The sequence below is a fragment of the Micropterus salmoides genome, unplaced genomic scaffold, assembly GCF_014851395.1.
Source record: "Micropterus salmoides isolate LMB-PRFRI ecotype aquatic unplaced genomic scaffold, ASM1485139v1 Ms_hic_scaffold_1976, whole genome shotgun sequence".
In the NCBI taxonomy this organism is placed as follows: domain Eukaryota; kingdom Metazoa; phylum Chordata; class Actinopteri; order Centrarchiformes; family Centrarchidae; genus Micropterus; species Micropterus salmoides.
The window spans coordinates 1-63,481 of NW_024041124.1; the positions used below are offsets into that span (position 1 = coordinate 1).

Sequence of the window (63,481 nt, forward strand, 5' to 3'; positions counted from 1 at the left end):
GTACATGCGCACCTGGCTTTAAAAGGGAATGGGAAATGATAACGATGCCATTTGACCAACTATAGTGTATAATGATTATTGACAAATATATATTGAATTTAGGCTACCCTCCTCCACTCTGTAGGGCAATCGCCTGCAGGACTTAAAAACAAGGCAAAAACTAAAAGGTGCGCAATGTGTTTCAGCGTCGTCAAGGTAACGTGATAAAGTGCTGTCCCGTTCACAGCATTTTGAGCCAGTGACGTCAGTAAAGTCTGAGGGTTCAGGGCTTGGGCCTTGGACTCTAGCTCAAAGACTTGTGAGCATGTCTGACACAAAGATTTTCCCCCTCATCATTTTTAACTGCCCCTCAGTCACTTCATCCTGGCGCCAGGCCTGAAACCAGGAAATATTTTCCATCAAATATGATCAGTTTCAGCAAAATCAGTGAATAAAGTTGTGTTTATGAAGTAAGCAGTGGTATTTTTTGTCATTGATGGACCAGATGGTTGTGCACCACAGACAATCTACATAAAAACTAAAAATCACATTTACACTGCAAGCTCAAGAGGCAGCGATACAGCTGAAAAGTAAATTTCTGCTCTATGTAAAAAATTATGACCATTAGCTACTAAGGGTCAAATGCATGCCAGAACTGAAGACGCCGTCTTACGGTTTACAAATGTCTCATCTTTGTTGTTTTAATACAGACACATTTAGATATGAACATAGTAATGGGTTTTGTCCAGCTTTCTGCCCTCATTTTTAAGCTGCATCTGTTTCTTCATAATTCTCAGAATGTCATTTTGTGCAGTCTCTTCAACAAAGTCCAACCACTAATAAAAACTTGATCAGTACTCGTATTTTCCCTTGTCATGTTACCTTATATAGCACACCATTCACAACCCAATATATCATCCAAGTACTTTTCAACTGGGAGGATGTAGTTTTGGTGTTGAAGTATGCATTATTCTGAGGTGTTTCCGTTGATCCTCTAGGGATATTTGCATTCTCATTTTCCCTCTTATACAATATACAGGGATAGATTCCTCTGCTCAAAAGGCTGAAGATCACTACCAACAGTATCCTTGTAAGAACAGTGTCACCGTTTCACCCCACACAAGTCATTTACAGACTTACAAGTCTACATCAACAAAACCACAAGACCTGGTATACGTGTTATAAAATGCGATTTATTCCCCCAAGTCTTCTGCAGCATCCTTATGGTGCCTGGAAGAAAAGAAATTGATTAGACTTTTAAATACACTGAGCTGATAGCACATTGGCATAGTTTACAGACTCACCTTTCCATCAAAGCACCGTTGTTCACATGGCCTATCTGCTGGTAAACACACTTCTGTAGAGCACATGAAATAGATCTACAGGGGAAAAACAAAACACCATTCACCATGGCAGAAACAGTTTATACATCCCATATGCATTTTCCACAGAATGACAGCACTGTTGCCTCTAAAGTACAAAATCTCAAGTGGAGGCAATTCAGTTTGGAGCAGACACTTAACACTTGAAAGCTAGACAAATATTACATTGACATATTTGGTAAATTTCATTTCCACTTTGCAATCATAATAGCGGGATAGAATACATTTAGTCAACAGGTTACGGTTCTATTTGTAAAAAACGACAACTTAATGAACAAGTCACCACATTACTGTGTCAGGGCAGTTGTACACAGCATAGCTTTGACCATTTAGACCCATAACGGCTTCCTGATTACTCACTTCTTCATCAAGGTATTTGTTTGTCTTTTGAACCATAAACTGGAAGGCTTCAACCACAAACCGCCTCTGATGACGATTTTTGCAGTCAATGATTTTAAGGAGGGACACATTTGGAGCATAAAGGTTGGGACACCTGGAGACAAATATGACTCATGGTTAGGCAGAAAGAGGGCGAGGAGGGTGTGTTTTAGTACACATGGAGTTCGGTCATGCTTACCCTTCATAAATAAGCACCAGTGCATTCCTTGCAGAGCGAGGGTAAGCTACACAGTAGTTGACAAGGATTACCGCATCTGGTTTTGGTGATATCAGGCGCAGTTCAAGATAGACTGGACTGCCAAGGAGCAGTCGCAAGGGCTGATTATTTGTGGGCAAGTAGCTTGAATACGTCTGATCTGTTGGGGTTAGACAGACAAAGAGCAAACAGTCAATGAATTGACAAGTCCATATTTCAGAGCTACTCGTATGCAATCCTACTCCAGCAGAATCAAGATTGTACTTGTTGCAATTGGTATAGAAAATAAGGCATAAATACCCAACCTTTAGCAATTCTCAAGTCAACAGCATATAAGCCATTAGAGAGGACCGCTGACGGCAAGGTGGAACTCGGGGTCTTCACCATGTAGCCAACGCTGGTTAGTGACTGCGGAGCAACGCCTGCTTTGCTATAGCGACACTCAACCATGAACCTATGCAGATACGTGGGTTAACATTTAAGCTTAGCACTACACAAAAACACAACAGAGTGGTAGAATTGTGCCCACAGAGTCAAAGTGTATTGTGTAACACTAACCTGAGTGGATCACGTGTTGCAATTACGCCATACTGGAGGGTCAGAGATTGGATGACAGTCTGCACTTCAGCCAGGTAGATCATCGTCTCACCAACTTCCTGTCAAGAAAAGTCAACTTGTCAGCTGTTTGCTTCAGGTTTCCCAGCAGATTACACAGCATGCATAATGTAAGGCCTGAAGCACACCCTCCAAGACTCCCAGTATGTTTAGAGTGAGTGCATTTATAAAATCCCTTTACTTGTGATTTAGCAATCTGCTCTTTTAATGACCACCACATTGAGAAACACATAATATTCTGTGCACCTTACAGCACAGTTAAAAATCTGAAATCTAGATGCAACACTATCAACCTGTGACATAACCGTGCGCTACAATGGCAGGTCAGGGCGAGGAAGTCGAGGCAAACGGAGGGCTGCAGCATTAAACGTGCTGCCTGTATTTGGGACAAGAGTCTCAGGGACAGGCCTTTTTCTGCCTGTCAGAGAACATGAAGTCTCTAGCAACTTAACTGAAAGTTAAATGTAATCCCTTCTGTTCACAGTATAGGTAGTAACCCCATTGCAGAAAATAAAATCATCTCCCCTTCAAGGATCTTGCTAATTGTTCAGTCAATCTCAATTGAGCATGAAGGCCTGCAGTGTGAATATAGCTTAACTAGGACTAAGCTTTTAAATTAAGTTTTACGGAGGTCAAGTTGTGAAGCATCTTCCAACTTGCTAAAAAAGTAACAAAGTGGAAAGTGCACTGGGAAAAATGTAAACACAAAGGGCATGACTTACATAAGCATGAACTCCACATTCTGAATTTTTGAACTTAAAGATGGCAACTTTGTCGTTGACAATGACTGGTTTACAGTTTGTACTCCCAGAAACAACAAGCTTGGTGGGGTCCACAGGGATTGATGCAGAGTTGGCACGAATGGCGAACACAAAGTGTTGATCAACAGTGCACTCTAAAGAGAGGGGGGGGCAAAAGTCACTTGAAAGACAGACATTTCCTATTTGAACATTTTTTTAAACCACTTCTCCCTAATCAGAAGCCTCACCATCCATTGGGTAGTAGCAGGTAGATGTAGAAGAATCCACACAGCATCCCATCATCTCACAGTCTGAGGATGATATTCCTGACTGGCCACAAGTCACCTGCTCTCCTGTGGGGATGCCACAACCTAATAGGACAAAGACCAAAAAAATAAACAAATTCTGACATCAAAAAACCAAAATCCAGTAAAGTGTTACTGTACAACATTTCTATTCAGCACATTTGCTGAACATACTTTGTACTGACCATGTGTCATTGGCAATGTTTGTAGTTGCGGCCCTTGCGGGGATGAAGGCTGTTGCGGGGATGGGGGCCCTTGGGGTGAGCCGGGCCCTAGGAGCGCTCCAGGCCGTCGCGGACATGCAGGCCGTTGCGGCCGCGCTCGGGTTGGATGAATTTGCGGGGATGAAGGTTCTTGGGGCAATCCAGGCAGTTGTGGGGATGAAGGCCCTTGGGGCGACCCAGGCCATAGGGGCAAAGAAGGTTCTTGTGGGGATGAAGGCCCTTGGGGCGACCCAGGCCATAGGGGCAAAGAAGGTTCTTGTGGGGATGAAGGCCCTTGGGGCGACCCAGGCCATAGGGGCAAAGAAGGTTCTTGTGGGGATGAAGGCCCTTGGGGCGACCCAGGCCCTAGGGGTGAGCCAGGCTGTTGCGGGGAAGAAGGTTCTTGTGGGGATGAAGGCCCTTGGGGCGACCCAGGCCCTAGGGGTGAGCCAGGCTGTTGCGGGGAAGAAGGTTCTTGGGGCGAGCCAGGCAGTTGTGGGGATGAAGGCCCTTGGGGCGACCCAGGCCATAGGGGCAAAGAAGGTTCTTGTGGGGATGAAGGCCCTTGGGGCGACCCAGGCCATAGGGGCAAAGAAGGTTCTTGTGGGGATGAAGGCCCTTGGGGCGACCCAGGCCATAGGGGTGAGCCAGGCTGTTGCGGGGAAGAAGGCCCTTGGGGCGACCCAGGCCCTAGGGGCAAAGAAGGTTCTTCTGGGGATGAAGGCCCTTGGGGCGACCCAGGCCCTAGGGGTGAGCCAGGCTGTTGCGGGGAAGAAGGTTCTTGGGGCGAGCCAGGCTGTTGTGGGGATGAAGGCCCTTGGGGCGACCCAGGCCCTAGGGGCAAAGAAGGTTCTTGTGGGGATGAAGGCCCTAGGGGTGAGCCAGGCTGTTGGGGCCCTTGGGGCGATCCAGGCCCTAGGGGCGAGCCAGGCTGTTGCGGGGATGAAGGCCCTTGGGGCGACCCAGGCCCTAGGGGCAAAGAAGGTTCTTCTGGGGATGAAGGCCCTTGGGGCGACCCAGGCCCTAGGGGCAAAGAAGGTTCTTCTGGGGATGAAGGCCCTTGGGACGACCCAGGCCCTAGGGGCAAAGAAGGTTCTTGTGGGGATGAAGGCCCTTGGGACGACCCAGGCCCTAGGGGCAAAGAAGGTTCTTGTGGGGATGAAGGCCCTTGGGACGACCCAGGCCCTAGGGGCAAAGAAGGTTCTTGTGGGGATGAAGGCCCTTGGGACGACCCAGGCCCTAGGGGCAAAGAAGGTTCTTGTGGGGATGAAGGCCCTAGGGGTGAGCCAGGCTGTTGGGGCCCTTGGGGCGATCCAGGCCCTAGGGGCGAGCCAGGCTGTTGCGGGGATGAAGGCCCTTGGGGCGACCCAGGCCCTAGGGGCGAGCCAGGCTGTTGCGGGGATGAAGGCCCTTGGGGCGACCCAGGCCCTAGGGGCAAAGAAGGTTCTTCTGGGGATGAAGGCCCTTGGGACGACCCAGGCCCTAGGGGCAATCCAGGCTGTTGCGGGGAAGACGGCCCTTGGGGTGACCCAGGCCCTAGGGGCAAAGAAGGTTCTTCTGGGGATGAAGGCCCTTGGGACGACCCAGGCCCTAGGGGCAAAGAAGGTTCTTCTGGGGATGAAGGCCCTTGGGACGACCCAGGCCCTAGGGGCCAGCCAGGCTGTTGTGGGGATGACGGCCCTTGCGGTGACCCAGGCCCTAGGGGCCAGCCAGGCTGTTGTGGGGATGACGGCCCTTGCGGTGACCCAGGCCCTAGGGGCCAGCCAGGCTGTTGTGGGGATGACGGCCCTTGCGGTGACCCAGGCCCTAGGGGCCAGCCAGGCTGTTGTGGGGATGAAGGCCCTTGGGGCGAGCCGGGCCCTAGGGGCAATGAAGGTTCTTGGGGCGAGCCAGGCTGTTGCGGGTATGAAGGCCCTTGTGGCAAGCCGGGCCCTAGGGGTGAGCCAGGCTGTTGGGGGGATGAAGGCCCTTGTGGTGAGCCGGGCCCTTGCGGTGACCCAGGCTGTTGGGGGGATGAAGGTTCTTGGGACGACCCAGGCCCTAGGGGCAATCCAGGCTGTTGCGGGGATGAAGGTTCTTGGGACGACCCAGGCCCTAGGGGCAATCCAGGCTGTTGCGGGGAAGACGGCCCTTGCGGTGAGCCGGGCCCTAGGGGCGAGCCAGGCTGTTGCGGGGATGAAGGTTCTTGGGACGACCCAGGCCCTAGGGGCGAGCCAGGCTGTTGCGGGGATGAAGGCCCTTGCGGTGACCCAGGCCCTAGTGGCAATGAAGGTTCTTGGGCCGAGCCAGGCTGTTGCGGGGATGAAGGCCCTTGTGGTGAGCCGGGCCCTAGGGGTGAGCCAGGCTGTTGGGGCCCTTGTTGTGACCCAGGCCCTAGGGGCAATGAAGGTTCTTGGGGCGAGCCAGGCTGTTGCGGGTATGAAGGCCCTTGTGGCAAGCCGGGCCCTAGGGGCCAGCCAGGCTGTTGGGGCCCTTGGGGTGAGCCGGGCCCTAGGGGTGAGCCAGGCTGTTGGGGGGATGAAGGCCCTTGCGGCGAGCTGGGCCCTTGCGGTGACCCAGGCTGTTGGGGGGATGAAGGTTCTTGGGACGACCCGGGCCCTTGCGGTGACCCAGGCTGTTGGGGGGATGAAGGTTCTTGGGACGACCCAGGCCCTAGGGGCAATCCAGGCTGTTGCGGGGATGAAGGTTCTTGGGACGACCCAGGCCCTAGGGGCAATCCAGGCTGTTGCGGGGAAGACGGCCCTTGTGGTGAGCCGGGCCCTAGGGGCGAGCCAGGCTGTTGTGGCAATGAAGGTTCTTGGGGTGAGCCAGGCCCTTGCGACGACCCAGGCTGTTGCGGAGATGAAGGTCCTTGCGGTGAGCCAGGCCCTTGCGACGACCCAGGCTGTTGCGGGGATGAAGGTCCTTGGGACGAGCCGGGCCCTAGGGGCGAGCCAGGCTGTTGCGGGGATGAAGGCCCTTGCGGCGAGCCAGGCCCTAGGGGCGAGCCAGGCTGTTGCGGGGATGAAGGTTCTTGGGGCGAGCCAGGCCCTTGCGGCAAGCCGGGCCCTAGGGGCGAGCCAGGCTGTTGCGGGGATGAAGGCCCTTGCGGCAAGCCGGGCCCTAGGGGCGAGCCAGGCTGTTGCGGGGATGAAGGTTCTTGGGGCGAGCCAGGCCCTTGCGGCAAGCCGGGCCCTAGGGGCGAGCCAGGCTGTTGCGGGGATGAAGGCCCTTGCGGCGATCCGGGCCCTTGAGGTGACCCAGGCCCTAGGGGCAATGAAGGTTCTTGGGGCGACCCAGGCCCTTGGGGTGACCCAGGTTGTTGGGGCCCTTGGGGCAATGAAGGCCCTTGCGGCAAGCCGGGCCCTAGGGGCAAGCCAGGCTTTTGTGGACATGCAGGCCGTTGTGGCTGCGCTCGGATTGGCTCAATGCGCTTAAATGTGGGATAGGATTGGCCACTGGAGCCAGGAAATACGCCTGGGTCAACCTTCAGGCTTCTCTCACAAGATGCGGTAGCAACTTGTGTCTGATCAAACGCATTGACGTACAACAACTGCAGGCTGTAGCGGTTACTCTGTAATACAAAGAGCTTTTTGAAGTAAGAACTCAATTCAAGACATGCAAAACTACACCAATATAATAGACTACAGAGCCAAGACAATTACTTCAAAGTACATTTAACAAAGCCTACCCGTTTCACATGGCACCCGGTAAAGGGTACAGCCAAGGTGTTAGTCAAAGGGTTCACTTCATAACCACAAGACTCTGGAGCATCCATAACAGACAGCAGGTCCTTTGAGCCTGATGAACGAAGTGAAAGCCTAGTCAGTTTACAACATGCATTCAGCAAAATAAAGACATTTAAATAGGCAGCAAAGTCAAGTACATACCCACAACTTTAACTTCACTTAATGAACCTTTCAGCACAGTAATTTGAAAGCCAACGTCACTGCAAACCACATCTAGCCCAGTCCGACGCCGACTGGTACCGCTGGTCTGGCTCCTTGAAGGGGTATTGTCAAATTCCATCTGGAAACTACTATCAGTACCTCTGCGCCATGTTCTTGGACTAGAATCTACTGTGTCAATCTGGTCTCCATGGTTAGCAAAATTGTAGAAGTTTCCACTGGCGGTGGCACCTTCAACTTGAAGCAATGAATCCTCAAGAACTGCATCTTCACCGCTGTCGTCCTCCCTGCGGTCATCTGGAGTGGAGAGGGGCAATTGTTACCAATGTCACAGATTGCAGTCAAAGAGAATTCAGCCATTTCCTGTCAAATCGATGTAGACAGCCCAGCCAAATGGTTTCTTCCAGTCTTTATGACTAAGCAGTTGCTAGAGTGGACTGAAACACAGACATCTCAGGTCATCCATGCTTGATATGATGGAAATACATAGGCTAAAACTAGGTACACGACAATCTCCACTATCGCGGCTGCCATCTTTGTTCCGATAGACGTTAACTCTGGTTTTTCCCTCAGGCGTCTTGCGGTGTTGAGAAAGTTACTCTTTTTGCAGAACTTCCAGGTTCTGATTCATTACACCGCCAGAATAATAGATACCTCCTCGTTTCCCATTGAAATACTGGCATTGTGAGTGCGCCAAAGTCACAAAATAATCTCATTTTTTGCTGAAGTATAAACATTTGTAAACAACTGTAATAGATATTTAGTTTAATTGCTAAACTACAAGTGAACAAAATTTCAATGAATTTGAACAACAACCTTGGGAGTTTTATTGCCCGCAAAATCTGCTTCAATTGACTAAGAACATAAGAAGCAGCCAGCAGAGTGTGCTATAGCCATGCCGTAGGGTCACACCTTTTGCTTTAACTTCAGGGGAAAACAAGACAAGTGTAAGGGACTACTTTTGGCTTTTAAATGACCAGTGTTGTGCAATTATTGAAGCAATAAACCTGGTCTTGTTATCATTTTCAAGTATATTTCAAGCCCTTTCCAGCTGTACAATTTGTTTTAGCATTTGACCACACTGCAAATTTTGTTCACATACCTACTACAATCATAAAGTCCATGACTTTGTAAATGACAGCTACAAAGCGATGTCTGCGTGTTACCATCCCTCATAAATGACAGTGGTCCAGTTGTAGACGTATGCAAAAGACGACATTTGCAAGAACCTGCTTTCAGTGACCACACGCTTATTATCGGTGCTGTGTCATTGGTGGTTGTTTACCTGGCGAGGGACGTTGAATTTTCTTGATCCGCGCCCATCCCTCTACTGAAACCAGCAGAGTCGCAGTCAGGACCAGCAGCAGCTCTACCCTGACGCCAGCCATGAATCAATGTGAAGGCCCTCCTGCAGTTGCTGAGCACCCAGACAAAGATATAGCCTCTTGAAACGGAGCGGGTGGCGGTTTGAAGTCAATTGAGTGCACCTGGTGACTACTGATTGGCACTCAACTAAAGTCACAGGTTTGGGAATGAAAACTGCCTGTTTACTAAAGGAAATGCCTATTTCATGTTTCTAAGATGTTACAGTTCTTTTAAAATAAATCAACTGACCAACATTTAATGATGTAAATGTATGACATTATGTTACAAGTTACAGGCACACAGTCTGTGCAAATACTTTTTGAAATCTTTTCTTAAGTATAACTGGAATTTATCTTTCAGACAAACATTTTGAATACTGCAAGCATGTTCAGTTATTTTATTTTTCTAAATAACACCTTGGATATTGCTTGTTACACATTTAATCAACACAGGGTTTTCCTTTGGGTGCTGCATTACATTTGGAGGTGTCTCTAATATTGTCATTGTCTTCCTCATGTACAGTGTGTACATGTCATTGTTTAAAAAAATCATTGAAATAGATTAAATACTATATGAAACCATCTACTCTCCATCTCAAAAGTAGAATCAACAGCTAAAACCATCTTACAAGCATCACACAAATACATTCTATCACAAAGATGTTGAATAGATTACACTTTACAGTTATACCTAATAAAGGTTGTCATTAACATTTAAATGCTTCATTTCACTGACGGATGGATGGATTTCACTGACTGAAATAATTAAACTCAGCTGGCTTTCATTTCAGTCTCCAAAAGAAAAGCTTCATGTAAACGGCTATGTTCAAATGTATTTCACAGAGCATTGCCGGACTTTTATCTTTTAAAGTTCTTCCATGATGATGGATCAGAAATCACACCTTTCAGCGTCTTTAACTAGAAGAAAAATATAAAATAAGACACCGAAATTTCTCGGGGGTGGCAAAAGAGTTTATTGCAAATATTTCAGTACAAGAACACAAACACCCATATAGTCTACTACTGCACCACAAGTCAAATAAGCAGACTATTCAAAAGTCTTTATCATTTAAAACATTAATGTCCTTTCTTGTAATCTTATTCTCTAGAGCCAAAAGAAAAACCTGGGTGTTTTTTTAGTAGTGAAGTAGAAATTCCCTTGTAGGCGTTGGCCTTATATTTGACTTTGTATGTAAACGCACCGCCCCAAACGATTGCTTCACTTTTGGTCTGAAAGCACCATAATAGCAATGCGCCAAAGTACATGCGCACCTGGCTTTAAAAGGGAATGGGAAATGATAACGATGCCATTTGACCAACTATAGTGTATTAATGATTATTGACAAATATATATTGACATTTAGGCTACCTCTCCTCCACTCTGTAGGGCAATCGCCTGCAGGACTTAAAAACAAGGCAAAAACATAAAAGGTGCGCAATGTGTTTCAGCGTCGTCAAGGTAACGTGATAAAGTGCTGTCCCGTTCACAGCATTTTGAGCCAGTGACGTCAGTAAAGTCTGAGGGTTCAGGGCTTGGGCCTTGGACTCTAGCTCAAAGACTTGTGAGCATGTCTGACACAAAGATTTTCCCCCTCATCATTTTTAACTGCCCCCTCAGTCACTTCATCCTGGCGCCAGGCCTGAAACCAGGAAATATTTTCCATCAAATATGATCCAGTTTCAGCAAAATCAGTGAATAAAGTTGTGCTTTTATGAAGTAAGCAGTGGTATTTTTTGTCATTGATGGACCAGATGGTTGTGCACCACAGACAATCTACATAAAAACTAAAAATCACATTTACACTGCAAGCTCAAGAGGCAGCGATACAGCTGAAAAGTAAATTTCTGCTCTATGTAAAAAATTATGACCATTAGCTACTAAGGGGTCATAAATGCATGCCAGAACTGAAGACGCCGTCTTACGGTTTACAAATGTCATCATCTTTGTTGTTTTAATACAGACACATTTAGATATGAACATAGTAATGGGTTTTTTGTCCAGCTTTCTGCCCTCATTTTTAAGCTGCATCTCTGTTTCTTCATAATTCTCAGAATGTCATTTTGTGCAGTCTCTTCAACAAAGTCCAACCACTAATAAAACTTGATCAGTACTCGTATTTTCCCTTGTCATGTTACCTTTATATAGCACACCATTCACAACCCAATATATCATCCAAGTACTTTTCAACTGGGGAGGATGTAGTTTTGGTGTTGAAGTACTGCATTATTCTGAGGTGTTTCCGTTGATCCTCTAGGGATATTTGCATTCTCATTTTCCCTCTTTATCTACAATATACAGTGGATAGATTCCTCTGCTCAAAAGGCTGAAGATCACTACCAACAGTATCCTTGTAAGAACAGTGTCACCGTTTCACCCCACACAAGTCATTTACAGACTTACAAGTCTACATCAACAAAAACCACAAGACCTGGTATACTGTGTTATAAAATGCGATTTATTCCCCCCCAAGTCTTCTGCAGCATCCTTATGGTGCCTGGAAGAAAAGAAATTGATTAGACTTTTAAATACACTGAGCTGATAGCACATTGGCATAGTTTACAGACTCACCTTTCCATCAAAGCACCGTTGTTCACATGGCCTATCTGCTGGTAAACACACTTCTGTAGAGCACATGAAATAGATCTACAGGGGGAAAAACAAAACACCATTCACCATGGCAGAAACAGTTTATACATCCCATATGCATTTTCCACAGAATGACAGCACTGTTGCCTCTAAAGTACAAAATCTCAAGTGGAGGCAATTCAGTTTGGAGCAGACACTTAACACTTGAAAGCTAGACAAATATTACATTGACATATTTGGTAAATTTCATTTCCACTTTGCAATCATAATAGCGGGATAGAATACATTTAGTCAACAGGTTACGGTTCTATTTGTAAAAAACGACAACTTAATGAACAAGTCACCACATTACTGTGTCAGGGCAGTTGTACACAGCATAGCTTTGACCATTTAGACCCATAACGGCTTCCTGATTACTCACTTCTTCATCAAGGTATTTGTTTGTCTTTTGAACCATAAACTGGAAGGCTTCAACCACAAACCGCCTCTGATGACGATTTTTGCAGTCAATGATTTTAAGGAGGGACACATTTGGAGCATAAAGGTTGGGACACCTGGAGACAAATATGACTCATGGTTAGGCAGAAAGAGGGCGAGGAGGGTGTGTTTTAGTACACATGGAGTTCGGTCATGCTTACCCTTCATAAATAAGCACCAGTGCATTCCTTGCAGAGCGAGGGTAAGCTACACAGTAGTTGACAAGGATTACCGCATCTGGTTTTGGTGATATCAGGCGCAGTTCAAGATAGACTGGACTGCCAAGGAGCAGTCGCAAGGGCTGATTATTTGTGGGCAAGTAGCTTGAATACGTCTGATCTGTTGGGGTTAGACAGACAAAGAGCAAACAGTCAATGAATTTGACAAGTCCATATTTCAGAGCTACTCGTATGCAATCCTACTCCAGCAGAATCAAGATTGTACTTGTTGCAATTGGTATAGAAAATAAGGCATAAATACCCAACCTTTAGCAATTCTCAAGTCAACAGCATATAAGCCATTAGAGAGGACCGCTGACGGCAAGGTGGAACTCGGGGTCTTCACCATGTAGCCAACGCTGGTTAGTGACTGCGGAGCAACGCCTGCTTTGCTATAGCGACACTCAACCATGAACCTATGCAGATACGTGGGTTAACATTTAAGCTTAGCACTACACAAAAACACAACAGAGTGGTAGAATTGTGCCCACAGAGTCAAAGTGTATTGTGTAACACTAACCTGAGTGGATCACGTGTTGCAATTACGCCATACTGGAGGGTCAGAGATTGGATGACAGTCTGCACTTCAGCCAGGTAGATCATCGTCTCACCAACTTCCTGTCAAGAAAAGTCAACTTGTCAGCTGTTTGCTTCAGGTTTCCCAGCAGATTACACAGCATGCATAATGTAAGGCCTGAAGCACACCCTCCAAGACTCCCAGTATGTTTAGAGTGAGTGCATTTATAAAATCCCTTTACTTGTGATTTAGCAATCTGCTCTTTTAATGACCACCACATTGAGAAACACATAATATTCTGTGCACCTTACAGCACAGTTAAAAATCTGAAATCTAGATGCAACACTATCAACCTGTGACATAACCGTGCGCTACAATGGCAGGTCAGGGCGAGGAAGTCGAGGCAAACGGAGGGCTGCAGCATTAAACGTGCTGCCTGTATTTGGGACAAGAGTCTCAGGGACAGGCCTTTTTCTGCCTGTCAGAGAACATGAAGTCTCTAGCAACTTAACTGAAAGTTAAATGTAATCCCTTCTGTTCACAGTATAGGTAGTAACCCCATTGCAGAAAATAAAATCATCTCCCCTTCAAGGATCTTGCTAATTGTTCAGTCAATCTCAATTGAGCATGAAGGCCTGCAGTGTGAATATAGCTTAACTAGGACTAAGCTTTTAAATTAAGTTTTACGGAGGTCAAGTTGTGAAGCATCTTCCAACTTGCTAAAAAAGTAACAAAGTGGAAAGTGCACTGGGAAAAATGTAAACACAAAGGGCATGACTTACATAAGCATGAACTCCACATTCTGAATTTTTGAACTTAAAGATGGCAACTTTGTCGTTGACAATGACTGGTTTACAGTTTGTACTCCCAGAAACAACAAGCTTGGTGGGGTCCACAGGGATTGATGCAGAGTTGGCACGAATGGCGAACACAAAGTGTTGATCAACAGTGCACTCTAAAGAGAGGGGGGGGCAAAAGTCACTTGAAAGACAGACATTTCCTATTTGAACATTTTTTTAAACCACTTCTCCCTAATCAGAAGCCTCACCATCCATTGGGTAGTAGCAGGTAGATGTAGAAGAATCCACACAGCATCCCATCATCTCACAGTCTGAGGATGATATTCCTGACTGGCCACAAGTCACCTGCTCTCCTGTGGGGATGCCACAACCTAATAGGACAAAGACCAAAAAAATAAACAAATTCTGACATCAAAAAACCAAAATCCAGTAAAGTGTTACTGTACAACATTTCTATTCAGCACATTTGCTGAACATACTTTGTACTGACCATGTGTCATTGGCAATGTTTGTAGTTGCGGCCCTTGCGGGGATGAAGGCTGTTGCGGGGATGGGGGCCCTTGGGGTGAGCCGGGCCCTAGGAGCGCTCCAGGCCGTCGCGGACATGCAGGCCGTTGCGGCCGCGCTCGGGTTGGATGAATTTGCGGGGATGAAGGTTCTTGGGGCAATCCAGGCAGTTGTGGGGATGAAGGCCCTTGGGGCGACCCAGGCCATAGGGGCAAAGAAGGTTCTTGTGGGGATGAAGGCCCTTGGGGCGACCCAGGCCATAGGGGCAAAGAAGGTTCTTGTGGGGATGAAGGCCCTTGGGGCGACCCAGGCCATAGGGGCAAGCCAGGCTGTTGGGGGGAAGAAGGCCCTTGGGGCGAGCCAGGCTGTTGGGGATGAAGGCCCTTGGGGGACCCAGGCCCTAGGGGCAAAGAAGGTTCTTGTGGGGATGAAGGCCCTAGGGGTGAGCCAGGCTGTTGGGCCCTTGGGGCGATCCAGGCCCTAGGGGCGAGCCAGGCTGTTGCGGGGATGAAGGCCCTTGGGGCGACCCAGGCCCTAGGGGCGAGCCAGGCTGTTGCGGGGATGAAGGCCCTTGGGGCGACCCAGGCCCTAGGGGCAAAGAAGGTTCTTGTGGGGATGAAGGCCCTTGGGGCGACCCAGGCCCTAGGGGCAAAGAAGGTTCTTCTGGGGATGAAGGCCCTTGGGACGACCCAGGCCCTAGGAGCAATCCAGGCTGTTGCGGGGAAGACGGCCCTTGGGGTGACCCAGGCCCTAGGGGCGAGCCAGGCTGTTGCGGGGATGAAGGCCCTTGCGGTGACCCAGGCCCTAGGGGCAAAGAAGGTTCTTCTGGGGATGAAGGCCCTTGGGACGACCCAGGCCCTAGGGGCCAGCCAGGCTGTTGTGGGGATGACGGCCCTTGCGGTGACCCAGGCCCTAGGGGCCAGCCAGGCTGTTGTGGGGATGACGGCCCTTGCGGTGACCCAGGCCCTAGGGGCCAGCCAGGCTGTTGTGGGGATGAAGGCCCTTGCGGTGACCCAGGCCCTAGGGGCCAGCCAGGCTGTTGTGGGGATGAAGGCCCTTGGGGCGAGCCGGGCCCTAGGGGCAATGAAGGTTCTTGGGGCGAGCCAGGCTGTTGCGGGTATGAAGGCCCTTGTGGCAAGCCGGGCCCTAGGGGCCAGCCAGGCTGTTGGGGCCCTTGGGGTGAGCCAGGCTGTTGGGGGGATGAAGGCCCTTGTGGTGAGCCGGGCCCTTGCGGTGACCCAGGCTGTTGGGGGGATGAAGGTTCTTGGGACGACCCAGGCCCTAGGGGCAATCCAGGCTGTTGCGGGGATGAAGGTTCTTGGGACGACCCAGGCCCTAGGGGCAATCCAGGCTGTTGCGGGGAAGACGGCCCTTGCGGTGAGCCGGGCCCTAGGGGCGAGCCAGGCTGTTGTGGGGATGAAGGTTCTTGGGACGACCCAGGCCCTAGGGGCGAGCCAGGCTGTTGCGGGGATGAAGGCCCTTGCGGTGACCCAGGCCCTAGTGGCAATGAAGGTTCTTGGGCCGAGCCAGGCTGTTGCGGGGATGAAGGCCCTTGTGGTGAGCCGGGCCCTAGGGGTGAGCCAGGCTGTTGGGGCCCTTGTTGTGACCCAGGCCCTAGGGGCAATGAAGGTTCTTGGGGCGAGCCAGGCTGTTGCGGGTATGAAGGCCCTTGTGGCAAGCCGGGCCCTAGGGGCCAGCCAGGCTGTTGGGGCCCTTGGGGTGAGCCGGGCCCTAGGGGTGAGCCAGGCTGTTGGGGGGATGAAGGCCCTTGCGGCGAGCTGGGCCCTTGCGGTGACCCAGGCTGTTGGGGGGATGAAGGTTCTTGGGACGACCCAGGCCCTAGGGGCAATCCAGGCTGTTGCGGGGATGAAGGTTCTTGGGACGACCCAGGCCCTAGGGGCAATCCAGGCTGTTGCGGGGAAGACGGCCCTTGTGGTGAGCCGGGCCCTAGGGGCGAGCCAGGCTGTTGTGGCAATGAAGGTTCTTGGGGTGAGCCAGGCCCTTGCGACGACCCAGGCTGTTGCGGAGATGAAGGTCCTTGCGGTGAGCCAGGCCCTTGCGACGACCCAGGCTGTTGCGGGGATGAAGGTCCTTGGGACGAGCCGGGCCCTAGGGGCGAGCCAGGCTGTTGCGGGGATGAAGGTCCTTGGGACGAGCCGGGCCCTAGGGGCGAGCCAGGCTGTTGCGGGGATGAAGGCCCTTGCGGCGAGCCAGGCCCTAGGGGCGAGCCAGGCTGTTGCGGGGATGAAGGTTCTTGGGGCGAGCCAGGCCCTTGCGGCAAGCCGGGCCCTAGGGGCGAGCCAGGCTGTTGCGGGGATGAAGGCCCTTGCGGCAAGCCGGGCCCTAGGGGCGAGCCAGGCTGTTGCGGGGATGAAGGTTCTTGGGGCGAGCCAGGCCCTTGCGGCAAGCCGGGCCCTAGGGGCGAGCCAGGCTGTTGCGGGGATGAAGGCCCTTGCGGCGATCCGGGCCCTTGAGGTGACCCAGGCCCTAGGGGCAATGAAGGTTCTTGGGGCGACCCAGGCCCTTGGGGTGACCCAGGTTGTTGGGGCCCTTGGGGCAATGAAGGCCCTTGCGGCAAGCCGGGCCCTAGGGGCAAGCCAGGCTTTTGTGGACATGCAGGCCGTTGTGGCTGCGCTCGGATTGGCTCAATGCGCTTAAATGTGGGATAGGATTGGCCACTGGAGCCAGGAAATACGCCTGGGTCAACCTTCAGGCTTCTCTCACAAGATGCGGTAGCAACTTGTGTCTGATCAAACGCATTGACGTACAACAACTGCAGGCTGTAGCGGTTACTCTGTAATACAAAGAGCTTTTTGAAGTAAGAACTCAATTCAAGACATGCAAAACTACACCAATAATAGACTACAGAGCCAAGACAATTACTTCAAAGTACATTTAACAAAGCCTACCCGTTTCACATGGCACCCGGTAAAGGGTACAGCCAAGGTGTTAGTCAAAGGGTTCACTTCATAACCACAAGACTCTGGAGCATCCATAACAGACAGCAGGTCCTTTGAGCCTGATGAACGAAGTGAAAGCCTAGTCAGTTTACAACATGCATTCAGCAAAATAAAGACATTTAAATAGGCAGCAAAGTCAAGTACATACCCACAACTTTAACTTCACTTAATGAACCTTTCAGCACAGTAATTTGAAAGCCAACGTCACTGCAAACCACATCTAGCCCAGTCCGACGCCGACTGGTACCGCTGGTCTGGCTCCTTGAAGGGGTATTGTCAAATTCCATCTGGAAACTACTATCAGTACCTCTGCGCCATGTTCTTGGACTAGAATCTACTGTGTCAATCTGGTCTCCATGGTTAGCAAAATTGTAGAAGTTTCCACTGGCGGTGGCACCTTCAACTTGAAGCAATGAATCCTCAAGAACTGCATCTTCACCGCTGTCGTCCTCCCTGCGGTCATCTGGAGTGGAGAGGGGCAATTGTTACCAATGTCACAGATTGCAGTCAAAGAGAATTCAGCCATTTCCTGTCAAATCGATGTAGACAGCCCAGCCAAATGGTTTCTTCCAGTCTTTATGACTAAGCAGTTGCTAGAGTGGACTGAAACACAGACATCTCAGGTCATCCATGCTTGATATGATGGAAATACATAGGCTAAAACTAGGTACACGACAATCTCCACTATCGCGGCTGCCATCTTTGTTCCGATAGACGTTAACTCTGGTTTTTCCCTCAGGCGTCTTGCGGTGTTGAGAAAGTTACTCTTTTTGCAGAACTTCCAGGTTCTGATTCATTACACCGCCAGAATAATAGATACCTCCTCGTTTCCCATTGAAATACTGGCATTGTGAGTGCGCCAAAGTCACAAAATAATCTCATTTTTTGCTGAAGTATAAACATTTGTAAACAACTGTAATAGATATTTAGTTTAATTGCTAAACTACAAGTGAACAAAATTTCAATGAATTTGAACAACAACCTTGGGAGTTTTATTGCCCGCAAAATCTGCTTCAATTGACTAAGAACATAAGAAGCAGCCAGCAGAGTGTGCTATAGCCATGCCGTAGGGTCACACCTTTTGCTTTAACTTCAGGGGAAAACAAGACAAGTGTAAGGGACTACTTTTGGCTTTTAAATGACCAGTGTTGTGCAATTATTGAAGCAATAAACCTGGTCTTGTTATCATTTTCAAGTATATTTCAAGCCCTTTCCAGCTGTACAATTTGTTTTAGCATTTGACCACACTGCAAATTTTGTTCACATACCTACTACAATCATAAAGTCCATGACTTTGTAAATGACAGCTACAAAGCGATGTCTGCGTGTTACCATCCCTCATAAATGACAGTGGTCCAGTTGTAGACGTATGCAAAAGACGACATTTGCAAGAACCTGCTTTCAGTGACCACACGCTTATTATCGGTGCTGTGTCATTGGTGGTTGTTTACCTGGCGAGGGACGTTGAATTTTCTTGATCCGCGCCCATCCCTCTACTGAAACCAGCAGAGTCGCAGTCAGGACCAGCAGCAGCTCTACCCTGACGCCAGCCATGAATCAATGTGAAGGCCCTCCTGCAGTTGCTGAGCACCCAGACAAAGATATAGCCTCTTGAAACGGAGCGGGTGGCGGTTTGAAGTCAATTGAGTGCACCTGGTGACTACTGATTGGCACTCAACTAAAGTCACAGGTTTGGGAATGAAAACTGCCTGTTTACTAAAGGAAATGCCTATTTCATGTTTCTAAGATGTTACAGTTCTTTTAAAATAAATCAACTGACCAACATTTAATGATGTAAATGTATGACATTATGTTACAAGTTACAGGCACACAGTCTGTGCAAATACTTTTTGAAATCTTTTCTTAAGTATAACTGGAATTTATCTTTCAGACAAACATTTTGAATACTGCAAGCATGTTCAGTTATTTTATTTTTCTAAATAACACCTTGGATATTGCTTGTTACACATTTAATCAACACAGGGTTTTCCTTTGGGTGCTGCATTACATTTGGAGGTGTCTCTAATATTGTCATTGTCTTCCTCATGTACAGTGTGTACATGTCATTGTTTAAAAAAATCATTGAAATAGATTAAATACTATATGAAACCATCTACTCTCCATCTCAAAAGTAGAATCAACAGCTAAAACCATCTTACAAGCATCACACAAATACATTCTATCACAAAGATGTTGAATAGATTACACTTTACAGTTATACCTAATAAAGGTTGTCATTAACATTTAAATGCTTCATTTCACTGACGGATGGATGGATTTCACTGACTGAAATAATTAAACTCAGCTGGCTTTCATTTCAGTCTCCAAAAGAAAAGCTTCATGTAAACGGCTATGTTCAAATGTATTTCACAGAGCATTGCCGGACTTTTATCTTTTAAAGTTCTTCCATGATGATGGATCAGAAATCACACCTTTCAGCGTCTTTAACTAGAAGAAAAATATAAAATAAGACACCGAAATTTCTCGGGGGTGGCAAAAGAGTTTATTGCAAATATTTCAGTACAAGAACACAAACACCCATATAGTCTACTACTGCACCACAAGTCAAATAAGCAGACTATTCAAAAGTCTTTATCATTTAAAACATTAATGTCCTTTCTTGTAATCTTATTCTCTAGAGCCAAAAGAAAAACCTGGGTGTTTTTTTTAGTAGTGAAGTAGAAATTCCCTTGTAGGCGTTGGCCTTATATTTGACTTTGTATGTAAACGCACCGCCCCAAACGATTGCTTCACTTTTGGTCTGAAAGCACCATAATAGCAATGCGCCAAAGTACATGCGCACCTGGCTTTAAAAGGGAATGGGAAATGATAACGATGCCATTTGACCAACTATAGTGTATTAATGATTATTGACAAATATATATTGACATTTAGGCTACCTCTCCTCCACTCTGTAGGGCAATCGCCTGCAGGACTTAAAAACAAGGCAAAAACATAAAAGGTGCGCAATGTGTTTCAGCGTCGTCAAGGTAACGTGATAAAGTGCTGTCCCGTTCACAGCATTTTGAGCCAGTGACGTCAGTAAAGTCTGAGGGTTCAGGGCTTGGGCCTTGGACTCTAGCTCAAAGACTTGTGAGCATGTCTGACACAAAGATTTTCCCCCTCATCATTTTTAACTGCCCCCTCAGTCACTTCATCCTGGCGCCAGGCCTGAAACCAGGAAATATTTTCCATCAAATATGATCCAGTTTCAGCAAAATCAGTGAATAAAGTTGTGCTTTTATGAAGTAAGCAGTGGTATTTTTTGTCATTGATGGACCAGATGGTTGTGCACCACAGACAATCTACATAAAAACTAAAAATCACATTTACACTGCAAGCTCAAGAGGCAGCGATACAGCTGAAAAGTAAATTTCTGCTCTATGTAAAAAATTATGACCATTAGCTACTAAGGGGTCATAAATGCATGCCAGAACTGAAGACGCCGTCTTACGGTTTACAAATGTCATCATCTTTGTTGTTTTAATACAGACACATTTAGATATGAACATAGTAATGGGTTTTTTGTCCAGCTTTCTGCCCTCATTTTTAAGCTGCATCTCTGTTTCTTCATAATTCTCAGAATGTCATTTTGTGCAGTCTCTTCAACAAAGTCCAACCACTAATAAAACTTGATCAGTACTCGTATTTTCCCTTGTCATGTTACCTTTATATAGCACACCATTCACAACCCAATATATCATCCAAGTACTTTTCAACTGGGGAGGATGTAGTTTTGGTGTTGAAGTACTGCATTATTCTGAGGTGTTTCCGTTGATCCTCTAGGGATATTTGCATTCTCATTTTCCCTCTTTATCTACAATATACAGTGGATAGATTCCTCTGCTCAAAAGGCTGAAGATCACTACCAACAGTATCCTTGTAAGAACAGTGTCACCGTTTCACCCCACACAAGTCATTTACAGACTTACAAGTCTACATCAACAAAAACCACAAGACCTGGTATACTGTGTTATAAAATGCGATTTATTCCCCCCCAAGTCTTCTGCAGCATCCTTATGGTGCCTGGAAGAAAAGAAATTGATTAGACTTTTAAATACACTGAGCTGATAGCACATTGGCATAGTTTACAGACTCACCTTTCCATCAAAGCACCGTTGTTCACATGGCCTATCTGCTGGTAAACACACTTCTGTAGAGCACATGAAATAGATCTACAGGGGGAAAAACAAAACACCATTCACCATGGCAGAAACAGTTTATACATCCCATATGCATTTTCCACAGAATGACAGCACTGTTGCCTCTAAAGTACAAAATCTCAAGTGGAGGCAATTCAGTTTGGAGCAGACACTTAACACTTGAAAGCTAGACAAATATTACATTGACATATTTGGTAAATTTCATTTCCACTTTGCAATCATAATAGCGGGATAGAATACATTTAGTCAACAGGTTACGGTTCTATTTGTAAAAAACGACAACTTAATGAACAAGTCACCACATTACTGTGTCAGGGCAGTTGTACACAGCATAGCTTTGACCATTTAGACCCATAACGGCTTCCTGATTACTCACTTCTTCATCAAGGTATTTGTTTGTCTTTTGAACCATAAACTGGAAGGCTTCAACCACAAACCGCCTCTGATGACGATTTTTGCAGTCAATGATTTTAAGGAGGGACACATTTGGAGCATAAAGGTTGGGACACCTGGAGACAAATATGACTCATGGTTAGGCAGAAAGAGGGCGAGGAGGGTGTGTTTTAGTACACATGGAGTTCGGTCATGCTTACCCTTCATAAATAAGCACCAGTGCATTCCTTGCAGAGCGAGGGTAAGCTACACAGTAGTTGACAAGGATTACCGCATCTGGTTTTGGTGATATCAGGCGCAGTTCAAGATAGACTGGACTGCCAAGGAGCAGTCGCAAGGGCTGATTATTTGTGGGCAAGTAGCTTGAATACGTCTGATCTGTTGGGGTTAGACAGACAAAGAGCAAACAGTCAATGAATTTGACAAGTCCATATTTCAGAGCTACTCGTATGCAATCCTACTCCAGCAGAATCAAGATTGTACTTGTTGCAATTGGTATAGAAAATAAGGCATAAATACCCAACCTTTAGCAATTCTCAAGTCAACAGCATATAAGCCATTAGAGAGGACCGCTGACGGCAAGGTGGAACTCGGGGTCTTCACCATGTAGCCAACGCTGGTTAGTGACTGCGGAGCAACGCCTGCTTTGCTATAGCGACACTCAACCATGAACCTATGCAGATACGTGGGTTAACATTTAAGCTTAGCACTACACAAAAACACAACAGAGTGGTAGAATTGTGCCCACAGAGTCAAAGTGTATTGTGTAACACTAACCTGAGTGGATCACGTGTTGCAATTACGCCATACTGGAGGGTCAGAGATTGGATGACAGTCTGCACTTCAGCCAGGTAGATCATCGTCTCACCAACTTCCTGTCAAGAAAAGTCAACTTGTCAGCTGTTTGCTTCAGGTTTCCCAGCAGATTACACAGCATGCATAATGTAAGGCCTGAAGCACACCCTCCAAGACTCCCAGTATGTTTAGAGTGAGTGCATTTATAAAATCCCTTTACTTGTGATTTAGCAATCTGCTCTTTTAATGACCACCACATTGAGAAACACATAATATTCTGTGCACCTTACAGCACAGTTAAAAATCTGAAATCTAGATGCAACACTATCAACCTGTGACATAACCGTGCGCTACAATGGCAGGTCAGGGCGAGGAAGTCGAGGCAAACGGAGGGCTGCAGCATTAAACGTGCTGCCTGTATTTGGGACAAGAGTCTCAGGGACAGGCCTTTTTCTGCCTGTCAGAGAACATGAAGTCTCTAGCAACTTAACTGAAAGTTAAATGTAATCCCTTCTGTTCACAGTATAGGTAGTAACCCCATTGCAGAAAATAAAATCATCTCCCCTTCAAGGATCTTGCTAATTGTTCAGTCAATCTCAATTGAGCATGAAGGCCTGCAGTGTGAATATAGCTTAACTAGGACTAAGCTTTTAAATTAAGTTTTACGGAGGTCAAGTTGTGAAGCATCTTCCAACTTGCTAAAAAAGTAACAAAGTGGAAAGTGCACTGGGAAAAATGTAAACACAAAGGGCATGACTTACATAAGCATGAACTCCACATTCTGAATTTTTGAACTTAAAGATGGCAACTTTGTCGTTGACAATGACTGGTTTACAGTTTGTACTCCCAGAAACAACAAGCTTGGTGGGGTCCACAGGGATTGATGCAGAGTTGGCACGAATGGCGAACACAAAGTGTTGATCAACAGTGCACTCTAAAGAGAGGGGGGGGCAAAAGTCACTTGAAAGACAGACATTTCCTATTTGAACATTTTTTTAAACCACTTCTCCCTAATCAGAAGCCTCACCATCCATTGGGTAGTAGCAGGTAGATGTAGAAGAATCCACACAGCATCCCATCATCTCACAGTCTGAGGATGATATTCCTGACTGGCCACAAGTCACCTGCTCTCCTGTGGGGATGCCACAACCTAATAGGACAAAGACCAAAAAAATAAACAAATTCTGACATCAAAAAACCAAAATCCAGTAAAGTGTTACTGTACAACATTTCTATTCAGCACATTTGCTGAACATACTTTGTACTGACCATGTGTCATTGGCAATGTTTGTAGTTGCGGCCCTTGCGGGGATGAAGGCTGTTGCGGGGATGGGGGCCCTTGGGGTGAGCCGGGCCCTAGGAGCGCTCCAGGCCGTCGCGGACATGCAGGCCGTTGCGGCCGCGCTCGGGTTGGATGAATTTGCGGGGATGAAGGTTCTTGGGGCAATCCAGGCAGTTGTGGGGATGAAGGCCCTTGGGGCGACCCAGGCCATAGGGGCAAAGAAGGTTCTTGTGGGGATGAAGGCCCTTGGGGCGACCCAGGCCATAGGGGTGAGCCAGGCTGTTGCGGGGAAGAAGGTTCTTGTGGGGATGAAGGCCCTTGGGGCGACCCAGGCCCTAGGGGTGAGCCAGGCTGTTGCGGGGAAGAAGGTTCTTGGGGCGAGCCAGGCTGTTGTGGGGATGAAGGCCCTTGGGGCGACCCAGGCCCTAGGGGCAAAGAAGGTTCTTGTGGGGATGAAGGCCCTAGGGGTGAGCCAGGCTGTTGGGGCCCTTGGGGCGATCCAGGCCCTAGGGGCGAGCCAGGCTGTTGCGGGGATGAAGGCCCTTGGGGCGACCCAGGCCCTAGGGGCGAGCCAGGCTGTTGCGGGGATGAAGGCCCTTGGGGCGACCCAGGCCCTAGGGGCAAAGAAGGTTCTTGTGGGGATGAAGGCCCTTGGGGCGACCCAGGCCCTAGGGGCAAAGAAGGTTCTTGTGGGGATGAAGGCCCTTGGGACGACCCAGGCCCTAGGGGCAAAGAAGGTTCTTGTGGGGATGAAGGCCCTTGGGACGACCCAGGCCCTAGGGGCAAAGAAGGTTCTTGTGGGGATGAAGGCCCTAGGGGTGAGCCAGGCTGTTGGGGCCCTTGGGGCGATCCAGGCCCTAGGGGCGAGCCAGGCTGTTGCGGGGATGAAGGCCCTTGGGGCGACCCAGGCCCTAGGGGCGAGCCAGGCTGTTGCGGGGATGAAGGCCCTTGGGGCGACCCAGGCCCTAGGGGCAAAGAAGGTTCTTGTGGGGATGAAGGCCCTTGGGGCGACCCAGGCCCTAGGGGCAAAGAAGGTTCTTCTGGGGATGAAGGCCCTTGGGACGACCCAGGCCCTAGGAGCAATCCAGGCTGTTGCGGGGAAGACGGCCCTTGGGGTGACCCAGGCCCTAGGGGCGAGCCAGGCTGTTGCGGGGATGAAGGCCCTTGCGGTGACCCAGGCCCTAGGGGCAAAGAAGGTTCTTCTGGGGATGAAGGCCCTTGGGACGACCCAGGCCCTAGGGGCCAGCCAGGCTGTTGTGGGGATGACGGCCCTTGCGGTGACCCAGGCCCTAGGGGCCAGCCAGGCTGTTGTGGGGATGACGGCCCTTGCGGTGACCCAGGCCCTAGGGGCCAGCCAGGCTGTTGTGGGGATGAAGGCCCTTGCGGTGACCCAGGCCCTAGGGGCCAGCCAGGCTGTTGTGGGGATGAAGGCCCTTGGGGCGAGCCGGGCCCTAGGGGCAATGAAGGTTCTTGGGGCGAGCCAGGCTGTTGCGGGTATGAAGGCCCTTGTGGCAAGCCGGGCCCTAGGGGCCAGCCAGGCTGTTGGGGCCCTTGGGGTGAGCCAGGCTGTTGGGGGGATGAAGGCCCTTGTGGTGAGCCGGGCCCTTGCGGTGACCCAGGCTGTTGGGGGGATGAAGGTTCTTGGGACGACCCAGGCCCTAGGGGCAATCCAGGCTGTTGCGGGGATGAAGGTTCTTGGGACGACCCAGGCCCTAGGGGCAATCCAGGCTGTTGCGGGGAAGACGGCCCTTGCGGTGAGCCGGGCCCTAGGGGCGAGCCAGGCTGTTGTGGGGATGAAGGTTCTTGGGACGACCCAGGCCCTAGGGGCGAGCCAGGCTGTTGCGGGGATGAAGGCCCTTGCGGTGACCCAGGCCCTAGTGGCAATGAAGGTTCTTGGGCCGAGCCAGGCTGTTGCGGGGATGAAGGCCCTTGTGGTGAGCCGGGCCCTAGGGGTGAGCCAGGCTGTTGGGGCCCTTGTTGTGACCCAGGCCCTAGGGGCAATGAAGGTTCTTGGGGCGAGCCAGGCTGTTGCGGGTATGAAGGCCCTTGTGGCAAGCCGGGCCCTAGGGGCCAGCCAGGCTGTTGGGGCCCTTGGGGTGAGCCGGGCCCTAGGGGTGAGCCAGGCTGTTGGGGGGATGAAGGCCCTTGCGGCGAGCTGGGCCCTTGCGGTGACCCAGGCTGTTGGGGGGATGAAGGTTCTTGGGACGACCCAGGCCCTAGGGGCAATCCAGGCTGTTGCGGGGATGAAGGTTCTTGGGACGACCCAGGCCCTAGGGGCAATCCAGGCTGTTGCGGGGAAGACGGCCCTTGTGGTGAGCCGGGCCCTAGGGGCGAGCCAGGCTGTTGTGGCAATGAAGGTTCTTGGGGTGAGCCAGGCCCTTGCGACGACCCAGGCTGTTGCGGAGATGAAGGTCCTTGCGGTGAGCCAGGCCCTTGCGACGACCCAGGCTGTTGCGGGGATGAAGGTCCTTGGGACGAGCCGGGCCCTAGGGGCGAGCCAGGCTGTTGCGGGGATGAAGGTCCTTGGGACGAGCCGGGCCCTAGGGGCGAGCCAGGCTGTTGCGGGGATGAAGGCCCTTGCGGCGAGCCAGGCCCTAGGGGCGAGCCAGGCTGTTGCGGGGATGAAGGTTCTTGGGGCGAGCCAGGCCCTTGCGGCAAGCCGGGCCCTAGGGGCGAGCCAGGCTGTTGCGGGGATGAAGGCCCTTGCGGCAAGCCGGGCCCTAGGGGCGAGCCAGGCTGTTGCGGGGATGAAGGTTCTTGGGGCGAGCCAGGCCCTTGCGGCAAGCCGGGCCCTAGGGGCGAGCCAGGCTGTTGCGGGGATGAAGGCCCTTGCGGCGATCCGGGCCCTTGAGGTGACCCAGGCCCTAGGGGCAATGAAGGTTCTTGGGGCGACCCAGGCCCTTGGGGTGACCCAGGTTGTTGGGGCCCTTGGGGCAATGAAGGCCCTTGCGGCAAGCCGGGCCCTAGGGGCAAGCCAGGCTTTTGTGGACATGCAGGCCGTTGTGGCTGCGCTCGGATTGGCTCAATGCGCTTAAATGTGGGATAGGATTGGCCACTGGAGCCAGGAAATACGCCTGGGTCAACCTTCAGGCTTCTCTCACAAGATGCGGTAGCAACTTGTGTCTGATCAAACGCATTGACGTACAACAACTGCAGGCTGTAGCGGTTACTCTGTAATACAAAGAGCTTTTTGAAGTAAGAACTCAATTCAAGACATGCAAAACTACACCAATATAATAGACTACAGAGCCAAGACAATTACTTCAAAGTACATTTAACAAAGCCTACCCGTTTCACATGGCACCCGGTAAAGGGTACAGCCAAGGTGTTAGTCAAAGGGTTCACTTCATAACCACAAGACTCTGGAGCATCCATAACAGACAGCAGGTCCTTTGAGCCTGATGAACGAAGTGAAAGCCTAGTCAGTTTACAACATGCATTCAGCAAAATAAAGACATTTAAATAGGCAGCAAAGTCAAGTACATACCCACAACTTTAACTTCACTTAATGAACCTTTCAGCACAGTAATTTGAAAGCCAACGTCACTGCAAACCACATCTAGCCCAGTCCGACGCCGACTGGTACCGCTGGTCTGGCTCCTTGAAGGGGTATTGTCAAATTCCATCTGGAAACTACTATCAGTACCTCTGCGCCATGTTCTTGGACTAGAATCTACTGTGTCAATCTGGTCTCCATGGTTAGCAAAATTGTAGAAGTTTCCACTGGCGGTGGCACCTTCAACTTGAAGCAATGAATCCTCAAGAACTGCATCTTCACCGCTGTCGTCCTCCCTGCGGTCATCTGGAGTGGAGAGGGGCAATTGTTACCAATGTCACAGATTGCAGTCAAAGAGAATTCAGCCATTTCCTGTCAAATCGATGTAGACAGCCCAGCCAAATGGTTTCTTCCAGTCTTTATGACTAAGCAGTTGCTAGAGTGGACTGAAACACAGACATCTCAGGTCATCCATGCTTGATATGATGGAAATACATAGGCTAAAACTAGGTACACGACAATCTCCACTATCGCGGCTGCCATCTTTGTTCCGATAGACGTTAACTCTGGTTTTTCCCTCAGGCGTCTTGCGGTGTTGAGAAAGTTACTCTTTTTGCAGAACTTCCAGGTTCTGATTCATTACACCGCCAGAATAATAGATACCTCCTCGTTTCCCATTGAAATACTGGCATTGTGAGTGCGCCAAAGTCACAAAATAATCTCATTTTTTGCTGAAGTATAAACATTTGTAAACAACTGTAATAGATATTTAGTTTAATTGCTAAACTACAAGTGAACAAAATTTCAATGAATTTGAACAACAACCTTGGGAGTTTTATTGCCCGCAAAATCTGCTTCAATTGACTAAGAACATAAGAAGCAGCCAGCAGAGTGTGCTATAGCCATGCCGTAGGGTCACACCTTTTGCTTTAACTTCAGGGGAAAACAAGACAAGTGTAAGGGACTACTTTTGGCTTTTAAATGACCAGTGTTGTGCAATTATTGAAGCAATAAACCTGGTCTTGTTATCATTTTCAAGTATATTTCAAGCCCTTTCCAGCTGTACAATTTGTTTTAGCATTTGACCACACTGCAAATTTTGTTCACATACCTACTACAATCATAAAGTCCATGACTTTGTAAATGACAGCTACAAAGCGATGTCTGCGTGTTACCATCCCTCATAAATGACAGTGGTCCAGTTGTAGACGTATGCAAAAGACGACATTTGCAAGAACCTGCTTTCAGTGACCACACGCTTATTATCGGTGCTGTGTCATTGGTGGTTGTTTACCTGGCGAGGGACGTTGAATTTTCTTGATCCGCGCCCATCCCTCTACTGAAACCAGCAGAGTCGCAGTCAGGACCAGCAGCAGCTCTACCCTGACGCCAGCCATGAATCAATGTGAAGGCCCTCCTGCAGTTGCTGAGCACCCAGACAAAGATATAGCCTCTTGAAACGGAGCGGGTGGCGGTTTGAAGTCAATTGAGTGCACCTGGTGACTACTGATTGGCACTCAACTAAAGTCACAGGTTTGGGAATGAAAACTGCCTGTTTACTAAAGGAAATGCCTATTTCATGTTTCTAAGATGTTACAGTTCTTTTAAAATAAATCAACTGACCAACATTTAATGATGTAAATGTATGACATTATGTTACAAGTTACAGGCACACAGTCTGTGCAAATACTTTTTGAAATCTTTTCTTAAGTATAACTGGAATTTATCTTTCAGACAAACATTTTGAATACTGCAAGCATGTTCAGTTATTTTATTTTTCTAAATAACACCTTGGATATTGCTTGTTACACATTTAATCAACACAGGGTTTTCCTTTGGGTGCTGCATTACATTTGGAGGTGTCTCTAATATTGTCATTGTCTTCCTCATGTACAGTGTGTACATGTCATTGTTTAAAAAAATCATTGAAATAGATTAAATACTATATGAAACCATCTACTCTCCATCTCAAAAGTAGAATCAACAGCTAAAACCATCTTACAAGCATCACACAAATACATTCTATCACAAAGATGTTGAATAGATTACACTTTACAGTTATACCTAATAAAGGTTGTCATTAACATTTAAATGCTTCATTTCACTGACTGAAATAATTAAACTCAGCTGGCTTTCATTTCAGTCTCCAAAAGAAAAGCTTCATGTAAACGGCTATGTTCAAATGTATTTCACAGAGCATTGCCGGACTTTTATCTTTTAAAGTTCTTCCATGATGATGGATCAGAAATCACACCTTTCAGCGTCTTTAACTAGAAGAAAAATATAAAATAAGACACCGAAATTTCTCGGGGGTGGCAAAAGAGTTTATTGCAAATATTTCAGTACAAGAACACAAACACCCATATAGTCTACTACTGCACCACAAGTCAAATAAGCAGACTATTCAAAAGTCTTTATCATTTAAAACATTAATGTCCTTTCTTGTAATCTTATTCTCTAGAGCCAAAAGAAAAACCTGGGTGTTTTTTTTAGTAGTGAAGTAGAAATTCCCTTGTAGGCGTTGGCCTTATATTTGACTTTGTATGTAAACGCACCGCCCCAAACGATTGCTTCACTTTTGGTCTGAAAGCACCATAATAGCAATGCGCCAAAGTACATGCGCACCTGGCTTTAAAAGGGAATGGGAAATGATAACGATGCCATTTGACCAACTATAGTGTATTAATGATTATTGACAAATATATATTGACATTTAGGCTACCTCTCCTCCACTCTGTAGGGCAATCGCCTGCAGGACTTAAAAACAAGGCAAAAACATAAAAGGTGCGCAATGTGTTTCAGCGTCGTCAAGGTAACGTGATAAAGTGCTGTCCCGTTCACAGCATTTTGAGCCAGTGACGTCAGTAAAGTCTGAGGGTTCAGGGCTTGGGCCTTGGACTCTAGCTCAAAGACTTGTGAGCATGTCTGACACAAAGATTTTCCCCCTCATCATTTTTAACTGCCCCCTCAGTCACTTCATCCTGGCGCCAGGCCTGAAACCAGGAAATATTTTCCATCAAATATGATCCAGTTTCAGCAAAATCAGTGAATAAAGTTGTGCTTTTATGAAGTAAGCAGTGGTATTTTTTGTCATTGATGGACCAGATGGTTGTGCACCACAGACAATCTACATAAAAACTAAAAATCACATTTACACTGCAAGCTCAAGAGGCAGCGATACAGCTGAAAAGTAAATTTCTGCTCTATGTAAAAAATTATGACCATTAGCTACTAAGGGGTCATAAATGCATGCCAGAACTGAAGACGCCGTCTTACGGTTTACAAATGTCATCATCTTTGTTGTTTTAATACAGACACATTTAGATATGAACATAGTAATGGGTTTTTTGTCCAGCTTTCTGCCCTCATTTTTAAGCTGCATCTCTGTTTCTTCATAATTCTCAGAATGTCATTTTGTGCAGTCTCTTCAACAAAGTCCAACCACTAATAAAACTTGATCAGTACTCGTATTTTCCCTTGTCATGTTACCTTTATATAGCACACCATTCACAACCCAATATATCATCCAAGTACTTTTCAACTGGGGAGGATGTAGTTTTGGTGTTGAAGTACTGCATTATTCTGAGGTGTTTCCGTTGATCCTCTAGGGATATTTGCATTCTCATTTTCCCTCTTTATCTACAATATACAGTGGATAGATTCCTCTGCTCAAAAGGCTGAAGATCACTACCAACAGTATCCTTGTAAGAACAGTGTCACCGTTTCACCCCACACAAGTCATTTACAGACTTACAAGTCTACATCAACAAAAACCACAAGACCTGGTATACTGTGTTATAAAATGCGATTTATTCCCCCCCAAGTCTTCTGCAGCATCCTTATGGTGCCTGGAAGAAAAGAAATTGATTAGACTTTTAAATACACTGAGCTGATAGCACATTGGCATAGTTTACAGACTCACCTTTCCATCAAAGCACCGTTGTTCACATGGCCTATCTGCTGGTAAACACACTTCTGTAGAGCACATGAAATAGATCTACAGGGGGAAAAACAAAACACCATTCACCATGGCAGAAACAGTTTATACATCCCATATGCATTTTCCACAGAATGACAGCACTGTTGCCTCTAAAGTACAAAATCTCAAGTGGAGGCAATTCAGTTTGGAGCAGACACTTAACACTTGAAAGCTAGACAAATATTACATTGACATATTTGGTAAATTTCATTTCCACTTTGCAATCATAATAGCGGGATAGAATACATTTAGTCAACAGGTTACGGTTCTATTTGTAAAAAACGACAACTTAATGAACAAGTCACCACATTACTGTGTCAGGGCAGTTGTACACAGCATAGCTTTGACCATTTAGACCCATAACGGCTTCCTGATTACTCACTTCTTCATCAAGGTATTTGTTTGTCTTTTGAACCATAAACTGGAAGGCTTCAACCACAAACCGCCTCTGATGACGATTTTTGCAGTCAATGATTTTAAGGAGGGACACATTTGGAGCATAAAGGTTGGGACACCTGGAGACAAATATGACTCATGGTTAGGCAGAAAGAGGGCGAGGAGGGTGTGTTTTAGTACACATGGAGTTCGGTCATGCTTACCCTTCATAAATAAGCACCAGTGCATTCCTTGCAGAGCGAGGGTAAGCTACACAGTAGTTGACAAGGATTACCGCATCTGGTTTTGGTGATATCAGGCGCAGTTCAAGATAGACTGGACTGCCAAGGAGCAGTCGCAAGGGCTGATTATTTGTGGGCAAGTAGCTTGAATACGTCTGATCTGTTGGGGTTAGACAGACAAAGAGCAAACAGTCAATGAATTTGACAAGTCCATATTTCAGAGCTACTCGTATGCAATCCTACTCCAGCAGAATCAAGATTGTACTTGTTGCAATTGGTATAGAAAATAAGGCATAAATACCCAACCTTTAGCAATTCTCAAGTCAACAGCATATAAGCCATTAGAGAGGACCGCTGACGGCAAGGTGGAACTCGGGGTCTTCACCATGTAGCCAACGCTGGTTAGTGACTGCGGAGCAACGCCTGCTTTGCTATAGCGACACTCAACCATGAACCTATGCAGATACGTGGGTTAACATTTAAGCTTAGCACTACACAAAAACACAACAGAGTGGTAGAATTGTGCCCACAGAGTCAAAGTGTATTGTGTAACACTAACCTGAGTGGATCACGTGTTGCAATTACGCCATACTGGAGGGTCAGAGATTGGATGACAGTCTGCACTTCAGCCAGGTAGATCATCGTCTCACCAACTTCCTGTCAAGAAAAGTCAACTTGTCAGCTGTTTGCTTCAGGTTTCCCAGCAGATTACACAGCATGCATAATGTAAGGCCTGAAGCACACCCTCCAAGACTCCCAGTATGTTTAGAGTGAGTGCATTTATAAAATCCCTTTACTTGTGATTTAGCAATCTGCTCTTTTAATGACCACCACATTGAGAAACACATAATATTCTGTGCACCTTACAGCACAGTTAAAAATCTGAAATCTAGATGCAACACTATCAACCTGTGACATAACCGTGCGCTACAATGGCAGGTCAGGGCGAGGAAGTCGAGGCAAACGGAGGGCTGCAGCATTAAACGTGCTGCCTGTATTTGGGACAAGAGTCTCAGGGACAGGCCTTTTTCTGCCTGTCAGAGAACATGAAGTCTCTAGCAACTTAACTGAAAGTTAAATGTAATCCCTTCTGTTCACAGTATAGGTAGTAACCCCATTGCAGAAAATAAAATCATCTCCCCTTCAAGGATCTTGCTAATTGTTCAGTCAATCTCAATTGAGCATGAAGGCCTGCAGTGTGAATATAGCTTAACTAGGACTAAGCTTTTAAATTAAGTTTTACGGAGGTCAAGTTGTGAAGCATCTTCCAACTTGCTAAAAAAGTAACAAAGTGGAAAGTGCACTGGGAAAAATGTAAACACAAAGGGCATGACTTACATAAGCATGAACTCCACATTCTGAATTTTTGAACTTAAAGATGGCAACTTTGTCGTTGACAATGACTGGTTTACAGTTTGTACTCCCAGAAACAACAAGCTTGGTGGGGTCCACAGGGATTGATGCAGAGTTGGCACGAATGGCGAACACAAAGTGTTGATCAACAGTGCACTCTAAAGAGAGGGGGGGCAAAAGTCACTTGAAAGACAGACATTTCCTATTTGAACATTTTTTTAAACCACTTCTCCCTAATCAGAAGCCTCACCATCCATTGGGTAGTAGCAGGTAGATGTAGAAGAATCCACACAGCATCCCATCATCTCACAGTCTGAGGATGATATTCCTGACTGGCCACAAGTCACCTGCTCTCCTGTGGGGATGCCACAACCTAATAGGACAAAGACCAAAAAAATAAACAAATTCTGACATCAAAAAACCAAAATCCAGTAAAGTGTTACTGTACAACATTTCTATTCAGCACATTTGCTGAACATACTTTGTACTGACCATGTGTCATTGGCAATGTTTGTAGTTGCGGCCCTTGCGGGGATGAAGGCTGTTGCGGGGATGGGGGCCCTTGGGGTGAGCCGGGCCCTAGGAGCGCTCCAGGCCGTCGCGGACATGCAGGCCGTTGCGGCCGCGCTCGGGTTGGATGAATTTGCGGGGATGAAGGTTCTTGGGGCAATCCAGGCAGTTGTGGGGATGAAGGCCCTTGGGGCGACCCAGGCCATAGGGGCAAAGAAGGTTCTTGTGGGGATGAAGGCCCTTGGGGCGACCCAGGCCATAGGGGCAAAGAAGGTTCTTGTGGGGATGAAGGCCCTTGGGGCAACCCAGGCCATAGGGGCAAAGAAGGTTCTTGTGGGGATGAAGGCCCTTGGGGCGACCCAGGCTGTTGTGGGGATGAAGGCCCTTGGGGCGACCCAGGCCCTAGGGGCGAGCCAGGCTGTTGCGGGTATGAAGGCCCTTGGGGCGACCCAGGCCCTAGGGGCGAGCCAGGCTGTTGCGGGGATGAAGGCCCTTGGGGCGACCCAGGCCATAGGGGTGGAGCCAGGCCCTAGTGGCAATGAAGGCCCTAGGGGTGAGCCAGGCTGTTGGGGCCCTTGGGGCGACCCAGGCCCTAGGGGCGAGCCAGGCTGTTGCGGGGATGAAGGCCCTTGGGGCGACCCAGGCCCTAGGGGTGAGCCAGGCTGTTGCGGGGAAGAAGGTTCTTGCGGCGAGCCAGGCCCTTGTGGTGACCCAGGCCCTAGTGGCAATGAAGGTTCTTGGGGCGAGCCAGGCTGTTGTGGGGATGAAGGCCCTTGGGGTGACCCAGGCCCTAGGGGCGAGCCAGGCTGTTGTGGGGATGAAGGCCCTTGGGGCGACCCAGGCCCTAGGGGCAAAGAAGGTTCTTGTGGGGATGAAGGCCCTTGGGGCGACCCAGGCCCTAGGGGCAAAGAAGGTTCTTGTGGGGATGAAGGCCCTAGGGGCGAGCCAGGCTGTTGGGGCGACCCAGGCCCTAGGGGCAAGAAGGTTCTTGCGGGATGAAGGCCCTTGGGGCGAGCCAGGCCCTTGGGGTGAGCCAGGCTGTTGCGGGGATGAAGGCCCTTGGGGCGAGCCAGGCCCTTGGGGCGAGCCGGGCCATAGGGGCATGAAGGCCCTTGGGGGATGAAGGCCCTTGGGGCGAGCCAGGCCCTAGGGGCGAGCCAGGCTGTTGCGGGGATGAAGGCCCTTGGGGCGAGCCAGGCCCTTGGGACGAGCCGGGCCCTAGGGGCGAGCCAGGCTGTTGCGGGGATGAAGGCCCTTGGGGCGAGCCAGGCCCTTGGGGCCGGGTCTTGGGGCGAGCCAGGCCCTTGGGGCGAGCCAGGCTGTTGCGGGGATGAAGGGCCTTGGGGCGAGCCGGGCCCTAGGGGCGAGCCAGGCTGTTGCGGGGATGAAGGTTCTTGGGGCGAGCCAGGCCCTTGGGGCGAGCCAGGCTGTTGCGGGGATGAAGGCCCTTGGGGCGAGCCAGGCCCTAGGGGCGAGCCAGGCTGTTGCGGGGATGAAGGTTCTTGGGGCGAGCCAGGCCCTTGCGGCAAGCCGGGCCCTAGGGGCGAGCCAGGCTGTTGCGGGGATGAAGGCCCTTGCGGCGATCCGGGCCCTTGAGGTGACCCAGGCCCTAGGGGCAATGAAGGTTCTTGGGGCGACCCAGGCCCTTGGGGTGACCCAGGTTGTTGGGGCCCTTGGGGCAATGAAGGCCCTTGCGGCAAGCCGGGCCCTAGGGGCAAGCCAGGCTTTTGCGGACATGCAGGCCGTTGTGGCTGCGCTCGGATTGGCTCAATGCGCTTAAATGTGGGATAGGATTGGCCACTGGAGCCAGGAAATACGCCTGGGTCAACCTTCAGGCTTCTCTCACAAGATGCGGTAGCAACTTGTGTCTGATCAAACGCATTGACGTACAACAACTGCAGGCTGTAGCGGTTACTCTGTAATACAAAGAGCTTTTTGAAGTAAGAACTCAATTCAAGACATGCAAAACTACACCAATATAATAGACTACAGAGCCAAGACAATTACTTCAAAGTACATTTAACAAAGCCTACCCGTTTCACATGGCACCCGGTAAAGGGTACAGCCAAGGTGTTAGTCAAAGGGTTCACTTCATAACCACAAGACTCTGGAGCATCCATAACAGACAGCAGGTCCTTTGAGCCTGATGAACGAAGTGAAAGCCTAGTCAGTTTACAACATGCATTCAGCAAAATAAAGACATTTAAATAGGCAGCAAAGTCAAGTACATACCCACAACTTTAACTTCACTTAATGAACCTTTCAGCACAGTAATTTGAAAGCCAACGTCACTGCAAACCACATCTAGCCCAGTCCGACGCCGACTGGTACCGCTGGTCTGGCTCCTTGAAGGGGTATTGTCAAATTCCATCTGGAAACTACTATCAGTACCTCTGCGCCATGTTCTTGGACTAGAATCTACTGTGTCAATCTGGTCTCCATGGTTAGCAAAATTGTAGAAGTTTCCACTGGCGGTGGCACCTTCAACTTGAAGCAATGAATCCTCAAGAACTGCATCTTCACCGCTGTCGTCCTCCCTGCGGTCATCTGGAGTGGAGAGGGGCAATTGTTACCAATGTCACAGATTGCAGTCAAAGAGAATTCAGCCATTTCCTGTCAAATCGATGTAGACAGCCCAGCCAAATGGTTTCTTCCAGTCTTTATGACTAAGCAGTTGCTAGAGTGGACTGAAACACAGACATCTCAGGTCATCCATGCTTGATATGATGGAAATACATAGGCTAAAACTAGGTACACGACAATCTCCACTATCGCGGCTGCCATCTTTGTTCCGATAGACGTTAACTCTGGTTTTTCCCTCAGGCGTCTTGCGGTGTTGAGAAAGTTACTCTTTTTGCAGAACTTCCAGGTTCTGATTCATTACACCGCCAGAATAATAGATACCTCCTCGTTTCCCATTGAAATACTGGCATTGTGAGTGCGCCAAAGTCACAAAATAATCTCATTTTTTGCTGAAGTATAAACATTTGTAAACAACTGTAATAGATATTTAGTTTAATTGCTAAACTACAAGTGAACAAAATTTCAATGAATTTGAACAACAACCTTGGGAGTTTTATTGCCCGCAAAATCTGCTTCAATTGACTAACATAAGAAGCAGCCAGCAGAGTGTGCTATAGCCATGCCGTAGGGTCACACCTTTTGCTTTAACTTCAGGGGAAAACAAGACAAGTGTAAGGGACTACTTTTGGCTTTTAAATGACCAGTGTTGTGCAATTATTGAAGCAATAAACCTGGTCTTGTTATCATTTTCAAGTATATTTCAAGCCCTTTCCAGCTGTACAATTTGTTTTAGCATTTGACCACACTGCAATTTTGTTCACATACCTACTACAATCATAAAGTCCATGACTTTGTAAATGACAGCTACAAAGCGATGTCTGCGTGTTACCATCCCTCATAAATGACAGTGGTCCAGTTGTAGACGTATGCAAAAGACGACATTTGCAAGAACCTGCTTTGAGTGACCACACGCTTATTATCGGTGCTGTGTCATTGGTGGTTGTTTACCTGGCGAGGGACGTTGAATTTTCTTGATCCGCGCCCATCCCTCTACTGAAACCAGCAGAGTCGCAGTCAGGACCAGCAGCAGCTCTACCCTGACGCCAGCCATGAATCAATGTGAAGGCCCTCCTGCAGTTGCTGAGCACCCAGACAAAGATATAGCCTCTTGAAACGGAGCGGGTGGCGGTTTGAAGTCAATTGAGTGCACCTGGTGACTACTGATTGGCACTCAACTAAAGTCACAGGTTTGGGAATGAAAACTGCCTGTTTACTAAAGGAAATGCCTATTTCATGTTTCTAAGATGTTACAGTTCTTTTAAAATAAATCAACTGACCAACATTTAATGATGTAAATGTATGACATTATGTTACAAGTTACAGGCACACAGTCTGTGCAAATACTTTTTGAAATCTTTTCTTAAGTATAACTGGAATTTATCTTTCAGACAAACATTTTGAATACTGCAAGCATGTTCAGTTATTTTATTTTTCTAAATAACACCTTGGATATTGCTTGTTACACATTTAATCAACACAGGGTTTTCCTTTGGGTGCTGCATTACATTTGGAGGTGTCTCTAATATTGTCATTGTCTTCCTCATGTACAGTGTGTACATGTCATTGTTTAAAAAAATCATTGAAATAGATTAAATACTATATGAAACCATCTACTCTCCATCTCAAAAGTAGAATCAACAGCTAAAACCATCTTACAAGCATCACACAAATACATTCTATCACAAAGATGTTGAATAGATTACACTTTACAGTTATACCTAATAAAGGTTGTCATTAACATTTAAATGCTTCATTTCACTGACGGATGGATGGATTTCACTGACTGAAATAATTAAACTCAGCTGGCTTTCATTTCAGTCTCCAAAAGAAAAGCTTCATGTAAACGGCTATGTTCAAATGTATTTCACAGAGCATTGCCGGACTTTTATCTTTTAAAGTTCTTCCATGATGATGGATCAGAAATCACACCTTTCAGCGTCTTTAACTAGAAGAAAAATATAAAATAAGACACCGAAATTTCTCGGGGGTGGCAAAAGAGTTTATTGCAAATATTTCAGTACAAGAACACAAACACCCATATAGTCTACTACTGCACCACAAGTCAAATAAGCAGACTATTCAAAAGTCTTTATCATTTAAAACATTAATGTCCTTTCTTGTAATCTTATTCTCTAGAGCCAAAAGAAAAACCTGGGTGTTTTTTTAGTAGTGAAGTAGAAATTCCCTTGTAGGCGTTGGCCATATATTTGGGCAAAAAGTTGAAATACTTTGGTACAGGTCCAAGTGAGAGTTTGTAATAAGTAAATATATATCACTTTAACAATACATTTTAGTGTTGCTTGATTTTGAATGATACGTCTTGCAGATTAAGACAGTTTTCTGCTCACCTAAACCTGACCCAGTCCCCAACGTTTTAACTGGCCATCAGTGACTCCAGGTAGTTTCTGCCCATGTAGTACGGAGGTCTTTCATTGATCTTCTGAGGCCCTCCCTCTAACAGACCCACTGGAATATATCTGAGGGACAGGGATGGAGGGGGATAGAGAGAAACATCATCTTTATTTCCTCTCCAGTTCACTTTTCATTAAGTTTTCAATATGAAAGCCAGATAATGTTTGACAAGTTCTTTGGACCTAATTCACCGAGTGGTGCTGTGACAGAAGAGCATCCCATGTTCCCTAACAGGGATTTCATAGATCAGATTTCAAGTTCATATTTTAGTTTAAAACATTAACCATATATTCCTATTCAAGCAGCAGATGTGTGCTCTGTGAACCCAGGATATACGTATGGCAGGTTTCTATTTTGAGTCACATCTTGCAGCCATTTGGAGCCACTAGTATATGTAGTGACTTAATATAAATTTGTTCTTTATTAATACACATTTTTGAATACGTATCAGATATCCCCACAGATTCAACACTGTTTAATGAGATGACTTACAACACCATGACCAACAGTGGGCCTGCTATTAAAATACTGTTACTACAAGTATAAACAAACTGAGGCTGCTTCAGTATTACATTAAACAGTAATGAATGAGGCTTGTTCATAGTAGAAGAAATACAATATACTGAAGTGCATGCCGTTGCCTATGTTCGCATGAAGGAGAGCCACTCCAGCATAAAGGTGCGGATCTTCTCCACACATCGGGTGTCAGAGCCCCAGTGCTCCGGGCCGAAGTGTCCAGTCGCTCACCGCACAGCAAACAGAGAACAGTTAAATTTTTGTTGTTTGATTAACAGCCAGTGTTGGGCAAGTTACTTAGAAATTGTAAAAATTTACCAATTAATCCTTATGTCGGGGTTTTTTGTCAACATATGTTCAGGTTTGGTTATTAGCTATTATAATTAATAAATACGGGGCACCACCCTGGAATCAGGGACCAATAACCAAATATGAGCCAAGTCTGATCAGTCTAAAATGGGGTTTGTCCACCTATAGATGGCAAACAGAGAAGGGTGAATCTGTGCACTGGCTGTGTAACCAACTCTTACTACAACATTATACACAAATAATCACAGGCAACGACTTCTTAAAATTATAATAGGATTTATTCAATTTAAGCGTAGATCAATGATCAATAACTTGAGTAAATCACTATTAACTATTCTAAGAAAAAATGAAATAAAATCAATAAACAAATCACACACAAACATACAACAATCCATCAAGCGCGCGTGCATGTGTGTGTGTGTGAGACAAAGGAGGGGGAGAGACTAAGAGAGGGGGTCGGATCAGACCACATGGGTCGTGCCAGATCCGGTTGTGCTAGAGGCCAGCTGATTTTGGAATCGAGATGGCGGTTCAAACCATGTGATTTCAAGATGGCGGAAAATCACTCTCCCCTGAACTAAAGAAATGGGGACGCACTCTGACGCTAGCCTACTGTGGGTCACAGGTCTGGTTAGCTTGAGAGATCACGTGGTGTGTGCATGTGGGGTCAGTAAGCTGGAGGAGGCGAGAAAGGCACACAGCAAAGCTATATACATACAATATACCACAAACTATCTTACAGCCACCAGAAGTGAACGATTCATTCAGCAGCGGTTGCTGCTTTGGATTAGATAGAATGTGCAATTGTATCTGTTCTCAGACAACAGAAACAAACACCAAAAATCCTAATTACTGTTGAAAACACTCAGCTACAACATTATCAATGAGAGGGACGGTAGTGAACTTGCGTTCAGCAACCGTGTTCCCTGGCTTGATAAAAATACTGATACGTTTTCACACAGTAAGAGGAACAAAGCAGTCGCGGCCCAGTGGGTGGTACCGGACACAAGCAACGTGTGTAGCACGGAAAACACACAGCAATCAAACAAGACGCGGCTGTCTTTCAATATCCCTTGGAGTTTCTTAAAAGAAATTCACCACATGAAGCTTATAAGTTACAATAACAAGGTTATAGAACTATCTGCTGCCCAGACATACTAAAGCCTCTTACGTGTTGCTTTGATAGAGAGTAGTTGCGTCAGTCCTTTTGGGAAGTCCGTTAGAGTTGCTCTCGGCTCAGATCTGAAGATGCCGGTAGGTTCCACAGCACAGATGATTCTTTGGGGGCAGCAACAGGAATCAGTGAGGTTCGACTAAGTTGAGAAGGTAGAGCACAGACGTGATCTTCTCAGTTAAGCACGGAGTTTTATCCGTCTTCTTCTGCAGGAAGGAAACGTTATCTTCTGTAACAGTTTCTTTAAATTCAAAATTGTGTTGGTAACACAAAGAAAAAATAATAGGAGGTAGAAAAAAGAAGAAAACAAAGTTGCTCGTCCGGCGAGTGAAGTCTGTATTCAGGAACAAAGAAAGTTCAGCGCTGAAAGAAAAATACCTCCTGTACTGCTGGTGCAGTTGCAGAAAGGCAGAGTTTGTTTACCTACTTACAGTCCCCTGAGGAACTTGGAATGGCAATGAGGGTTCGGAGGTGTTCGGTTTTATACCTCTGTTGACAAAATGGTTGTACTTCCTGGGATTACTCCGCCCCCTGAAAGCTTTAGCCAATACAAACCTTTGGTTTGGTTTAAAAAGTTAAGAGTTCACAGGTAGGTGTGATTTAACTGACAAGAGCCATCTGGGCTTTCTATTGTTCTGTGACCCCCCTCGTCTTTGTTCTAACAGACTGTGAGGCCCAACACTTAAAAAAAAACAAGTATTACTTAACTTCTTAGTGTGTGATAAAAGTTACTATATTACTTTAACTACCACCCCTCCTCCCCCCAAACAAAGCAGTCTCTCCCACTTTTTAAATCACATTCATAACAGCAGCAAGGAGTGAAGTTACGGTTTTGACAAGACATAACGTCTCTGAACGCCAACGGCTGAAATAACAAAAGCAAGCTAATCACAACTGTTGAACTTTTTTTCTGCACATGCATTTGTAAAGGCAGTAGGGCCTTCAGTATTTTTACAACACATCCAGTGGATAGAAAAGGTCTACACACCCCTGTTAAAATGCCAGGTTCTTATGATGTAAAATAATGAGACAAAGATAAATCATGTCAGAACTTTTTCCACCTTTAATGTGACCTATAATGTGAACAATTCAATTGAAAAACACATTGAAATCTTTGAGGGGGAAAAATTAAAACCCTCAAATAACCTGGTTGCGTAAGTGTGCACACCCTTAGACTAATACTTTGTTGAACCACCTTTTGATTTTATTACAGCAGTCAGTCTTTTTGGGTAGGAGTCTATTAGCATGGCACTTCTTGACGTGGCAATATTTGCCCACTCTTCTTTGCAAAAGCGCTCAAAATCTGTCAGATTGCGAGGACATTGCCTGTGCACAGCCCTCTTCAGATCACCCCACAGATTCAGGTCTGGGCTCTGGCTGGGCCATTCCAAAACATTAATCTTCTTCTGGTGAAGTCATGCTTTTGTGAATTTGGATGTGTGCTTTGGGTCGTTGTCGTGCTGAAAGGTAAACTTCCTCTTCAGCTTTCTAACCGACGCCTGAAGGTTTTGTGCCAAAATTGCCTGGTATTTGGAACTGTTCATAATTCCCTCCACCCTGACTAAGGCCCCAGCTGAAGAAAAACAGCCCCAAAGCATGATGCTGCCACTGTTGGGTCAGATGAACGACCAGGCTGGGCCAGTTAAGCCTGGTCCCCACCTTCACCAACTTAATAAACTCAAAATCAAAAAATACTCCATTAGCTTTCTACGATAGTCAACAACTCTGCAGACAAAAAACTTCTCTGGAGACGGTCAAGAGTCGGTGCAAAAAGAGTTTATTCCAAAACAGGACACATAAACCTGGACAGCATCCCAGCCGGCTGGAGGACGAAGTCCCCTCTATGGTCTGCGGACAGCCTTATATACCCATTTTGGGCTGGTGTGCCCCCCTCCTATCTTTATGCAGAGTTTCTTATCTTCTGTTTTTATGCTGTTCACACATGTTGTTTTACCGGTTTTCCAGCTTTCATTCATCCTTCTGTGTTGTTGACTTTCTATATTTTGTTATCTTACAGAATAAGAAACTCAGCATTTACATTCAAACTCAAATGTCACACTTTTTCAGCAGTTATGAGTATATAATTCCACACACAGTTATACTTCTTGAAAAATTACTACAGGAATAACAAGTGTTGTGCTGTGGCTATCATCGATGCTGGGTTCCTTACAGTAATATTGTTGTTATAGTAACTTTTTACTACTTTTCTTGTCACCATCTATGCATCATTTGAAGCTTACTCACTCTGCCAAGCTGAGTCAGCTAGTGCTTCGTCAGCAGGTTCACCAAGTGCGCACGGGCAAGTTCACTTGAAGGTCACACAGGCTCTAGCATCAGTGGTTACAAGTAGACAATCAATCCTTTTAAGCAGTAATTAAACATGTAGTCTTAATATCAGCAGAATGACACCTCGGCAATTCATCATTTTATAACAACAGTGGATATCAGTAGACCCAAGCATGCACTTGTTACAGCAGATTTTGAACATAAACAGTAGATAACAGCTGACCAAGGTATGCATAGTCTAAGTGTCTACGGTCAATGCTCCCACTCAGGGATCTTCACTTTGTTACTGCATTCATGATTACAGCACAGCACTTCTAAGTAGAAGATAAGACACGTTTCGGTAATGTTCAAAGATTAAGAAGTAAGTAAGGATAATTAATAAGCTAATAATTATTAATAAACTAACTACTAATGATTAATGATTAATGCTAATTAAGGGTAATACAATGATTAAAAATAATGCATTAAGAAAGATTACTTACTGATACTGATTAAAGATAATAAAATGATTGATTAAAAATGATGAATTAAGAGTGATTAATGATTACTACTCAAAAATGATAACCTGCCTTTTCCTGATCAAGCTATTTTCACCAAAAACCTCACTTTGTGGAATAAGCTGGTGTCTTTTGTGCTGTGTGCTAAAGACATTCCTACTGTGATGGACAATGTTTATGTAGATTTTGTAACCCAATTTACACTAATTCTGCTTCTACATTTTAACTTTTCTGGTGTTTTTATGTCATCATGCTGTGCTCATTCACTCTGCTCCCAGAGCACACGTGCCTGCTTACACACCTCCGGGCAGTTAGACACAGAGAGGACCACACACACTCAGCTATAGAGTTTCAACATTGTGATCTTAACTATAAAATAACTGGTGACAAGAGCTTTAGAGTTTTGACACTGCGATCCCGACTTTACACTCTAAAATACTTTAAATGATGAACACTGCACTTAATGAAATGATGGCAATACAATTAATGACAACAATTTAGGCTGTAATGTTCTAAATAATTTGTGACCCATCATCACCACCATGCTTCACTGTGGGTATGGTGTTCCTTGGGTGATGTGCAGTGTTGTTTTTGCACAAAATATACCTTTTGGAATTATGGCCTAAATGTTTGACCTTGGTTTCATCTGACCATAACACATTTTCCCACATGCTTTTGGGGGACTTGATGTTTGTTTTTGCAAACTTCAGCCGTGCTTGGATGTTTTTCTTGCCACCCTACCCCATTTATATGAAGAATACGGGAGATAGTTGTCACATGTACCACACAGCCAGTACTTGCCAGAAATTCCTGCAGTTCCTTTAATGTTGCTGTAGGCCTCTTGGAAGCCTCCCTGACTAGTTCTTTTAAATTTTGGAGGGACATCCAGTTCTTGGTAAAGTCACAGCTGTGCCATATTTTCTCCACTTGATGCTTTGGAAATTATTTTGTACCTGTCTCCTGACTTATGTCTTTCAACAATGAGATCTGATGCTTTGAAAGCTCTGTGGACCATGGCTTTTGCTTGGCGATGCAACTAAGAAAATATCAGGAAAGCCCTACTAGAACAGCTGAACTTTGATTAGTCAGTTTAAGTGATGGCAGGTGCAAAATGACTTCTAGTTAACCCGAGTTTGAATGTGATTGGTCAATTCTGAACACAGCCACATCCCCACTTATAAGAGGGTGTGCACACTTATCCAGTCAGGTTACTGTAAGGTTTTCATTTTGCCCCCTCAAAGATTTCAGTTTTTTTTTTCCTATTGAATTGTTATTATAGGTGGAAAAAGTTCTGACATGATTTCTCTCATTATTTTGCATCATAAGAACCTAGCATTTTAACAGGGGTGTATAGACTTTCTATCCACTGTACATTGCTTAATGCCACAAATGTCCTTTGTCCTTGTTGTAATGTACAGGCCTCCCTCGGCAGATAACAGCTTTTATGAAAACTTTGAGCAGCTGCTAAAAGAAAACAATCTTGATAAAGAAATTATTATAATGGGGGATTTTAACATTAACTGGCAGGACAAACTCTCTAGAAAAAAGCTTAAACAAATCACAGACAGGTTTGATTTAACACAAGTTGTCCGTGGGCCAACGAGAATAACTAACTCTACTAAGACTCAAATCTATCTTATATTTACCAATAGACCAGAAAGAATTGTAAAATCGTTCAATATGTTGACAGGTTTATTGGATCATAATTTAACTCTTGTCACCAGGAAACTTACTAAAAAACGCTTTCATTCTTGTACTAGTAATAAAAAAGGCACCAATACAATATCAAAACTTTTTAGACGCAGCTAACCAAATTCAATGGGATGACATTTTACCCTTAGTTGACTCTGACAAAGATAGCCAAACATTTTTAATTACACTTGAGAGAACTATTAAAGAATTCATTCAAAAAATCAAGTACAAACATAACAAAAACACTGTACCTTGGATAAATCCAGACATTATAAAAATCATGAAAGAGCGAGACTTAGCCCTAAAATTAGCAAATAAAACTAAATCAGTGCATGACAGAGGACGTTTCGCCATGTTGAGAAATAAAGTTGTAAGGTCATTAAGAAAAGCAAAGGCTGATTTCTTTATTACTATAATTGAGAAATCTAATGGAAATCCTAAAGTAATATGGAGCCAGCTAAGAAAAATGACAGGTGATCAACCCAATGAACAAAAAACTGTAGAAATTAAAGTAAATGACCGGCTGACAAACAATACTCTAGAGGTAGCAGAGGCTTTTAATCATCATTTTATTGATTCTGTGGCTAACATAGCAAGCTGTTTTACACCTGAGAACGTATTTACTCCGCCAATAGACACAAGTCAATCAGTTTTCAACGTATTTAATATCACAGAACTAGAAGTGTCACAGACCATTAAATCACTCAGACCATCGAGATGCAAAGATATTTTTGATATAGATACGGTGATGCTCAAGGCTTTAAGTACATCAATTACACCCCCCATCACCAAAATTATTAATCTGTCCATTTCTCAAAATTTGTTCCCAAGCATGTGGAAACCAGCTGTTGTTGTTCCAGTTTTTAAAAGTGGAGATCCTCATTCCATGTCAAACTACAGGCCCATAAGTATATTGCCCACAGTGTCTAAGATTGCCGAGAAACTGATTGCAAAGCAAATTATTAACCATCTAAACACCACTCCCTATGCTCTCCACCCTATGCAGTTTGGCTTTAGAGCAAAATACTCCACCGAGACTGCGACTTGTTTCCTTACTGAAAATATAAGAGCTCTGTTAGATCAAGGTGGGGTTGTTGGAGCGGTATTTCTGGATCTCAGGAAGGCTTTTGACACTGTTAATTATAAAATTTTACTGACAAAATTATGTAATTTTAATTTTTCCTCAGATGCACTTAAATGGGTTGAGTCTTATCTCACTGACCGTTCCCAACATGTCAGAGTTCAATCATCTAAATCAGCGGCCTTGAGTCTGTCCACCGGTCTTCCTCAGGGATCTAATTTAGGGCCTCTGTTATTCTCCATTTATATAAATGACCTCCCACTCGCTTGTCCTGATGTTTTTGTGCAGATGTATGCTGATGACACCGTAGTCTATGCACACGGTAGGAATATCGCTCAGGTGGTTGAGAAGCTCACTAACTCCATGGATAGCATCACAGCTTGGTTGAAACACTCCTGCCTGCAGCTGAATACATCAAAAACAGTAGCAATGTTTTTTACTAAGTCCCACAAAAACTTCAGTGCTGAGCCAGATATTTTTGTTTCAGGGCAAAAATTGCAGATCGTGTCAGAATACAAATATTGGGAGTTTTAATTGATTCAAAGTTATCATCTTCATCACATGTAAAAATGGTCTGTAATCGAATTAAATATAGTCTCAGTAACTTTAGACACATTCGCCATCAAATGTCCACACAGGCAGCAAAAATGTACATGCACTCTATGATTTTCTCACACATCACTTACTGTCTACCCATTTGGGCACAAGCTAGTATTACATCTTTGAAACTGCTGCAATCACTTTACAAACGAACTGTTAAAACTCTGGATAAGAAACCATGTATTTCTCATCACTGTCCAATATTACAAAAATATAGATTGCTCAGTTGGGATAATATGGTTAAATACTCAAATCTATGTCTTATTTATAAAATTATTCATGGTTTATCTTCCCCTCCCCTCCAACAGTTTGTCAATACCCGAACAGCTGATTCCTGCAGGACCAGAGGTGCAGCTAGGGGAGATTGTATCATTCCCTTTAGGAAAAGTGTATTTGGTCATACTGCTTTTTCTGTTCTAGCTGCTGCTGAGTGGAACCTCACCCCCATAATTATCAGAAATATAAACACGTATAGTTCATTTAAGATTCAGTTAAGGAAATGGCTTATTGATCATCAGAGTTGTCAACATTAACCTATTACTACACATGCCCTTGATGCACACTGTTGACTTTATTTTTTTCCTTATGTGCGTGTCATATTTTTACCTGATGTTTGTCCGATTGTTGTTTTGGTGTGTTTAGATTGTATATTGATATTTTACTAAATGTATCTTAATTTTTTAGTGCTATGTACTATGTAATCTTTTTTAGGGTGACTCTTAACATCTGTCTAGGGACTGCAGATGAAAAATAGCCTTTAGGCTAATTCTGGCATATTGACAGAAATGTTTATGAATATGCACTGTCCCTGTAATAAATAAATAAACAAACAAACAAACACTCTTTCCCCGACAAGTCCAAGCATCACTGGCAGCAGCGGCCAGAGTTTCTCTCCCTTTCCGGTGCTGTTGACCTGCCGTGCAGTCACGCCAAGGATGGTGCATTCAGTAACGCAGCATGATTGGATTAGTAAGACCAACTGTAATAATATTACTCTTTGGGAAAAGGTAATCAATACACTAGTTACTGGAAAATGTAATATTACTGTAATATTGCCCACCACTGGTAACAGGAGTTACCAGTTGATAGAGTTTGTTTCAAACCCAAAAAACAAAGTTTCAGTAAATTAAACCTGCAAGTGAGATTGTCTGATCCTTGCTTTTACCCTTCATAAAAGCACTCCACTGACTGCTGGAAAGCCAGGGACTGTTCTTTTGACCAATCTTTAACGCTGTTTGAGTAAGTGAAGCATTATCTGTTAGAGTTTATATTGATATTGCTCTACTGGCACCTGGTCATTTTACAATGGTGAGCCATCACCACCATGACTTAAACTCATGTCGCCACTCTGTTAATAGCCACCCTAACAATTAATGTAATCAAATTCTTTGAGGTGCCAGTGCCAAAATAAATGTTTCAAAACACTAAACATGACCATGTGGCATGATGGACCAGTAAGGGGGGGATTTAATGAAATCCAAAGTACGCCACCTAGGAAATTGGGCCCCAGGAAATATTTAAATCTTGACATTTGAAGGAGAATAAAGAGGAAAAGGCACAGGAATGTTACTGATGAGGCGTGTTTCAACAAATACCAAAATGTATGCATTTTTAACAAACCAACTGGGACTGGAACTGCTGAAAAAGAAAGAACATGAAACAGCAAGAACTATGATAAAATGGTAATAGAAGTTCTTTATTACAATAATTACTTCTTTATATACAAACTTTATACAAGTCCAGCTCTCCAAGACAACAAACTAAACTCGGCATTGCTCACGGCAAAAATGGTGCCGACTATATTGTGTCCCCATGCAATTACTTACATGCAGAAAGGTGAAGGGACCTTGCCACGGGTACCTAGCCTCCCAACAAGATGGCACCCTGCTCAAAATATAAATACACAAAAACAGTCATGAAGTAACCCAGTTGGCTGGTCAAAGGGCAAACTATCACAAAAACCCTCACAAGAATATACAACTAAAGCAAATCTAAACTAAACACAGGTTACAGACAAAAGATAACTAAGGAAAAATGCAGAACTAAACCAAACATCAGGCAGGCACGCCTTCAAACCAAGCTAGTCTGAGCGGAGGCCCTTTGGCTCCACTCGCCTTTGTTTTGGTTTACATTGTAGAAATGTTGCACCTGCACCTGCTTCCAGGTACTTTTTTTCGTATCACCTAACCTCCATCGAGGTTCCAGGCGAGCTGAAGGAAACTAAAATGTAACGTGAAAACACGACAGACTGCTGACTGGTCAGAGAGAATATTCACTATTCAGTGCATCATCATTGCTGCACCAGACAGAGGCAAGCAACAGAAAGTTTTATATTTTACAGTTTTCGTATGGAATTTCATCACTAAATCCACTTCTGAGAAGTTTTGAGGTGAAATCAGCTGTGTAGATTTCAAATATTGACAGTTTTACGAGAAGTGATGGCGGAACAAAAATGTGCTTGAATATTTGAGGAGCTCCGCAAGTGGCTGCGGGGGAAGCCTGTACCAACCCGCGGGAGGAGCGTGTGAGTCCGGCCAGCCGCCCGCTCACAGAGCCGTCACACAGACCGCTGCAGCAACAACGGCAGAGGAAAACACAGCTGGAAGGTTTTCATACCGCTTATCTGTCTTTACATTCTGAGTAATGTTGAAACGTTTTAACATAAAAAAGAGAAAGCTGTGTGGATCGCTGGTGTGTGTGTGTCGCATTGAACATTACGTCGCGGCAGTTGTGTGTGGCGTCGCTATGACGACAAGCCACGTACTATCTCTGGAATACTGTCTGCAATGGAAAACGGAGCAGGGCCGAGTAGAGTCGAGTCTATCGATTTGCGCTATGGTAGCATTTTTCAGCAAGGCAGCATAGATCGTCAGAACACCGGCAACAGTTCAACGTTTAGTCTTGATGGTAAGATGTGGAACAATGATGTTGTGTGGTTGTGGACTTGAGAGCAACTTATACCATCTGCTAGGTTACGGTCTCAGTCTGAAGCGGCTTTGATTTGGATCACACTACCTTGTTTCTTACGACCCGCCCTTCTCTGCTTCTGATTGGCTAGTAGTGCTTACCTGGGAACTGCGCATGTGCAACTCCCAACAAAGATTTTGTACAAGTAAGTTGCATCACTCTGTAGCTCAAGAGCGGAGCGAACAACACATAGGGTGAAAAGAGGAGATGCAGCAATGTGCAGTATGAGGAAAGTATATAAAATACCACCTCTTTAAGTGTGAAAAAGCTACACCGAACGGTCGAAACGATATAGATCTTTATTTTAGTTCATAAGAGTGTCATAATGCAGACCTATGCCCTTGCTAAATGCTTCACAAAAAACGTTTAATAAAGCACACAGTAGCTTCATACAGTCTATGAGTAGCTTACATTATCCAGGAAATAAAACCAATCCTGCTACTTCAGGAGCTAACGCCACCTTTGGCGTAGCCTAATTTACACACGTGTAACATTCTGTAATTTGTGTGATTTAGATATAGGCCTACAATATTGACAGCGGTAGCTATTTTGACGACTGACATATACCAAGAACAATGCATTCAGACTTTACTCAACGTTTTGGAAAATGCTAACCAGTCACCTTCACCACAGTCGCGATGTGTAGAGTAGCGAAACAACCGAGAATGCATCACGTTACGTCCTGTATGGTTATTTCCTGTCCTAACAGGTGTTGTGCCAAATTCTGCCTGCCTGCCTCGAATTGCATGCACCTCGCTGAGAAAAGAGGTGGATGTAAATGTCGGCAGGTTGCCTAAAAAAATTGATCTGCCGAATTATGCATCCACCTCTTTAGGTCCTTTTCAAACACTTTGCTGTGCTCGTTGATCAAACAGCATTATCACCACATATATTTACTGAATTTCAAGGAATGGTAGGCCTACTTCTACTAAGTGTATTAAAATATTAAAGACTAAATGTTCATAAAATATATACATCGAATCATTTATCACCATTAAAGAACCCCACAAAGAATATTATAGCGTTTAAAAGCAGTATTTGGAGGTGCATACAATTCTCGGCAGGCAGGCAAAACTCGGCATAACACCTGCCTCACAGTGGAGGTGGGTTGCCAGTGGAGGTCTGCAGTTGGACCCCTCTTGATAGATTGGGTACATTTTATTGTATTTAATCTTTTTGGATTTATTTCTGTTCAGTATTTCTGACTTTTCACTAATACAGTGTTATCTTTGCAGTGCTAACAGCACTAAAAATTACATTCAAAAACACTTTCCACTTCCTGTTCTATAAGTAATCAGATGTTTACTGCCAATACCTTTCAATGGAACTATCCTACTTAAAAAAAGGAGTAGAAAAATAGTCCTTATTAAAATGTTTCAGATGATGTAGTTAATAAAAAAATCAATTTGTTGGCTATTGTTGTTTTACATGTGCGTGAATTATAACGACAATAAGCTTAGATGTTTTAAATGTTGAAATTTAAAACTAATTATCTGTCTGCAGGTGATGAAGAAAATACCACTGACCTCATCGTGTATGATTATTCATCTTATTATTGAGGGGAGGTGGGAGAGTTCATTCCTTGCAACTACGACCATGTGGGATATTTTGGGAGAGTTTTTCTGCCTACTCTCTATAGTTTGGTTTTCATCCTCGGCTTCATAGGTGCGTGAGTGAGTGAGTGAGAGAGAGTAAAGAAGACCATTACTTTACAAAGCTGAAATGCATATGATACACAGTGTTCTTACAGATTTGACATTTCCCCCCTCTCTCAGGTAACAGCCTCGTGGTGTGTGTCCTGGTGAAGCACAGAAACCAGATTAACTTCACAGACATCTGCCTTTTCAACCTGGCTCTCTCTGACCTCTTGTTCGTCCTCACGCTGCCTTTCTACTGTCACTACTCTGTGGTCAGTGAATGGACTTTCGGAGACTTTATGTGCCGCTTCATCGCTGGCTTCCACAACATCGGGTTCTTCAGCGGCATCTTCTTCATCGTTGTCATGACGCTGGACCGCTACGTCGTCCTCATGCACGCGCAAGCAGTACCACGATATCGCACTCTGAGGAAAGGCATCGCTCTGACTGTGTTCACCTGGATGCTGAGCATGAGTGTCTCTCTACCGGCTTTTGTCTTTACAAAGTCGACTCTGGCGTGCTGCGCTGTGCCTACCTCCCTGAAAACGATGGCTGGGAGACTTATAACCTCTTGGCAATAAACATACTGGGTCTCGTGATTCCCTTCTTGGTGATGGTAGTTTGCTACTCCAGGATCATCCCCACGCTAGTGAACATGAGGAGTGCAATGAAGCACCGCGTTGACAAGATGATCATGGCCGTAGCTGTGGCCTTTTTCTTATTCTGGGGTCCATATAACATTTGCCTTTTCTAGTGGTTTCTGAAATCTACAGGTAAATTACTGCTTGATTGTAAAAAGGAAGGGCACTTAATGGTGTCAGTAACAGTGACCGAGGCCTTTGCCTACACTCACTGCTGCCTGTACCCCATCATATACGCTTTTGTAGGATAAAAGTTTTGGAAAGAAGTCGTGCAGCTGCTAATCAAATGTGTGCCTGGGATTTACTTTGCCAGAGATTTATCAGATAGCTCATTCAAGAAAAGCTCAGTTGTGTTCAGGTCCTCTGAGATCACCTCCACTTTCATCGAGTAGGAGGTGGAAGTCAGATGTAATGTGTTTTAAAGACATCACCTGCAGAGTATAACCAGTGTTAGTGTGTGAAGAATTAACCCAAACTGAGAAGCATGTCTACCTTATATTTCATGTATAACTAAACTGTGCAGTTTCATTTTGTAACTTTTTCTTTAAAGAGCTCATATTATTATTATTTGCGACAATATACGGTTTACTGAATAAAGGTCAAATTATGCTTTTTGGCTTTTTCCCTTTCCTTCATCGTGTTATCCTTTACTTCCATAAAATATCTGCAATTATTTTTGAGACTTGGGTAAGACAAATGGATACTTAATTGAGATAACAATATCTCAATATCTCATCATCGCAGCTGATGCGACACCGGCGTACGCCCTGATAGTAATCAACTGAACCCACTTGCACTGTTGAGTCCAGACACCTGTGACAAGTGGTAGCATAGAGCAACATTAACATCAAAAAAACTGAAGCGCAACCTTGCTCTGTTTTGGGACTGCGAGCTGCACTTGCTGAAGTTAACTGTGACTGCGTCGGTCAAACGGTCTGAAGGGGATAACGGTACTGCCAGAGGATCAATAACGCACAGCACTAGAGAGTAAAGGTCAGGTGGATTTCTCATTAAATGTTTCATAATGTGATGACTTTTTTCTGGACATGTCAGAGAACACAGAACTGCACTGCATTTTATTCTGTTACAGTTAGGCTATTAATTGTGAATTGTCACCTGCCACCTGAATTTTTCAGAAATTTACCAGAATGCAGGAAATAAAGTTTTAATGCTTATATTTTTCATATAATTCAGCATTTAAGATTAGATTAGATAAGATTAGAAATAGTGTTAAAATATCATCTCGATCTTGTGAACTCAATCTCGAATCTCGTCTTGTGGGTTAAGTGTCTCGTCACACCGCTAGAAATAACAGATGAGATCTCATCATTGTATATTTTTGAGTTCATTAATGTCTTGCTTATTGCTCCTAAAAAGCAGTTCTGTGGAGATATTAGTGAGCCTGATTGTATTGCATTACAGTCTATGCTTGGGGATCTTTGCTGGAGGCTTGTCCTGAAATGGATTTGAACTCCGGTCCTGCTGTTTGACACTGCTACTGCACCATCCAGCTAAAATTAACAGCGAAGAACTGATTGTCTTTAAATATAGTAACTAAGTGACTACCTTAACAAATTGGAACTAAAAGGAATTTAATAAGTGCATTATTTTTGATGACAAAATATATTTTCATCTTCTTCTTAGTAACTTGTAACAGATAATCAACAATAACAACAATAAAGATTTGAAATTAAGGGAAGTAAAACTATAAACACCCACAAAAGAAAATACTCAAGTGCAAGTACCTCAAAATTTGACTTAACTACTTGAGTAAAAGAACTTTATTTTCCACCCCTAAGTGGCGTCACCAAGACAACCTGAGACATACCATGGAGGTTTTTACTTAAAGGAGACTTAAAATAGATTATTTAAGATCATTTAGAGATCTCATCTTTTGATCAGAGTAAGACACCGATCAGTTATTTACTCCTGAGGTCGCTATGAGGAAACTGAGAATTCAGGAGAAGAATCATGAGATCCTATGAGTCATAGCTGAGTTTTCTTTCTTTGAGCTCGTGGTCCCATGTTCAGGAGACTTAAATTAGACTTCAACATTTGTTCTGGCTGTCCCTAGTCTCACTCGACTAAAAATTTCCTGTTTCATCACTTGATTTGGTCAAAGCTATTCTGACATAAGTTTATCAAATTTTTTTGTCTTCTAAAATAAGGTGTCAATTTTTTTAATTGTGTTCAATATTTATACATAAGTATAGTTACATTAATCAAGTGCGTATTTTACCTTAACCATTCTGCTAATGAAGTTCCAGCAACCTCACTAAGTCTAAGAAACAAATTACAGGAAAGCTAATAACATAAGGTAAGGCGAGTTTTACAACATGGGTCTATAATCATTTTGCTTTTAATCAGCTACTTGTAGTTTATTTGATCTGTAATTTGCACCAAGTGATTTTACCTCAGTGGAAAAACGCCTTTCCCTAAAAAAACGCATTTGATTAAATACAAATTAATTTGTCAATTGTAGCTATTTATTCTACTTATAATATGTAGCCCTAAGCATGGCCTTCCGCAAGATACAAAAAACATAACATTTTGTCAGCAAAGACATTGAGCTTACATGACCATATGAGTCATGTACTAAGCTGATGAGAGTTCTTAAAAACATCCTCTTTACTGCCTGAAACATTAGTGTTGTGAAGAGAGTTTGCTGTCACTTAATGTCTGCGACACGTCCCTCCCTATTTTTGTGTATTTACAGAAACACATACATACACCATAGACTGTATATAAAAAACATATACAGCGGCAAATAGAACTGTTTTCTGTTTCATAGGAAAGTTTCTGTTTAAAAAGTAATCCCTATGAGTAATCCCATCCATCCATTCATCCATCGCCAACCGCTTATCCTGCGTACAGGGTCGCGGGGGGGCTGGAGCCAATCCCAGCTGACATTGGGCGAAAGGCAGGGTAGGCTACACCCTGGACAGGTTGCCAGTCCAGGTTTTGCTGTAATTCAATGCTGCAACAAAGACTAGGCCTACATGATGCCTTTAAAAGCATCATGTAAGCAAATGATGAACATTCACTTAAAAAGACAAAGTCACAAAGACACACCTGAGCAGCAGGTAAGCTAAAATGCTTTGTTTACCTCGCTGTGTCATGGCAGTGCAGCAGGCGTGAGCAGTAAAAACAAGGAATGGGGTTTAACTTATATGGACTCTAACTGAACCGAGTGGAATGGATTTGAAGAAGCAGCAGCGTGAAAGTGACGGCTGTAGAAATGAGTTTAATTTATTTATTTACGACGCTATGAAAGGTGAACAAACAGATGCACTGAATTACAGACAGTAAAAGTGAGTGGGTCCAATAACACTGGTCTTAAAAAGTGGGTGGGTCTTGACCCACCCACACACAATGGTTCCGACGGCCATATAATGTTAGCTTTTACACGCATCAACGCATGGGGGGAATTCACTTAGGCCAGACTGAGTTCTTCTGTAGGCTGTGACTTAAATGCAACAGCTGCTCATGTAAATGGGTGATGAAGTAATACCATATCTAATTCCTCTTTCTCTTAGATAAGTTGCAGGTCCAAATAATACTATTTAATTACACTAATTACTGTTACTGCACTGTAGATTGGTTCAACCAGAGTGTGATTTTGCTCTATAGTTTGACTGCATAAAAACACACATACTAAGCTGTTGATAAGGATCCTATTTAAAGCGGCTACCATCTGAATTTAATAACCTGATGGTGGAAGGAATAAAAGATTTGGAATAATAATTACTATGTATGGATACATATATGTATGATTGCTTTTATTTTATTATATTTTCCTGTGTAGCCTATATCTGTGGGTATATGCTTATGTATGGCCTAGCCAGTTAGGCAGCATCTACATAGCCTATTTATTTAATTTATTACAGCAAATAAATGCAGAAAGTCAGAATATAGAAAATAGATATCAAAAATAATTTAGTTTAGGCTTTGCCATCATGCCTAGACCTGTGAACAAATGTCTATTATTAGAAAAAACAAAACAGCCCACATTTCCTTAGACCTGCAGAGGACTGACCTCAGAATCAGCTGCCCTGCCATTCTCCTGCTTTTCTCTCTCTCTCTCTCTCTCCTAAAATATCTTCAATATCCATCTGGTCAATTGATTGAGGGATCTACAACAGCATTAACAGAGACACTATGACATCTAGTGTCACTGAAAACAACATTATGTGTAGGCTGATATTGTTTTGAAACAGGCTACTAGATAGGTAATATCAATGGCAACGTTTGGCTCTGCTAACAAAATCTGCCTAGCAGCTCCACCTGCTGTTTATGGTTAACATCAGCTGTCAAACGGTCTGACAGCTTCTGTTCACATCAGTAGCCTATTTTTCTCTCGTGTGTGAAATGAATTCCACATTAGTGAGCTTTGTTGTTCAGTTATGGTCCAAACTTTGATTTTTAATAAAAACATGTAGGCTAGACTGTGTTCCAGTCGAGCCTGATTGTTGGGACAGAGGAACTGAGGAGATGAGGTTTACATGGTTTAACTTGATCTGATGCGTATTCACCTTCACTTTCACTTTCTTTCAGGTCACGTATGCTATGAGCCATGTAGCCTACTCAGCTGATGCGAGTTGTAAACAAAAATATCCTCTTCATGCTCTGAACCGTAAATTCAAATCAGTTTAACAGATTAAGTCTCTCAGGTGACATAAAGTGGGACAGCTGCTGCTCAATGGCTTTAAACCCGTAAGTAGACCTAACTAAAAGCTTCTGTTTACAGTTTGTGTTGTTTTAATTGTGTTCAACTGAAAAATATAATCTTTGTTTACACCTGACTGACGCGCATAGGCTATTAATTTAACATCGACGCAGATCAGAAAATCGATTCAAAGTGGCCAAACATTGGACCACATGAGCAATGTCCAGTAGCTCTTTCCCTCTCTCTCTCTCGTTATTATTTATTTAAAAAAATAACGTTAAGACAAGTTCGTTTTGGTTTTGTGTGTATGTGTGTGAGTGTGTATGTGTGTGTATGTGTGTGTGTGTGTGTGTGGGGGGGGGGGGCTGTCAGTAAACTATGGAATCAGAGTTTATTTAGTCAAAACTCAGGCCTACTGAAGCAAAAACAATAATCTCAAAAGTAAAACCCATAAATTGCAAACAAACTATTGGTCTTTTCCTTGTTTGATGAGAAGCCCTGTTGTTTACAGCGCCCCCTGCTGCTTTCTCACTGATCAGACTTCTGCTCTCACTCTGCTTTGACGCTGCCAGCTCTCATGTTCGTGCTGCATGACTTCTTACTTTATTAATCTTATGGCAATCCAGTTTCCTGTAAACCTTCCAGTGTTTCAGGGCAACAGCTCGTTGCACTGAACATCGGAGCTGTCACTCAAACACTCACTATCCAATGGGAATGCACCCCTGGCGTTTGTGTCAGAACTGAAACAAAAAGTCAGGCAGCGCAGACAGCTGGCAGAGTCACGTGTCTTCTCATTAAAATCATATGTTTACTTTCACTTACAGTAGGCTAATATTCTGTCACTCGATTTGCAGAAACATGAAAAATTAATAGTCTACTGAGAAAATATTCAACCACATGCTCTTTGAAGTTCAATACACATAAAACTACTTTTAAATGTTTTTATTCAGACTTGAAGAAGATTAGACTATATGTCACAGACTTCTAAAACACCCAGATGCTCTACTGTGGCCTTTTTTGTTGATTGATCTGTTACTGTTACAAACCTTAAAGGAAGAACTTATTCATGATGAGGATTCACTAAAATACATCTACACAAATCTGTCCTGTATCTTCTTCCTCTAATAAAACTGTCTCCCCTCTGACAGGGAGAAGATGATCTGGATATTTCTGCTCATCAGCCTGACCTCCTCTGTCTCTGGTTAGTCGGGCTGCAATTGTGATTAACAATTCTCTATGTCTTTTAACCTGACACTTATTTTCTTGATTAATTAACTTTAGTCTTTCCTTTTTTGTGTTAAAAAGTGATGGGCACATTTAAGAGCTCATATTAGGGGTGTGACGAAACACTTAATCCATGAGACGTGATAATGCACAATATTGGAGTCACGAGAACAAAGGGACATTTTGTAATTTATGATGGAAATGTCTTTATTTATACTAAGGGAAACGAAATTCAAGTGGCCGGTGACAATCAGAATATAAAAATATTATCAACGGGTTGATATTATAATCAGCAGCTTGTTTTTTAGCCTAAGTTACTGTTTTGGACAAGGCAGATCTGTTTCTTCTTTAAACTGCATTTCATGTTTTCTTAATGTGCAAATAAACCTTTCTCATAGAATTTCTATTTGTTATTTAACATTTCTTATTGCAAGCTAATTTTTTAGAAAACCTTTTGCAAATGCTTTCAAAAAGTGGTGGGGACATGTCTCCAGCATCTTTCAAATAAATGTTAATATCTCCCCTCACGACTTCCCAGAGCCCAGAGTGACGTCCTTAAACTGCTGGTTTTGTTTGACCAACAGTCCAAAACCAAAACATATTTTATTCACAAAGACAAGCAGCAACTCTGCATGAGAAGCTGGAAGCAGCAAATATTTGGCAGAATAGTTGATGATTCGACTAATCTGTTAATGGACTAATGTTTGCAGAGCCTCTTCTGACGTGTTGAATTTAAAATAATTTCCCATTAACAGTCAGTTCCTTGATAGAAGTGTTTGTGGCTGAAATGAGGTTAAAAACTGAGGTCTGACTCCACATATTTCCTGATTTACACCCACAGAACAGTTTCTCTTGAACGTGACCTCTCATGGAGAGAACAGTGACGTGATCCTCACCACACCTGAAGGTGGGTCAGTGAGCTGTTACCATGGTTACTCATGTAGAAATAGTGCATCACAGGCCAACTGTTGCCTCATAAAGGTGATGCACAAATCTGATATAAAGGAAAAACATTGTTTTAGTAGCTACTTCAAAATGTGCAACATAAACCACTGCACCACCTGGTTACTGTGATAATAACATGTTGACAAACACTCAGCATATTTACTGAGATTAATTCACTATAACAAGATAACAAGCAATTTCCAAATCTCTGCAAACTGATTTTAACACTGTATCAACATGAAGGACAAACAGACAGTGAGTTGAAATTTTGAGACACACAGTGAAAAACTAAGGAAGCAGAAGCAGCTTATAGTCAGACTGTTCAGCAGGTTTTTGGTAAATAATTTCTCTACAGTGTCACCATCTGGCCAAGAGGTGTAACTTCTGTTAGGTGACTGGTTGCTGTTAAATCATCTGATTGTTTATTTAGTTTCTCATTGTCTCTAAATTGGTATAAATGTTGTTGATGTGGTGGTCCAACACTGCTGAGTTGATGCTCCTGATATCAGACACAAACACTGGTTTTCTATCTGCATGCAGCTGTAAAAGAAACACCAGGAGGGCCGGAGGAGGAAGAAGACACATCATATGACTGGAAGAACGATAAAACTACTCAAGAAGCTGTAGCTGGTGGACTTCTGTTAATTGCTGCTGTAATAGCTCTAGTCGCTGCAGCTGAAAGATGTGTAGCTACACTCATTCATCGAGTTAAAAGAAAGTAAGTTTGCGCTTCTGTTTTTTAAAATCGATCTATTTCCTCTTATCATTTGTCTGAGTCGTTGTTTGCACTTAATTTTGTCTCATGTCAGTCTCACAGGTCAAGACCAGGATAGACGTTCCCTCGCTGAGCTTATCAGAAAGATCAAAACCAAGTTACATCCACAACCACAACTGCTCCAGGTGTGAACGGATCCAGACCACAAGTCAGTCTGGTCCAAGATGTCTGAAGGAAGCAATGTGATGAATATAAAGTTCCTGTCAGTTCTTCTTCATGGTAAAAGTTTCTGCAGGTTGATTCTCACTGAAGCATCTGTGTGCTCTACTTTTAGCCAAGTTACTAATCACACAGACTTGACTGCTGATCATTATTCTCACTTTACTGTAGTGGTGTGTATTTGTAAATATTTTATTGAGTCATACAGTAACGGTCATTTCTATGTGAGTGTGTTGCCCCTCGAAACTTGAGTCAGACCGTCCATCACAGTGAGCATCATGTCTGAAATGTTTCCACTGCATCACGACTCAGCAATAACTAAACTGAAACATCAGTAAGAGACATGAGAGGAGCTCCAGCTGAGGCTCTTTAGAAATACAGACTTTGGATCAGATTATAGCTGTGAAGAGTTGTACTCTGGGTAGAATGGCCTCCTCTGGCCACCTGTAGGCTCTGTCACTGGTACACCTTCATAAATAAGGCAATTCTTGGTCTGCTGCCGAGACACCTGTGTGTACTTATAATGCAGAAAAGTAACACGTGAAACTCTTTGGGTTCTCAGGACTTCTTTATGCTCTTTGTGCCAAATACCCGTACAGAAACAGGACAAAACGCCTGTCTTGGCCAGGTCACCGTTATGAAAGAGGTTCTTAATCTCAATGGGACTCTCCTGGTTAAATAAATGAAGAGAGATCTGAGTGGAGCATTAAGCATAAACTATTTACCCAGCATGCACCTTGATCCAGGCCTGACCACAAGTCAGTCTGACAGAGACTGAAACCTGACTTCACCAACAAGGAGGTCTTCTGAGAACAGTTCAGGCTCTAAACTGCATCCACAGCAGCGTTTACCAACAGGAACTAACGTGAACAAAGACTCACAGAGTGTGCAGCATGTTTAAGTCTCTGCGTGTTGATTTCACTGCAAACTGAAAAAAAATGAAACCAGCAGCAGCCTGGAGGAGAAGACAAACATCCAACATGTGACGTTAGGACTTTGAGTCATCCTGTTTTAATCTGACGTTTATGTGCTGTCAGAAAAGATGTTTTACAATAATTAATAATGGTTACATTTCAGATACATTTTAAGCATCATTCAAGTATTAATTTTTTTTGTGTGTATTTTTGTTATTTCTGCTTTTATACAAAAGTATTTCATCCTTCTGCAAAGCACTTTTGACTCTTTGAAGTGGCCCAACAATAACTAAACTGAAACATCAATAATAGACATGAGATGGAAACAATGAATCCAGCATAAACACATTAAACATGCTTCTTTAGAAGCAGACAGAAAGTTTTATTTTTCTGCAAAGCACTTTCTAATCTATGAAGCATTTTCTAACCTGTTTGTAAACATAAAGTTTGACTACTGTTTTCCACTGTGTGAAAATATCCCTTGCTATTTTTATGTAATTTGACTGTAAGAGCATGGAGGGACTGTGTTTTACAGATGTGTAACAGACTGTATAAACTTTATAAGTGTTTTTCTGTAAACAGACGTTTTCAGGGACTTTTTCAATGTATTTTCAACATGACATCTGAATGTTTTCATTGACGTGGTGAATTTGTCTAAACCAGTAGAAGCTCTGTATTTTTTATGAAGATATACATTTCTCAGTTGACTTGATCTAAAATAAAGTCCAGCAGGTAATCAGGCAGCGTCTGTTCTTTGTGTCCTTCAGACTGCAAACAAACAAATCACAGATTCTGCAAAACATCAATAATAGATCAATAATAGATGTTTTAGAGGTCGTTCATGTGAGAAGTGATCAAACTGACCAACGAACGTCTTCTGACAGCTAACAGACGTATTTGATGAAATAAAATCTCCAAATAATGACCTGCTTAAACTGCAGGAGGAGAAGACAAAATTATTATTCAGCTGTTTAGTCAAATCATCAAGTAGAGAAGCGGCCAATTCACTGAAAAACATCTTCTACACAAAACTTTACTAAATTTTAAAAAAGCATACATTTATTTTTCTTTAATCAATTTATTAAAGATCAAATTATGGAAAATATTAAATATTTATTGGATATACTGTAAATGAAAACAATGCCATTAAAAGTGTTTAAACTGTGATAGCCAAGCTTTTTAAATCCCAGAATAAGACACAGAAAAGTTTCACTAACAAATGCTTTTACAGCATTTAATGAATGCCTTTGATGCTTGATATGTGATCCCCCCGTTTAGGGCTGTCCCCGACTAAGGATTTACATAGTTGAATCAGAATCATCAAGTCTGCCTTCGACTGATGAAATCATGTGTTTTTGTGCACGGCGATTGTGAGCCGAAGCTAAACTGAGGCTTATTGTTGACCATTCTCTCTCTTTCTCTCGCCTGCCATTCACCGGTCTTGTGCAGAGTTTTTGCCATGCTGCCGACAACTGCACGCCCGTCACGGTTCCTCGCGGGTCTATTTCAAGTAGCTGGCTATTTAAAAACGATACAATATTCTTTGTGTGGTTCATCAATGGTGATAAATTATCCAAGATGCGGACAATAGTGTCGTTCAAAGAACGTTTCGTTCATTTAACCTAATCGTGTGTATGACTCGGGAGGAACGGGTTGTCTCAGTGAGTAATTCGTTCATTTTCACGCATGTGTGAAGGATCTTGGACTCTTACATTCACTCGTCCGCACCGTAACTTTAGTCCTGCTAGTGTTTACAGCTAAAAGCTGATGAGAGTTGTTCTGGGTCCACTTCAGAGCCCTGACAGGGTTCTACCGGGAGCTGAATTACCTCAGAGGCCGTCTCCCCTCTAAAACAAACAGACCCGGTCATTAAAACATTAAAACACAGCCACGTAGCAACGTTAACGTTAGTCCTATAAACAGCTGACAGCTGATCCTGGTCCGCCAGAGAACGCAACGTAACTTTTACTTTTTATTTACCAACAGAGCCGTGCTGTTGTTTCACAGCTCGTGACTGGTGAACAACCTGCAGTGTTTGAGAGCGATGTGCTCATGTGTGTTTCTCTGTCCAGAGGTAGAGATAATATATATATTATATACATAAGCCTTTATAGGCTGGTCTGGTTATATCCTCGGGAAAGATTGTGAAAATGGAAGGATTTAGCCGGAGTAGTCCATTGCATATAGACAACATATTTCTTTGGTTTTTACATGGTTTGAATTTGGTTGTGGGCCCAAGGGGGTTTATATTATGATGATATAGTAATACAGTAATCAAGAGGTGAATTTGTGCATTATACTTTGTCAATTAAAGAAATCCAGGCAGCCTTCAGTGTTTGGGAACGGCGCTGTTTTTTAATCGCCCACCAGAGGGCTGAACGAAATGACACAAAAAAAATTAGTTCATTTTAATGAACGAGTCTGTCAAAAGAGTCGAACTTGCCATTACTAGCGGAAAACACTGGTGAAGCTGTGGCTCCACCTCTTCAGCAAGTGTTCCACCTGCCACTACACACATTCATGCTACGCCTACACATGCGCATTGACGACCCAGGGTTAGGGTTACAATTTCGGATTTATTCACACACTTTAAAAACATTATTGGAAGTTCTTTTGTTGTTTATGTTTATTTACAGCATTAAACGTTGACATGTTTATTGTAATAGGCTGTATATTAAC

General features: G+C 44.6%; 7 protein-coding genes and 1 pseudogene across 7 annotated transcripts; 4 read left to right on the plus strand and 4 right to left on the minus strand.

Annotated features, from left to right (window-relative positions):
* Positions 1–1,154: 1,154 nt before the first annotated feature.
* LOC119911232 (zona pellucida sperm-binding protein 4-like) lies at positions 1,155–4,035 on the minus strand. The gene is made up of 9 exons (XM_038730045.1): positions 3,802–4,035; positions 3,560–3,682; positions 3,294–3,466; positions 2,515–2,612; positions 2,262–2,410; positions 1,939–2,116; positions 1,722–1,854; positions 1,284–1,358; positions 1,155–1,209 (listed from the first exon to the last, which is right to left on the minus strand). The coding sequence occupies exons 1-9, from the start codon at positions 3,809–3,811 to the stop codon at positions 1,201–1,203; spliced, it is 948 nt and encodes a 315-aa protein (XP_038585973.1). The 5' UTR covers positions 3,812–4,035; the 3' UTR covers positions 1,155–1,200.
* Positions 4,036–4,151: 116 nt separating this feature from the next.
* LOC119911228 (putative cuticle collagen 79) lies at positions 4,152–5,381 on the plus strand (the record flags this gene model as incomplete). The annotated part of the gene is made up of 3 exons (XM_038730040.1): positions 4,152–4,200; positions 4,237–4,487; positions 5,331–5,381. Coding segments are annotated over 3 exons (351 nt in total), but the record flags the coding sequence as incomplete, so codon positions are not given.
* Positions 5,382–5,401: 20 nt separating this feature from the next.
* Positions 5,402–7,295, plus strand: LOC119911229. The gene is made up of 3 exons (XM_038730041.1): positions 5,402–5,766; positions 6,163–6,504; positions 6,613–7,295. Exons 1-3 carry the CDS (start codon positions 5,437–5,439, stop codon positions 7,234–7,236), a joined length of 1,296 nt encoding a protein of 431 aa, XP_038585969.1. The 5' UTR covers positions 5,402–5,436; the 3' UTR covers positions 7,237–7,295.
* Positions 7,296–11,505: 4,210 nt separating this feature from the next.
* On the minus strand, positions 11,506–14,387 carry LOC119911231 (zona pellucida sperm-binding protein 4-like). Its single transcript, XM_038730043.1, has 9 exons — positions 14,160–14,387; positions 13,918–14,040; positions 13,652–13,824; positions 12,873–12,970; positions 12,620–12,768; positions 12,296–12,473; positions 12,079–12,211; positions 11,640–11,714; positions 11,506–11,565 (listed from the first exon to the last, which is right to left on the minus strand). The coding sequence occupies exons 1-9, from the start codon at positions 14,167–14,169 to the stop codon at positions 11,557–11,559; spliced, it is 948 nt and encodes a 315-aa protein (XP_038585971.1). The 5' UTR covers positions 14,170–14,387; the 3' UTR covers positions 11,506–11,556.
* A 674-nt stretch (positions 14,388–15,061) lies between these two features.
* Positions 15,062–16,062, plus strand: LOC119911233 (collagen alpha-3(IV) chain-like; the record flags this gene model as incomplete). The annotated part of the gene is made up of 3 exons (XM_038730046.1): positions 15,062–15,206; positions 15,497–15,603; positions 15,757–16,062. Coding segments are annotated over exons 1-3 (558 nt in total), but the record flags the coding sequence as incomplete, so codon positions are not given.
* A 5,040-nt stretch (positions 16,063–21,102) lies between these two features.
* LOC119911230 (zona pellucida sperm-binding protein 4-like) lies at positions 21,103–23,984 on the minus strand. Its single transcript, XM_038730042.1, has 9 exons — positions 23,757–23,984; positions 23,515–23,637; positions 23,249–23,421; positions 22,470–22,567; positions 22,217–22,365; positions 21,893–22,070; positions 21,676–21,808; positions 21,237–21,311; positions 21,103–21,162 (listed from the first exon to the last, which is right to left on the minus strand). Exons 1-9 carry the CDS (start codon positions 23,764–23,766, stop codon positions 21,154–21,156), a joined length of 948 nt encoding a protein of 315 aa, XP_038585970.1. The 5' UTR covers positions 23,767–23,984; the 3' UTR covers positions 21,103–21,153.
* Positions 23,985–31,053: 7,069 nt separating this feature from the next.
* Positions 31,054–37,373, minus strand: LOC119911234. Its single transcript, XM_038730047.1, has 13 exons — positions 37,256–37,373; positions 35,957–36,271; positions 35,758–35,867; positions 34,966–35,640; positions 33,707–33,923; positions 33,465–33,587; positions 33,200–33,372; positions 32,421–32,518; positions 32,168–32,316; positions 31,844–32,021; positions 31,627–31,759; positions 31,188–31,262; positions 31,054–31,113 (listed from the first exon to the last, which is right to left on the minus strand). Exons 1-13 carry the CDS (start codon positions 37,356–37,358, stop codon positions 31,105–31,107), a joined length of 2,358 nt encoding a protein of 785 aa, XP_038585975.1. The 5' UTR covers positions 37,359–37,373; the 3' UTR covers positions 31,054–31,104.
* A 9,189-nt stretch (positions 37,374–46,562) lies between these two features.
* LOC119911235 lies at positions 46,563–52,747 on the plus strand (annotated as a pseudogene).
* Positions 52,748–63,481: the final 10,734 nt, after the last annotated feature.

What these genes read in the sequence shown, in the direction of transcription:
- LOC119911231 (XM_038730043.1), bottom strand. An exon ending in CTGCTACTACCCAATGGATG is followed by an intron (nt 13,825 to 13,917) that starts GTGAGGCTTCTG and finishes CCCTCTCTTTAG; the next exon opens with AGTGCACTGTTGATCAACAC. An exon ending in CTGGTGCTTATTTATGAAGG is followed by an intron (nt 12,212 to 12,295) that starts GTAAGCATGACC and finishes ATTTGTCTCCAG; the next exon opens with GTGTCCCAACCTTTATGCTC.
- LOC119911230 (XM_038730042.1), bottom strand. An exon ending in CTGCTACTACCCAATGGATG is followed by an intron (nt 23,422 to 23,514) that starts GTGAGGCTTCTG and finishes CCCTCTCTTTAG; the next exon opens with AGTGCACTGTTGATCAACAC. An exon ending in ACAAATACCTTGATGAAGAA is followed by an intron (nt 21,312 to 21,675) that starts GTGAGTAATCAG and finishes TTCCCCCTGTAG; the next exon opens with ATCTATTTCATGTGCTCTAC.
- LOC119911229 (XM_038730041.1), top strand. Translation starts at nt 5,437, where the DNA reads ATGAAGGCCCTTGGGACGACCCAGGCCCTAGGGGCCAGCCAGGCTGTT. An exon ending in GGGCCCTAGGGGTGAGCCAG is followed by an intron (nt 5,767 to 6,162) that starts GCTGTTGGGGGG and finishes GGGGTGAGCCAG; the next exon opens with GCTGTTGGGGCCCTTGTTGT. An exon ending in AGGCTGTTGCGGGGATGAAG is followed by an intron (nt 6,505 to 6,612) that starts GTTCTTGGGACG and finishes GTGGCAATGAAG; the next exon opens with GTTCTTGGGGTGAGCCAGGC.
- LOC119911234 (XM_038730047.1), bottom strand. Translation starts at nt 37,358, where the DNA reads ATGGCTGGCGTCAGGGTAGAGCTGCTGCTGGTCCTGACTGCGACTCTG. An exon ending in GCAACACGTGATCCACTCAG is followed by an intron (nt 32,317 to 32,420) that starts GTTAGTGTTACA and finishes GTATCTGCATAG; the next exon opens with GTTCATGGTTGAGTGTCGCT. An exon ending in TGACTTGAGAATTGCTAAAG is followed by an intron (nt 32,022 to 32,167) that starts GTTGGGTATTTA and finishes TAACCCCAACAG; the next exon opens with ATCAGACGTATTCAAGCTAC.
- LOC119911232 (XM_038730045.1), bottom strand. An exon ending in CTGCTACTACCCAATGGATG is followed by an intron (nt 3,467 to 3,559) that starts GTGAGGCTTCTG and finishes CCCTCTCTTTAG; the next exon opens with AGTGCACTGTTGATCAACAC. An exon ending in CTGGTGCTTATTTATGAAGG is followed by an intron (nt 1,855 to 1,938) that starts GTAAGCATGACC and finishes ATTTGTCTCCAG; the next exon opens with GTGTCCCAACCTTTATGCTC.